The sequence below is a fragment of the Dioscorea cayenensis genome, chromosome 6 (genome assembly GCF_009730915.1).
Source record: "Dioscorea cayenensis subsp. rotundata cultivar TDr96_F1 chromosome 6, TDr96_F1_v2_PseudoChromosome.rev07_lg8_w22 25.fasta, whole genome shotgun sequence".
Classification (NCBI taxonomy): Eukaryota; Viridiplantae; Streptophyta; class Magnoliopsida; order Dioscoreales; family Dioscoreaceae; genus Dioscorea; species Dioscorea cayenensis.
In genome coordinates this window covers 585,692-645,959 of record NC_052476.1, presented here as the reverse complement: position 1 = coordinate 645,959, position 60,268 = coordinate 585,692, and the positions used below count along the sequence as shown (strand labels likewise).

Sequence of the window (60,268 nt, the reverse complement as noted above, 5' to 3'; positions counted from 1 at the left end):
AATTTTATATCATTAAAAATTTAATTATAATTTTTGAGGAAAAAATAGTTAATTTAAATAATATAGATACATATATCAAAATAATTAAAAAAATACACAAACAAATTAAAATACATCAAAATAAAAATATGGACAACTTAAAAGACATGATGTATGAGAACCGGGTGTAGAAGAGCTATTATGTGCCTCTGCAGATGAGACTTGAATTTAAGTATTTTAACTCATAAAATGATAAAATATATTATGGATTTCTATAAGAGAAACAATAATTTTTTTATTTTTAAAATTACAGTTCTTTAAGTAATTATAACTTGTGCATTTTTGTATTTTTTTTTTCATGGACATCTGAAACTGAAATTTATCACAGTAACTCGAATTTCAAATTAGTCAAATCCCCAATTGGAAGATGTTTCCCTTGAATCACTCACACAAGAAATATAAGATCAATGGGTGTAGATTTTCACATCCGGACTTCCAAAGCTTGGCCTGAGAAGTCATAAGAAAATTTTATATAAAATAGTTTCATTTGAGGACTTTAACTGAAAAAGGAGGAATAGGATAGATCTCAACCACACATATGCCTCAAGATCAAACACAACAAGCAGCCTTCTCATACCTACTCCAGTGACCTTGGGACTTGGGAGGTTTCAGCAAAGATCTTAGTTTTAGTGGTTAATGAACATGGCTTCTGTTTCAGCTAAGAAAGCTTCAGAGATTGTGGCACTTTTGGATCTGAAACCCCACCCTGAAGGGGGTTTCTACTCTGAAACCTTCAGGGATTTCTCCATCAATCTCTCCCAATCTCAACTTCCACCTCAATGTAAGCATTCCCCCACAAACTATCTGTGGTTTTTTTTTTTCTGATAATTTTGACTCTTACTATTTTTTTCTTTTGTGAAAATCATATGCCTGATTTGAGTAGCATGTTCAATAGTTAATTGTTTGCAAAACTTCTGTCTTGTTAATGGAGTTGTGATGTGTATGTAGAGTATGAACTGTTATTGGTATTTTTGGTTTAAATTTAAGATTTTGTATTGTGAAAATATTACAGGTGACTAAAACTATGTTTTTGAGAATTTTTATGTATGAAATTAGGTGTATGGTCTGATATGGGATGATAGTTTTAGTTATGTTTATTGAATCAAACTGTCATCTACTGCTTAAATGTATTATGTATTAGGACTCATTTTTTGTCTGATATCTTGGTATCTAAGATATCCATGTTCAGTGGTTAATGGTTTACATAACCTCTGCCTTGTAAATGGATTTTGATTTCTTTTGTAGAAGCATTTTGATGTTAATGCAGTTGTGATGAAGATCTAAAGCATGAAATTGTTCTCACACTCTTTGGTTAAAATTTAAGATTATTTAATGTGAGAAGGTGGCCAATGATCAAAACTAAGTTCCTGAAGATCTTTGAGTGGAACATAGAAAACCTTTTCCAGTATGAAATCTGTTGGTTTTGCTTATGTGTATTGAAGGGGACAAAAGGACTTGTGGAAAGAGTTTGGAAATCTATTGCTTGAATAGATTTATTCGTATTGATTGTTAAATGTATTAGGACTCACTGTTTATCTGTTATCTTTGAACCTTATTCCGGCCATGTGTCGTGTCCCGGGTATCCATTTTTCATTGTAAGAGGTACTGTCTGAAATATGAGGTTATCCTTATTCTACTGAAAGGAAAAAATGGAGCATAATTGATTTTGGAGAGTATAATCAATGCATTGAATTGGAAATGTAACAACTTGAAGGACCAAAAATGGAAATTTGTACTTTTAGTTATCATCTCTTGTAATGAATCTCTTGCTCTGACTACTTGTTTGAGCACATTTACTTGACTTTTATAGTAAGCATTAATGAACAAACATTATGTCCTTTTCCTCTGTTCTGTTCCATTCTTTGTCTATCCATACAACTTCATTCATGAATCTAATTGAGACTACAAACAAGTTAAAGCATAATTATTGGTTCACTTGCCTCAATAGCATGACAATTGTGAATTCTTAAGTTTTTTTGAACTTCTTCGATGTCATTGATTTTAAAGATTTTCTTCATGTTCAATCTATACGGAAAAAAAAAAAAAATTGCAGATGCAACAGAGTGCTTTTTCCCATTAAGTCGGACCTTTTTAAGTACAAATTGATCTTTTAATGAAGACCAGGTGTTATATCATACTTTTACAAAGGAAGAATTATCGCTTCTAATTACTTTCTTCACAGATAAAGTCGACCGTCCTATCAGTACGGCAATATACTTCTTGCTTCCATCCGGGAGTGTCTCACACCTTCATCGTATCCCTTGCGCTGAAGTTTGGCACTTCTATGCCGGAGAGCCGCTCACAGTCAGTAAAACTTTATTTGAATGCCCTAAACCGCTATTTTAACTTGGCATAGCCTTTGGCTCACATGAATCTCAAATAGGTGTTTGAGTTACACGATGATGGGAAGATCGAGCTGACAGTCTTGGGGCCAGACCTTGATGCTGGCCAACGTCCTCAGTATACCGTGCCGCCAAATGTTTGGTTTGGATCATTCCCGACATTAGATGTAATATCCTTTTCAACCGACGGCAGTGTGCTCGTGAAATCACCGAGTAGGGATCCCTGAGTTGCATTATTCTCTGGTAGGCTGCACTTGCGCCCCGGCCTTCCAGTTTGAGGATTTCGACCCTGGCCAAGGCCGGAGAGCTGAATGCTATTGCTCCTGCTGCTGAGCCTTTTCTAAAATATCTCACCCTTTCAGATTGAGCCCTGTTGTACTTTCTCATATCACAAGAGAACTTTCTTATTATCACTTTGGATTGAAGTAATATTTGATAAACTGAGGGTATTTGCTTTATGCTACTGAATTCCTACTACGGTGAATAAATTAACAGTTGTGCTTTGGTTCACAGATCTAACACTGTGTTCTTGAATATGGAAAATGATGGTAAACTTAGAATTAAACACTCAGATATTACAAATCAAACATATTAATTGTTTTTCGCTAATCAAAGTACAAACAAAATCAACTAACCAAACTTCGTCATCATGTTAACTTTAAACCAAAGACATTATTTCGATCCAATTCAACCTTAAAAAACTTAAGCTAAGAGATAAGACCAAAATTCTATATTTAAATCCATAAGTACCAACTCATAGAAAAAATGTCAAAAAAAAAAACACATGCACATCATGGAACATAGACATTTTTCATCGGTACAAGGTTCAAATGAGGTTCATCTCAGTATGTAGTGAGAAAAGAATAAATAAAGATACAAACACTAATGCATGCTTGAAAAACTTAAGTATTACAAAGATGAGCTACCATAAAAGGGCTTGTATGAACTGATCTTCATAGTAGTGTAGTAAAATATTGATGGAGCAAGCATGTCATGCATGACTATGATTATTACTCCCTCTTATCTTCTTCAATATCTCCGTTATGGGGATCAGAAGAATTCAAGCTTGATGTTCTTTCAGTGTCCAATTTCTGGATGTCATTTGAGGGAATTGGCCCTGGTTTTATCAAAGAAAGAGAACTCTCTCGGTCGAAGTCTTCGTTTGCATCACCAGAGTAAGCATACCTGATGGCAAAGAAAACAAAAGATTAATTCAAGGCATGCATCCCTCTACACTATCTTTACTAGAAAATTTTAAGATTAATTTCTCTTTAATTGATTTTCAGTATGGAGTTCACAAGGAAAGGAGAACACTTCATGTTGAAGATGATTTTTGAAATAAAAGTTTGTGCCTGAGATATGTTGGAAATATTTTGAAATGTAAAACTGCAAAGAAAAAGCTATCAACATGTTTTTGCACTGAAATTGATTCCCAGAAACGGAAAAGGTCATAATTGGAGCATGCTTCATGGTTTTTGGAGTATAATGGTGCATAGTTCAAGGATACAGCTAAATATATAAGAGAATTGTGATTTTACTCTGGCAAAGCAAATTTGTGGGTGGTTTTCCAAAGAACAAACACAGCCTTATAAGATTGCTAGATAAAGATAAGAGATAAGATTTGACTTCCACATAACAATTGCAACAAAAATTTGTTATCATTCTCATTTCTGCTACTCTCCAAAGTAAATCCATTTGTTTAACAAAGATTTGAGTTCCAGAATATATCTCTGTAGTTTCTCTTGCTATCTTTTCTCGAGTTGGAAAATCTTACACAAGATTATCTAAATCTAAAGACGCAAAATGGCCATATGACAGTTTATATGATGAAGAAATGGCACTTCAGAACAGTTTAAGCAAAAATTTTCACAAATAGTAACCTGGTGACATGAATGACATGTTGTTTGTAAAAACAAGGAAACAAATGTTAGCAATACACAAAATAGGCTTGTTCCACAATAATCAAATCACATTTTTAGCACAACAACATAACAAATAGTAGCATCACCATTACAAAGATGTCAAATTTTGTATCTTAATTGTGTGCATAAAACAAGGAACTGTTAAAGTAATTTGATAGAAAATTCATTTGAAAAATAAAAATCAAAAATCAAAAATCAAAATCAAAATCAAAACAAGTCATAAGAGAAAATAATAAACATGTGCAATGTAGGGGACTCACCTCATTGAGTTTTGGGAAGGTGCCCAAAGTGCACAAATAACACACAGAAGAGAGAAGGAGAGGACATGCCAGAAGGCAGGAATGATCCAGGCACTTTGCCATCGCCCATTATATACATCTGTTGATTTGAAATATAGCTGTACAAAGACAATAACAAGGTTCTTTACCACCAGCAGAACACACCACAAAATTATGAAAAGTCTTAATAGTAAGACTAGCATTAACAATTTTAATATGTGATCAAGCACCAGATTGATCTCCTCCCAAGCATAAGAAATGGTGAAGTTCCTAACATTAAAATGCACAAGCAATGGAAGTTGTGTTACCTCATAGCAGATCCAACCGACGGATACAAGGACAGCAACAGCCAATGCATTTGTGAACTTCCTGTATATGTCTAACTTGACCATCAATCTTCTAGACTGTCCAAAGCAAAAGACGGCATAAGCATAGCATAATCGGTACAACAGAAGCCGCAAAAAAAGGAAGTGCAGTAGGGATGTGTAAAACCCCAAATATCAATGCAAATTCAGCAAAAATGCATACCTGAAGCTTGTCCAATGTTTTGGCGAGGGACCTAAAAATCCAAAGAATGAAGAATGCATCCAATAGAGCCACAGGAAGAACCAAGAATAGCCTTGCTTTTCCAGAAAGATCGCTTACCGCACCTACATTCTCTACCAATTCAAGAACCTCAGAAGCTAAGAAAAAGGTTGTTCCAAGCATCATCACCTTCGAGGTAAGACCACCAAGAGTGGGTCTCACAACTCCAAATCCCATTGAAACAACAAGGATAAGCACACGGGCAATTGTCCGTTTAATAGCACCAAATGTCACGGCCCAAAATGTTATCCCCCTTGGACGGATACCAGTTTCATTGAATTCTGCATATTCAAAGTACCACAATGCCATTTCAAACATGCCCAATGCAATGACAAGTGTTACGCAATTCTGCAGTGGCATGACTTCCCTCCAAAACCTTGCATACTGAGAAAACCAAAAGAGCCCAAGCACCACAAAGGCAAGAGACATGAACCCAAAGAAATTCATGAGAGGAGCCATCCTTCCAGGTAGGTAACCAGTGGGGTTCTTCCATATAGTCTTCCCATCTATAACCAGCCCATCAAGGGAAGGATCACAATGAATAAAGTACAAATTATACATTCCAGTTCTTGTGATGTGAATAGTTTCTGGTGCTAATGTTGCAACTAGAGCTCTTCCTTCAAATGAAGCGGTGAAGACTTGTGGCCAATTAGGGTTCCGGGTGGACGCACGATAAATGATTGTGCCCTCAATGCAAACACCCAATTTTGCTAGATCTGGTGTGCAGCAAACAGCCTTCTGACCTCCGTAAGCTGAGCCTCCAATTGTATCACGATCTTCTACCTCAAAAACTATGGCCTGAACTATCACCTTGTCACTGTCTTTCTTCAAGGAAGCCTCTTCCTCTGGCCTTGTAAATATAATCTTCTCAAATCTGTTTGTGAAAAATAACCCAAAAAACAACAATAACATAGAAAGGAAGAGTGGAGAACTGTATGCAGAAAGTACCAAATGCTTCACATTGTGTACAAAATCAAAATATCCATGAACTTCCTCTTTCTATGCCAAAATTTCAACTTACAACTTGATCCCTATATATTCATATCTTGCAACAAATATATCTACAGCATAGCCATTGCCATAAATTGAGACATATAGAGTTTAACTAGAGCTGCTAAAGGTTGCCAAAATCTGATCTTTACCCTACTCCAACTGTTCCTAGTTACTAGTTTGTCTTGTTTAAATATTTCGTCAGCTTCAATTCAAGCATACCAATAACTACAACAATCTCAGTCTCCAAGGCATCAGTCTACAGCTCAATTGGCATCAAAACGCTTCCTTTATTCCTAATTTCCATTCAGCTCACATTGTAGTACTATAAATAATCACTAAATCGCATTAAGATGACTATACTAATATAAAACAACAATTTTTAACGCAGATCCAGATAATGCCAATGATATCAAATTCAACAAAAACCCCAAATTCTCACAATCCCAAGCCCCAGAAAAGAAAAATAAAAAGAAAAAAGCTACAAATCCAAGCATAACCAGCAAAACAACACAGATCTGAAAGAGAACAGAGAAAACTAATGACAAACGGATTACCGAATGGATGAATCCCCGTTGTCCGGTAGCGTAGAATTAGTGCTGGGAACCGAAGCGTAAAGACCCTCACTACCACCATGAAGCACGAAAGCATTTCCCTTCGCCGCGAACTTCTCCCCGGTGTAGTCATGAACAGAGGCATCAGCAGCAAAGAAGAGGAGAAGGACGAGCAGAATCACAACCCAAGCTGGGCTACTGGATCGGTAGTGCCACGCCATTGGAGATCTCAGCAGAGCTCTCTGGAGAAGAGAGAGCGACAGAGTAGAAAGCTGGATCTGAGTCACTGTTGCTTATGACTGCGCGGTGGCGACTTGGGAAGGAGTTTTGCTTTTGGCAAAGATTTTACTAATTGCCCCTTCAAAAACTCAAAATTATTTATACACAATTTCAAACTTATCAAAATACTTTTTACTTTTAAAAAAAAAAAATTTTTGGGTACATCAATATGATGCATATGCTAACATGCTGCTCTCTTGGTTTTCTTTAGCCTCCCTCAATTTCCTTAGTGCCAGAGTCTCCACTCATTCTGGTGATCAAGATTCAGATGTAGCACAGGAGTAGTCCCTACACTGTCCTGACCGGACGATGATCAGGATCCGAGTGTTTTTTTCGACTTTTCCTATCTTTTGATCTTTTCCTCGCTTTTTTGCATTATGTTAGTCTTAGTTTTTGTTCCTCACCACTTAGTTTTGTTCTTCACCTATGGTGAGATTACTGTTCTACTGTATCCTTTGCTATTTCAATAAAGATGTGGTTTATCCACATTTTTTTTAAAAAAAAATAAATAAATATGATGCATATCCATTTTAAATTTTTTTTAGTGAATTGGACTTGATAACTAAAAATATATTTCACATCCTCATCTATATTATTATATACCCACAAACTAAAAAAAAATTATTTAGGATAAATCTCAAGACTCAACAATCAAATAAAATCTCAACTTTTCTAAGCTTTTATAATTTATACCACACGCAGTTGACTTGGACTTATGCACCAGTTGACTTGGACTAATGCACCGGTTGAGTATCTCATCTCAGGCAATCGTTTAAGTCTATCCTTGTACAGTTGTATTTTTAATATCTCAAGTTTTATAATGTACTTTTTTCAAAGAAATAAACTAGTAGTTTAATCATTTATATAGACGTATATATATATAGTATACCAACCTTAAGAGTAAAAATGATTAACCATTAGACAAAATCTGTGATTTCACAGCAAAAAAGGTATTTTATATAATTTTTATGGTGGTATGCATATCATACACATTTAACCAAATAGCCAAAAATTATAAGTTTCCCAAAATAATGGAATTCAGGAATCATCTTTCATGCATGAAAACCAGCTACTTGCAGTTGCCTTCTTTAGCCCAGAGATATCCAATCTTTGCCTCAATATATCCTTCTCTTCCCACATTCTCTTCTCTGCATACAAATTTGATAACAAAACATATGGTCCATCTTTCTCTGGTTCTAACTTCATAACTTCTTTTGCTGATTTTTCACCAAGTTCTTTCTCCCCATGCATTCCACAAGCACCAAGAAGTGCTTCCCATGCCAATGAATCAGATTCAATCCCATGCTCCTTAATGAACTTTTCCGCCTCTTTGAATTCTCCAGCACGACCAAACATATCGATAATGCAAGCATAATGCTCTCTGTTTCGGGTTATAGCAGTAATCATCGGTCATTGAACGGAAAATATCTAGTCCTTCTTGTATTAAACCCCCATGACTACATGCAGATAGAACAGCAAGAAATGTGACATTATCCGGCTTGAATCCTTTGCATTCCATTGCTCGAAAAATCTCAATTGCTTCCAAACCTTTACCATGCTGACCAAACCCAAGTATCATCACTGTCCATGATACCGTATCGATGATTTTCATCGTCTCAAATGCCAATTTAGCATCTTCCATACAACCACACTTGAAGTACATATCAATGAGTGCATTTCCAACCACGGTATCGGATTGATATACCGATTTAATGATTCTAGCATGAGCTTGTCTACCCTGCTCCAATCTTGCAACAATGCTGTATGCAGGGAGTACACTTGCAAAGCAAAACTCATTCTCAATGACACCTGCACTCAACATCATTTTGTAGTATCTAATGGCTTCTTGTGCCAATGAATCTTGAGCCAGCCCCGAAATAATTGCGGTCCATGAGACAATGTTCGGCGATGGAATTCGTCGAAAAACTTGAACGGCGGAATCCATTTTACCGTCACATCTTGAATACATTGTCACAAGTGAATTCCCAAATGGTGTTTCTGAATCCAATCCAAGTTTCAAACCAATGCAATGTAGCTGAATGCCGAGTCTTAAGTCTTGAAGCTCAGAACAAGATTTGAGAACACTTGTCAAGCTGAAGCTATCCAAGCTCTCACTACAACGTCTCGCGTGGGAGAAGACATCCACTGCGCGGCGTTTGTTGTTGCTCCGTGCGCACGCATCGATCATAACATTCCAAGAGACCAAATCCAGTTCAGCAATGTCCTGGAATGCACGGAAAGCTTCATCCAGACCTCGGTATCTCTCGTATCCATTCACCAAAGCGCTTCCGACGAAGCCATTGGAGCTAAAGACCCAAGTGAATGGCGTGAGCGTGGAGTTGTTCGATGAAATGCGGGCACTTGACATGACTGGAAGCGCCGAGCAGCGCTGAGATTGTGATGTGGTCGGGATGCACATTCTCGGCTCGCATTCGGGAATACAGATCGACGGAGATGAGCGTGGCACGGCGCGCGCGGACGGAGGCGGTGATCATGGTGTTGAATGAGACTATGTCTCGTTGAGGCATTTTGTCGAACAGTTTGTAGGCGAGATGGAAATGGCCACAAACACTGTAGAGCTTGAGGAGTTTGTTCGAGATTGAAAAGGAATGGTGGAGTTGGAGGGCTTGTGCGTGCACGGCCGCGCCGGCGCGGAGATCGCACGCGTCGGCGCACGCATCGAGCGCGCAGGACAAGTGGTACGTGTGAAACGAAGCAGAGCTTAGAGCGTGAGAACGAGCGCACACGAGCCTTGTTAGCCATGGATTGCTTCGCATGTTCTAGTAAGCAGTAACTATAACTCTCACCGTTATATATATATCTATATACCGTTTGATCAACATCCAACGGTGATAAACAAATCTTAATAAACAGTAATATTCCTACTTACATAAATGGTTTAAACTATATTTATAATTAATAATTAACTAATAAATATCATTTAAATAAAAAATTATTTTTTTAAGTAAAAATATGTATAATAATAATTTTCCAATGAAGGTCATAAAATAAAGTAGTAGTTTTGGAGTTTTTTAATGCATTTTTGACTGGACATACTAGATTGACAAACAATACAAGAAATTGTTGAAAAATATAAAGTTGGAAAAAAAGAGTATTCAAATTATATAAAACAACAAGGTATTTTCTTATGTTGAAAAATATATATATATAGTGTAAAAAACTGATTTAATTATGTTTATTGTTGAAAAATAATCAAATCCTTATCGGTATAACAACTCTGCGAAGTATAAATTCTAGAAGATTACATTTATAAATATATATATATAAGTAAAATACTCTAGTCTTTCATACATCCGTCTCACTGGGAACATTCCATAATTTGAATGGATTGATTGACCAATAGGCATGAATTCAAGAAAGCCAGTTCATACGAGCCCATCATCGCCACCTTATCTCATCACATAATATTTTATTTTTTTATGGATAAAAAACCATAATTTATTATATAAAAAAAAGGAAAACGACAAAGAAAAACAACATCTTAGCTCAGCTAATATGATGGATGGATGGCAGGATGGGGGGCCTCACTATGAAATGAAAGGCTTCTATTATGAGATTCTCTCATTATTTTCACCTTTCATATCATTGTTGATAATTATACAACATGCAAGGGTTCCTCTGCAAAAGCGCTTGTCAATTTTTCCAAAAAGTCCACTCAAAATTCAAAATTACAACCCTCAAGTGATGGGCCCACAACCAAGACCACCGCTCCATTTGTTCACGGCCCAGGAATTCCACAAGCCCGCCAGATCACCAATCCAAGCGAGATCAGCAATCTCAAAGCACACGTGGCGTCCGGCCATCACCTATCATGCGCAGCTCACGTGCTGCCGGAATATTCTCTCAAGTCAAAGTCAAACCTCTCGCTTCAATAGCAATGTAAAAGCCCAACCTCTACCACCCTTCGCACACCGAGCCCAAGAACAACGACGCATGAATTACCTGAACTACCCTTGTTATGCCACGTGTCAAACGGATTTAATGCTAGTGGTACGGTGATTCGTCTACGGAGGGGTGGGTAATGTGGTAATTTCGCAGGGAGAGAGATGAAGACAAAAGCCATGGCGCTGTTTTCTCGCGACCAAAAAGCCTTCAAATAATTCTAAGCCGGAAAACTAGCCTTCAAATCTCACCACCCGATCTCCTCGAGTTCCATGGCCTCGTCCGGCTCCTCCGAGGCCGCGATGCCGTCTCCGGCGATGGCGATCGCCGACGTTGAGGCTGCTGAGCAGCTCATCCATCGATGGGACCCGGTGGCTTCCCCTTCCCACGATCGTATGCTCTTTGATGGCTCTGATCGCGCCGATGCCGAGCTTTACCTCCGCGCTATTGACCATCTCCGGCAATCCCTTGGACCTTCCTCACCTGCTCCGGCGTCTCCCTCTCGATCCCCGTCGAATACTATTCAGATCGCCATGGCTAGACTCGAGGATGAGTTCCGCAACCTTCTCTTGTCCCGCTCCGCGGAACCTGACCTTGAATCGCTTGATCTCGGCTCGCTCTCCATCTCCTCCCTCTCGTCCGATCATGATCATGATCACGATCATGACCGGAATCTCTCCGATGCGGAGGATGACCCTGGTGGTGGATCGACCAGGGTCGCGTCCCGATCGGCGAGCAGCATCCGTGAGATCGATCTGGTGCCTCCGGACGCGGTGCAGGACCTGCGGAGCATCGCGGAGCGGATGGTGGCGGCGGGGTACGCGAGGGAGTGCGCACAAGCTTACAGTAGCGCGCGCAAGTCCGCGGTTGATACCGGGCTGCGGCATCTCGGTGTGGAGAGGCTCAGCATCGGTGACGTCCAGCGGCTCGAGTGGGAGGCCCTGGAGGCTAAGATCCGCCGATGGATCCGCGCAGCCCGCGCCTGCGTTCGCGTCCTTTTCGCCAGCGAGCGCCGGCTCTGCGACCAAGTTTTTGGTACTCCCTCCTCCGCTGATGCGCCATTCGCCGAGACCGTCAAGGGGGCCGCCATCCAGCTTCTGTCTTTCCCAGAGGCCATCAGCATCGGCCGGAGGTCCCCGGAGAAGCTATTCAAAATCCTCGACCTCCACGACGCTCTGTCCGACCTCCTTCCCGACATCGCTGCCATCTTCCGGTCAGGCCCGGCCGAGTCAATCCACACGCAGGCGGCGGAAATCCTTGCCCGGCTCGCCGAGGCCGCAAGGGGCACCCTTTCCGAGTTCGAGAATGCCGTGCTTCGTGAAGCCTCGAGGATCCCTGTCCCCGGAGGTACACTCCATCCCCTAACTCGCTATGTGATGAATTACATCAGTCTCATCTCCGATTATCAGCCAACCCTGAATGAACTCATTGTCACCACTCCCTCGGCGAGGTTCTCTGGGGAAGAGACCACAGATCATCCAGAAATCAACTTCCCAGACCTTGATAATCGAACTCCTTTAGCCTCCCACTTGGTCTGGATCATTGTTGTTTTGCAACACAATCTGGAAAACAAGGCTAGCCTATACAAAGATGCTGCTTTGTCACACCTTTTCCTGATGAACAACTTGCATTACATTGTCAACAAAGTCAAGGATTCGCCTGAGCTCAGAGGAATGATTGGAGATGAGTACTTGAGGAGGCTTACTGGGAAATACCGACAATTGGCCACCAGTTATCAAAGGACTGCTTGGGTGAAAATCTTGCATTGCTTGCGAGATGAGGGAATTCATGTTAGTGGGAGTTTTTCCTCAGGGGTTTCAAAGTCCACTCTGAGGGAAAGGTTTAAGGCCTTCAATGCAGCATTTGATGAGGCTTATCGCACTCAAGCTGCATGGTTTGTGCCAGACCCTCAGCTCAGGGAGGAACTAAGGATCTCGATATCAGAGAGGTTATTGCCTGCTTACAGGGCATTTCTTGGCCGATTTCGACATCATATAGAAAGTGGTCGTCATCCTGAGGTGTATATTAAGTATTCTGTTGAGGATCTTGAGATGGCATTGATGGACTTCTTCGAAGGTTGTCCACCTTCTGTCCATGGCAGGAAGAGATCCCACTGATGGTATTGGCTTGTTATGTTGTTGACTGATCTTTGTGGTAGTGGATATTCTTTGTATTCTTGGAGGGTATTATTCTGGCTGCCGGATCTAACAACAAGGGAGTGAATCCTAAGCTGCATTGTTAGCTGATGAAGGTTGTGATGATCCGAAAACAATTTTTTGTGTTGGATAGAGAATTGCTTGTGATCTGTTGAGCTGCTGTATCCAATGATGTGTTGACTGAGTAATTTCCCTCTATAAGCAAATTATTTTGATTTGTTAAATGATCTAGTCCTTTTTTTGTTTAGCATGTTCATATGGTGCTCTTTCATGTCATAATCTCTATTGGCATTCATTAGTTCTAGCATTTTCGAACTAATGTATGGAGTCTTGTATCATGATTATGTTTAATTAATGAGTAGCAGAAAGTCTTTGCTATTTCCGTGTTGCCTCTAGAATGTGTTATTATTAGCACAATGAACTTGGTATGAACTCTGAACTGACTTTTATAGATGAACATGGCTCATTTATGGCAGAGGTCATCTAACTATTCTTCTAATCCCTTTCTTATCTGCTTTCTGCTTGCTATCAAATCACTTCAATTGATTTAAATGTGAGTTGCATTCTTAATTTTATGAAGCTTGACATACTACTGGTTGGACATTTAGTTACTTCATTTAGTACTTTGTATACCTACTTGTTTGAATCCTAATACGGATCATTTGTTATTTGGTGTAGATGCATTACCATGATTTGAATTTATACAACATTGTGAAATCATTAATGCAACTTCTACCATAATCATGTCCTAGTTATCGGTTGCTATATGTGTTGCTGTGTGCACTAAAGCATTTAGGTACAAGAGGACAAGGACTGTGTTACTGAGGTACAGCTACCATTTTTCAGGGAAACTATATGTGAATTCAATTTTCAAGCATCTTCTTAATAGCTGAACTTTTACTTCTAGCTATATGTATCCAATTGCATCTGCTGGCATCTACTTGGAAATCTATGGTATTGTCTCATTATCATAAATTTAGTTGGAAAGATATTATGATTTGCTTGTCAGCTAGCTTGAAGATTCAACTGCTCATACAAGAAACAGTGATGCAATCATCCTCTTCCTCCTCAAGGGCAGTAAATCCATAAAGGTAACCATTTTCTGTATAAGTTATTGACTTTTAGCAATCTGCTTACCTTTACTGCCTTCTACTGATGCTTGAATTTCTTATCATTTACATGAATAATGAGAGAACTTGTATTTTATTTGACAACTCATATGGTACTCATATTTATGTTTCAAACAGTTCTTTGGTTATGTTCATTCAAAAGACTATTATGACCTGACTTTTGAAATTACATCACATAGTGAGAATAGTGATTTATGGATTTGTTTGAACCTCCCAGTTTCAGTGCCACTGAAAAATCTTGCATTTCATCATCTTTGAATGCACATTTTATTTTGTTTAGAAATCAATTGATACTTGTAGAAGTCTTGCTTCTTGTTTCAAGAAAAATGTCAGTTTCATAATTTCATTTCAGCATGATTTAAATAAAAAATCATTGGGGCTGAATTTTATTTTTGTATATCACTATCTTGTGGGTGTGTCCTTGGAAAGGACAGCATATGTAATCAGTGTACTGAAAAAATGCATGGCTTCTTTTAAAGTCTCTCTCTCTCTCTCTCTCTCTGTCATCATGACAACGAAAAAGTGATAATCCCAATGTTTGACAGCAAATAATTCAATTTATTTAATTATACTTCAAACTTGTTATCCATATTATAATAATGCAAACTATTATTATATGCAAAGTTTGCAAATTGCAACATTATTTGTTTCTTTTTTAGAAAGTGAAAACATTTGTGATGTCTAAGGTGTGTCATTTGCCATGCCATTTCAATTTGATATTTATATTTATTATTATTATGTGCGGTGTTTGTCAATCTTTCCCATTCATTCTGAGGTTCATTGAATGTATATATCGTCACTGATTATGTCATTGCTTGCCAAATCATCATCAAACTAAAATGAAATCCCATGAAAAATAAGACTAAGAAAATTCTTCCTGCGTGCCGTATTATCCAAAATATTAACAGCATGTTTCTGTTTTGGATTGATGGTCTTGCAGATAACGCGAAGGAGAGGTTCTTGAATACCATGGGTGTCGTCAAGAGAAGCTTGTAGTTCCTGGAGCCGAGGATCCTGACAGGTGGGGTGGTCCCTGCTGCCGAGGAGGCACCTGAGAGTAGCATGGGGATAGCTGTTTTTCCTTTGAGGGAGTTTGTGAGGATGTCCTCTTATCCTCAGTTGGTTTGTTTCTGTGTTTGTTTGGATTTGGTGGTCTGTTTTGTGCATCTTGTATCACTTTTTGTGGTATGAGTGTTTTGTTGGGCCTGTATCTTTACAGTGCCAGCCATTTAATTTTGGCGTTTGAATTGAAACTGAGTTTATTTCATCATAATTATCATTTGTTGGAATTTAATTAATCATTGTCTGTCATGTTTCGTTTTTTTTATTATTTAAAATTTAAGCACTTTTTAAATAAATAATTTAAATTAGAGTTAAGTAAGGCTGCATTGCAAAAATTCCCGGGAAAATTGATATTTGTGAGGGGAAAAATAAAATAAAATAATGGATAAAATGTTTTTGATTATATATTTATATGTTATTTATTGTTTTTTCCTCTTTTTGTGATGCAATGATAATTAGAAAATTTTTTATTTTTATTTTTTAATAATAAATAAACCAGGTTATCAAGGGAACAAAACACTTGCTTCCCCTCGCCCATCTCTATGGGGGTGTTTGGATTGACTTTTTTAAAGCCCAAAAATGCTTTTTAACAAATTAAGTATTTCTGGATTCAAAAAAAGTTGTTTATATTGAGCTTTCAGTGAAAGTCGTAAAAAAGTTGAAAACATTTTTCAAAAACCGGTCATGACCCGGCTTTTTGAAAAACAGCTTTTTAACTTTATTTTTACACTCGCTTCTACAAGAAGCTAATCCAAACATAAAAGGCAAAAAATGCTAAACTTACTCTGGAGAATGACTTTTTTCCGGAATCACTTCTACTAAACTAAAAAAAACACTTTTTTTTATATGATAATCCAAACAAGCCCTATCTCTTTCTCCGCCTCCGTCCGTGGTCAAGCTCTTCCCTCTCGATCCCTCTCCTCCGATCGGTTGGCTTCCATTGATTCAATTCGATCTGAAATCCTTCTCCAATTGCATCTCATCAATCACTGATGCGAACTGTTAGAAGGTTAGAGACAAGCATCCGAAGTGGAAGACAGCTGGCCAGGGTTTTGGTCTTCTTTATCTACAGTTGGTCAATTCTCTTGATATATATATATATATATCAATGTTTGTACCCTATGTGGAAACTATGCTATGACTAAGTGAGAAGTTCAGTAACCATATTGATATCCTTCTCCAAATTTTCCTTGTCTTCTTCTTTCCTTTTCAGGGGACCAGCTAGGGTTACAGCAATCGGCAGAACGCTTCCATCAATTGGTATCAGAGAAGGTTGAGGGGTTTCACCATGGCAGGGATAGAGACAAGATCTCAGGAATGGCGCAAGGAGATAACAACAATGGTGATTGAGTCGGAATGACGTCAAGAGGCGAAGCTACAGGAGATGGTGGCCGAATTGAGGGCGCTTATCGTGGGAGTGGCTCAGCCACGGGGAGAAGTGGGAGGGTCCGTAGATCGAAGGAACGAAGAGGGCATTAACAGTGAAGAAAGAGGGGAGAACTCTGGGGGTGTCGCGAATCCTTGGGGTGCATCGACGAAGCTAGATTTTCCTAGATTCCAGGGAGAATGTCTAGAGGGATGGCTGCTAAGGGCCGAGTACTTCTTCGAGGTAGGCGGAATCAGTGTTGAAAATCGGATCAAGGTTGCGGCTTTGCACTTGGAGGGAAGAGCCATTCTATGGCACCAGGGATATGTTAAGGCAAAGGGCTCAGAAGCTTACTTGAACTGGGAAAAGTATGCGAAGGCGTTGACGGCAAGGTTCGGAGCCCGTGCATATGATGATCCTTTGGCGGAATTGAGAAACTTGAAGCAAGAGAGATCCTTGCAAGAGTACCATGATGCATTTGACGAATTATACCCCAAAGCAGGTATTTCTGAAACTCAAGCTCTTAGTCTTTTTCTATCAGGACTACAGAATGAGATTCAGATGCCTATTCAGATGTTGAGGCCAAGTACATAGGCAGAAGCTTATTCCCTAGCTCGAATGCAAGAAATAACTGTTGCAGCTATCCAGAACAGACCATGGCCGATGTCTAAATCTATGTCTAGTCCTCCCAGGGGACCTTACAGCAAGCCTCTCACAGTCACCACTTCTCTGGGCAACCAAAGAGGGGGCACATACCAAAAACCGAATTGGAATGCAGCTAAACCCGATCAAGGGTCCAAAAGACCTATGGGGTATATTTCAAGCAAGGAAATGGATGATAAAAGAGCAAGAAACCTATGCTACTGGTGTGATGAAAGGTACGCTCCCGGTCATAGATGTAAGAGGAAGCAGATATATGTAATGCAAATCAGGGAGGTGTTGGATGATCAAGAGGAAGAAGAGGTAGTTGAAGCAGAGGCTGTTGAAGATGAAGAAGTTGATAAAATTCCTGTGGGTCAGATATCTGCAAATGCTCTATGGGGTACGGGAGACAACAAGACTATGATGATCAGAGGAAAATATGGAAGGAAGGGACTGTGTATCCTAGTTGACACCGGAAGCACCCATAACTTTATTAGTGAATGGTTGGCCAGGCACCTAGGTTGTAAAATTGTGGATGTACCGGGCATTTGGGTGGAGGTAGCCAATGGTCAAGAGATGAGATGTTCTGCAATGTGCCCAGATTTTAAATGGACTATGAATCAACAGGAGTTTCAATATGAGGTATTTTTGTTGCCAATGGAGAGTTATGACATCATATTGGGCATTCAATGGCTTAAGACATTAGGTACCATAAGTTGGAACTTCACACACTTAACTATGCAGTTTCTGTTGAATGGGAAGCCATATTTATTGGTGGGGAGTCATTTTAACCAGAAGCATAATGTTAATGTTATTAGTGTGAAGGATGTGAAAAGGTTCCAGAGAACCAGTAACTCTACATGGCAGGAAGTAATGTGTGAATATCAATGGCCAGAAATGATCAGATTGTTGCAGCAGTATGAAGATATCTTCCAGGAGCCCCAAGGACTTCCTCCTCATAGGGAGTTTGACCATAAAATCATTTTGAAACCAGATGCTCAACCTATTAATTGCAGACCTTATAGATATGCATCAATTTAGAAAAATGCTATTTAAACAATGATTGCAGACATGTTGAAGGCAGGAGTGATTAGAACAAGCTCAAGTCCTTTTGCTAGCCCTGTAGTACTTGTCAAGAAAAAGGATAATTACTGGAGGTTATGCATAGATTACAGAGGCTTGAATAAAATGACTGTTAAGGACAAGTTCCCAATTCCCTTGATAGAAGAATTGCTAGAGGAGTTGGGGGGTGCTGCAGTTTTTTCTAAAATTGACTTGAGGTCTGGATATTTGCAAATAAGGATGAGGGAGGAAGACATTGCAAAAACAGCCTTCAAGACACACTCGGGCCACTATGAATTTATTGTTATGCCTTTCGGCCTAACAAATGCCCCCTCCACTTTCTAATCTCTAATGAATACTATTTTCAGGCCACTTTTGAGGAAATCAGTATTGGTTTTCTTTGATGACATATTGGTATACAGCAAAACCAGAGAGGAGCACCTTCATCACTTGCAAGAGGTATTGAATTTAATGAAACAACATCAGTTGTTTGCAAAGGCCAGTAAATGCCAGGTTGGTATGAATAACATTGAGTATTTGGGTCACATAATTTCTGCAAAGGGAGTACGGACAGATCCAAGGAAAATTATTACAGTGAAACAGTGGCCGACACCAATCAATGTAAAGCAGTTGAAGGGATTCCTAGGCCTGACGGGATACTTCAGAAGGTTTGTACAAGATTACAGTAAGATTGCAAAACCTCTTAATAGCCTGCTAAAAAAAAAACTTCAATTGGACTCAAGATGCACAAGATTCATTTGATAAGCTCAAGCAGAAAATGATCACTGCACCCGTGCTCAAGCTACTGGATTTTTCCAAGACCTTTATTGTAGAAACTGATGCCTCAGGTGGGGGAATAGGGGCAGTCCTAATGCAAGAAGGGCACCCTATAGCTTTTATTAGCAAGGCTTTATCAAGTAGCAAGCAGTTATTGTCAACCTATGAAAAGGAACTGTTAGCAATTCTTTTTGCCGTGAAACAGTGGGAACACTACTTGTTAAATGATTTCTTCATCATCAAGACTGATCATATGAGCTTAAAATATTTGATTGAACAAAGACTGACCACCCCTACTCAACAGGTATGGTTAATCAAAATGCAACATTTCAATTTTGAGATTCAATACAAAAGGGGAGCTGAAAATCTGGTGGCAGATGCTCTCTCTAGGTCCGATGGCATGACTGTTGTTGCAATTCTCGGGTACATAATTCCTGATCAACTATTGGCAGCCATTAAATCATCTTGGGAAGAAGATTCAACCTTGAGAAAAATCATTGCAGAGATGATCAAAGACCCTTCTTCACATCCGAATTACAGTTGGGAAAAGGGGGAGTTGAGGAGAAAAGGAAAACTAGTGGTAGGCAATTCTGATGCTCTTAAGAATAAGGTCCTGGAACTGTATCATGATTCCGCAATGGGTGGGCATTCGGGAGTAGCCGTTACTGGGAAGAGAATTGCAGGAATCTTATATTGGAAGGGTATTTGGAGCTCAGTAAGAGACTATATAAGGAAGTGCTTGAACTGCCAACAGAATAAGTATGAGAATGTGGCTTCACCTGGTACCCTACAGCCATTGCCCCCACCCACAGGAATTTTCACTGATTTAACCATGGATTTCGTAGAAGGACTGCCTAAGTCCGAGGGAAAAATAGTTGTGATGGTGGTTGTTGATAGACTCACCAAGTTCGCACATTTTGTTGGATTAGCTCACCCCTACACAGCTAAAGAAGTTGCAGAAGCTTTCCTAAAAAATGTATACAAGTTGCATGGTCTCCCACAAACCATAGTTTCTGACAGGGATCCGGTATTCACAAGCAACTTTTGTCAGGAATTCTTTAAACTCCAAGGGGTATCACTCCACTTATCCACAGCATATCACCCCCAAACAGATGGGCAAAGTGAAGTTGTGAATAGGTCCCTAGAGACTTATTTGAGGTGCACGACATGTGACCTTCCAAAAGAATGGATGAAATGGTTGAGCCTTGCAGAATATTGGTACAATACTTCACACCATTCTACAATAAAAATGACTCCTTATCAACCAGAGGGGCTCCTTTGAAATTCGAAACCATCTCAGTGTTTTCTTGAATTTGAATGATGAGATAGATGGAATTTTACGGCGTGGTTATATTGGAGGCTGCCAAGTCCATACACAACCAGAGGGGCTCATTTGAAATTCGAAACCATCTCAGTGTTTTCTTGAATTTGAATGATGAGATCCTTGAAGAATTTGGACGCTCGGACATGTTCAATAGCATATTGCATACCTTCATTTAAAGCAGCATATTCTCTATCAGTCTCCATGTTTAACAATAACATTGGCTGCTGAAGCATACTAAGCAAACACAGAGTGTAACTCAGATCTCTGTCAAAGAGTAGAACAAGGAGGGGTAAATTGGATTCAGATTCTAAGTCCGGGCAAGGGTAGGATTTATGCATTCATGCTACTATGAACTATCATCGTAATATAAAGTATCCATCTTATTAACTTACAAGTGTAATACCAAGAAAAGAAAATACTAGTAGTCATAAAAAAAAAAGAATAGGTTTGTTGGAATTATCAGATAAGATCATGCAAAAGCACATAATTAGATACGTTTACCCAAATTAGGATACAAACATTGGCTACTTCCACTCCCACAGCAAATCATCAATAACAATCACAGAAAGCTCCAGGAAGGGATAATTACTCTCCTCCTTTCGCCTGCATGCAGCCCAACTCCTCGCACAAAACCGCGCTACAATATATTGGACAATTTACATAAAATCCCAAAGAGAAAACAAAGGGCACCAAAATCCGATATTGACAATCAAAAAGGCAGCAAATCCTACCATAAATCGCAACGCGTGATCCAAAATTCCGATCTTGACAACCAAAAAGGCAGCAAATCCTACCATAAATCGCAACCTATGCTTCAAAATCTGATATTGACAACCAAAAAGGCAGCAAATCCTACCATAAATAGCAACTTGTGCTCAGAAATCCGATATTGACAACCAAAAGGCAGCAAATCCTACCATAAATCGCAACCTGTGCTCCAAAATCCGATATTGACAACCAAAAAGGGAGCAAATCCTACCATAAATCGCAACATGTGCTCCAAAATCTGATATTGACAACCAAAAAGGCCGCAAATCCTACCATAAATAGCAACCTGTGCTCCAAAATCCGATATTGACAACTAAAAAGGCAACAAATCCTACCATAAATAGCAACTTGTGCTCCAAAATCCGATATTGACAACCAAAAAGTTAGCAAATCCTACCATAAATCGCAACCTGTGCTTCAAAATCCGATATTGACAACCAAAAAAGCAGCAAATCCTACCATAAATCGCAACCTGTGCTCCAAAATCCGATCTTGACAACCAAATCTCGTTCACAACAGCAGAAATGGCCGAAAAAACACCAACTTTCGTGGCCAAATCCACAAGAAATCCAAAGATTCAACTCCAGTGAACGGCTCCCGAACGCAGGGATAAAAATCCATCCAATTTTCCATTATATCGATTTTTTATTAAATAAATACCAAAACTATTATAAACTGATGTTAATCCATGATTTCAGGATTGTGATATTTTCCCCATCTCAGGTCCACTCTCCCAGAATGATCCCCTTTAAGAAATTTTTAGGGGTGGCTTATACTACTGTAGCCTTGGCACCCATCTTGTGTAACATTAATATCATTTATCATTTCTATAAAATAATAATAATAATAATAATAATAATAATAAGTCAACATGAACGTGGGAAGGAACATATCATTCGAACTAATAAAAAACATACCTAGGCAAAACCCCTAAAGGCTCATTTGGAGTCATTTTTGTTTTTTGTTTTTGTTTTTGTTTTATTGTCAATTTAAAAAAACCATGTTTGATTAGTAAAAAATTATTATAACATTTTATTTTATTTTCCAAATTCATATTTTTATGTTTTTATAAAAATTTATTTTTCGTATTAGTTTACTTGATTGTATTATTAAATAAAATTAATAATATAAACTAGTATTGTACGAGTAAAAATTATCTTATAAAAATTACACTATTTGAAACTAACAAATTTATACATGTTAATAATCTTCCAATGACTTGTTACAATTCATTTTTAACACAAACCATTTGTTGTAGCTTATCTGGTGGCGAAACAAGAAAGAAGATGTAAAGTTTGCTAGAAGAATTAAAATCAAAATTTTTGAGGTTTACCTTAAAAAAATTTAATATATATATATATATATATATATATATATATATATATATATATATATATATTCATATTTGGTTCATCCGATTTTTTAAAAAATAAAAGGGGAGAGGGCAATATAGAGGCGTAGTCATAATTTTTTTTTTTTAGAGATAGGATGATTGTGATTTAAGTTATTATGTTGAAATTGATTGAACAATTCATATTAAAATATTATACATCATCCATTTCACTGTGGGCATGTTATAAGTATAGTAATTACTATTCATTCATATCTCAAATCTGTTGGACTGAAATCCAACTGTCCACAAGAACATCAGCCCCCCTATATATATATATATATATACAAGTATTAGTTATTTTGCACATCCTAAATGAAAAGATAAATAAAGGTATAATTATCTAAACAATCTTACTTCTTAATTTTTCTTTATGTTTAGTCAAGTCTACTAATACAATTATTGATTTGGTTGATGGAGCACAACATACATTTTGCTTAAAGATGTCAACAGGGTGAGGATTTACCGAGGGATACATTTTTCAACCTCGAAATTATACTCCCATCTCCGAACCAGGTCTCGAATCCAAATACGGGGAATTTTTTTTCCTATCCCCGTTCCCTCGGGGGTTTTTCGGGTTCTGGGATTCCCGGCCTGGATTAATAAATTAAAATATTATTATTAAAATAAATTTTATAAAATATTTGTTAAAAATACCATAAAAATTTTAAATATTTGAGAAACTCATTTACAAATACGACTTAACATAAAATAACAACAAATACAATCACCAATAAATTATATATATAATTTTAAAAAATTTAAAAAATGCAATATAATTAATATAAATATAGAATTTTATTAAATTTTTATACAAATGTTTATTTAATTATTAATAAAATTGCTAAATAAATAAATAAATATATGGGTTTTTTTTAATTTTTATTTAGATATTTATAAAATATATATAATATTTAAATTAAATATTTAATATTTCGGGCCAGGGCGGGGTGGGAAAAATATTTTCCAGACCTTGCTGAAATAAAAAATAAAATTTTGAAATGGTAATACTATTTATTCCAAAATAGTATTCCAAATACTTTTCAAGTCCACCTCCGAAGTTGCATTAGGGAGTCGGGACACTATTTCATGATTCTTTTTGAAATATGGAATGCATTCACGGACTCAAATTGAATCTAATGTTTTACATATATACAGAAAGATTCAAAGACAAATCACTTATGGAACAAAATAAATACATCATGAATTAACCTGAAAAAAAAAGGCAAAAAGTAAAATTAACAGCAATTTTAGAAAAAAAAAAATCAGCAACATAACAAGCAAATGGGAAGCAACAGCAGCAGTATCAGTATATCAATATCTCATGTTTCCAAGTAGGAATTTGAATTCAGGGGTGATGAATTCTTCTAGTCTGGAGTCTGGCCTGGGGGTTTTCCTCTATAAGGCTTCAGGATCTGGAAAGAACAAAGCAAGCTTGCGTCGACGCTCATTAGTGCACCGGCATTGTTGAACTCACCACAGTAATTAGGAGCCGAAAATATGGTCACGAGCTGCCGATCAGCAAAGAATTCATATCCATCTTCTACTACCTGATCCAATAAAATAAAAAGGCACAATTTCACACTTTCTCATCAATCTATTTGTTCATCTTAAGCAACATTAGTTATAGACTTAATGGTGTGTTTCAACATGAATGCTACTTCTACAACGCAGACTCTCTAATTGTGCTGTCATTCATGTGATTACTTTGAGATTTGATGTTTTATACCTCCATAAAAACACATTAATTATCCTTCACTTGGGAATCTGAACAAAAACAATAGAACTCATGGTGATTGAATCAATTATTGGAGGATATTTCCACAATCATTATTTCAGGCAAACAATAGCAAGTACATAATAAGAATGGAAAGCAATAAATTTCACTGAAATCTACATTACTATATAGTCACAAACACTCTAGAGTTGCTTTTACTCAACTGGGCATATAACACTCATTTATATGCAACTGTATAAAGATTAGCAAATCTTGTTTTTTCACACATACAACCCTGTTTTTATCATGTCCATTGATACTGTCTGAGTAGATGAATGGAAAGATAGGAAATGACTGAAATGAGTTTTAAAAATGGCTTCTTTTAATCCCCGTTTTGTTAAATCCTCTACCTCAATAACTATACATTATATAGAGGTTAGAAGGGAGGATTTCTTGCCTATGTAGATACACACAACTATATAAATTATATCAATTTATAAAAGAGGATGCCTCCCTATATGTTAAGACATATCAAGATTAACCTATTATGATATTGACATATAAGGTAACATACTAACATACCTGACACTCATGAATGCATTTTGCAATTTTTCATCAAAAATAAATAAATTGAATAAAAACATGCATTGATAGTACCTGATGAGCACGGCAAATGAGATCAAGGTCATGCTTGTTCAAGAACTCAGTGACCATATCAGCTCCAAAAGTGTAGGACACGCCACGGTCATTCTCACCCCACCCTCTAATCTCCCTGTCTGGATCAGACCACAGGAGATCACAAAGCAATCCCTGGTCCGGCACGTCAACTGGCCTCTCTATCACCCTTATCCTATCCAAATTATCCAAGTCCGGCGACAACCCTCCATGCATGCAGAGTATCTTATCATCTATCACTGCTGCCACAGGCAAGCAATTAAAACAATCAGTAAAAAGCTTCCACAGACGCACACTGAACCGGCGCTTGCACTCGTCATAAAACCCGTAAATTCGATTGATGGAGGCACATTCATGGTTGCCTCGGAGAAGGAAGAAGTTATCCGGGAACTTGATTTTGTAAGCCAAGAGCAAGCAGATTGTCTCAATGCTTTGCTTGCCACGATCGACATAGTCCCCGAGGAACAAATAGTTTGATGCCGGAGGGAACCCACCGTACTCAAACAGCCGCAGAAGGTCTGAGTACTGTCCATGGATGTCACCTGTTCCAAGTCCATCATAACATCATCAACATTATCTTAAACATTTGCAGCATTTATATAAAGCAAGAACAATGCTTTTCCATTGTGGCATTTAAACAAGCATTATGTGGGCATTCCACCACCACTCTACCACCACCTTTATCGTCATCATCATCACAATAAAACAACTCAAGTAATATTACATTGCGGTATTTATACAAACACGAGCATTACTTTTCATTGTGGCATTTAAACAAACACTTCACGGGCATTCTACATTGTGTATGATCATAAATGAAAAAAATTAGCTTTTTGATCAAATCAGATAAGATTTAAATGAAAAAATAGGAAAGGGAAAAAAAAGGAGGAAAATTTGTGGGGAAAAAAAAGTACCGCAAACGTTGATGGGAGCTTCCAACTCAAGGAGATTAGGTTGGCTGAGAAAAATCTCCTTGGAGACAACACAGAGGTGGCGAATCTCAGCCTCGCTGAGCTGAACTCGTTTGCCGCTGCCCTTGTTCTTCTTCCCTTCCAACAGCCTATCTATCAATTCATCTAATGCACTTCCATCCATTCTTCGCCTACCTCTTCTTCTTCTCAAACAACAAGAACAACAAGAACAAGAACAATAGAAAAAGAAAAACAAGAAAAAAAGCTAGAAAGAAGCGTGATTTTAGAGAAGAAATGGTCTAAAAGAAAAAGGAGAGATAGAAAGAGAGAGATGGGCCCACATGATTCGTTTTGAGCCACGTCAGCAAGCTATGGTATGGAATGGCGTTAACGTAACGAGTGGATGCTTTTCCGTAATACGTGGGCCCCATTTTAGTGAACATAACATAAAAGTAGGGCAAATCCCGTACTGTGCTAATTATTTAATATATATTTATATTTTATTTTTTTTCATTGAACAATTAAAAAGGTAAAATTAAAATTCATAAAATACAGAAAATCTCTCTTAATTTTAATAAAATTGTTCTTTCTTTCTTTTTTTTTCTTTCATGTTTTTTTTTGGGTTCAATGGTACGGAACATGTCATGCTTTCAAACTACAACTTGAATTGTTGAGTAAACAGACTGAATTATTTTAAAATAAATATTAAATTTAATTGTTGTTTTGTAAACAAGAACTTTACAATTTTTGAGTTAACGAACAAAAAAAAACAACAATTAAATTTTATTTTGCTTATGTTGTTAAATATAAGGCCTATAAGCACATCAAGTGTTTTAGTGTTTTAATGATTAAAAAAAACAACAACAACAACAAATCAACGACTTGGTTTCTATCATAAATTTTTTTAACAAAAAAATCTTCAAGAATACCCAAATCATACACCCTGTCTTTAGATTTTGACACCTTAAACATTTATCCTTTTGTTAATATATATATATATATATATATATAATTCAAATTTTCAGCATTCCCGTGAAGTGATCTTGAAGATCTGTATTTATATTAAACCGAAACCGATTTAATTTGGCTAAAATCATGAATAGATCATCATACAATGACCAAGCCAAGCATGCCTAATTTAGATGAGACTTTCTCTAAGTATAGTCATCAAATACTAGGCTTTGAATTATATTAAAAATCAATACAAATTATCTACAATGAATTTTAACATTACATTGCATAAGAGGATATCACCCAAATCATTCTAAAGCCACTCCCATAATTAATTTTGAGCCATAAGTTTAACATGAGTTTTTCTCCCTTGTTACCTGTAGTTCTAAAAATCAACAAAAGACACCATATATATATATATATATATATATATATATATATATATACTGAAATTGCTTCTCCAGGATTGATTGAACATTGCACAAACTGAAGTGAATCAACCAACATGAATGCAATGAACAATACCAAAGTTTTGAAATTATTATGATAAAAATGTACACTTTTGACACACCCACACATACTAAGCAAAATCAAACATGCATCTGGACAACTAAAAAAGAGGAAGGATAAAAAAGGATTGCAACTTGAACTAGATCAGAATGGCTTTATACCTGACCTTGTACTCATTGTAGCCTTTTTCCAGCCCATCCAGAATGGCGAGGAGGAGGCAGACAACATGCGATGATTCAAGCTTAACTTATCAATCTCAACCAATAGATAGAAAACTGGGAAAGACTATCAGTATCAATCAATAGGAAAATCGGCGGAAAACATCATATTTACTTAAAGAAAAGTTGAAAGAATGTCGGTAGGCAGGAATGGTTACATTGGAACTGATATCCAAGCTACCAAAGAGCCCTGGATGCTCCCATCCAAACCTACAACAAGCACAGATAAAATGGTATCAAAAGACAACAGGCACACACATATGGTGGGTTGAAGAAAAAAATCTAGGTCCCACCGTCTGTCTTGCCAGTCAGCTTGCCACCATGTTGGTCAGTGCGGTTGCAGAACCAAGCAGAAGTATAGACCATTTCCCTCGCGTAAAAGGATGAAAAGGAAAAAAATCAAACCGGGAGAAGACATCCAAAATTCAAGAAGACAATCAAAATGTCTTTGCCAATCACAGCAACTCAACAAAATAAGTTAGTGACCAATGTGCATGATAATGAAACAAAGGTTGAGTTTTACAGGAATCCCTTAACAAGCCAGTTCAGTTTGTGAAGGCCAAAAAATAAAAGATCTACATGATTCGGATTTGACAAATGGTTGGAGGCATGCTTAAGAAGTACATATACCAAGACAATACACATCTAATCTAGGTTCTCTCCGAGACTGCAGATTTAGGAATACCAACAGAAAGTAGTTCACACAGAGGTCATCAAAATTCAAACTAAGCCAGGAAAAGCAAAAAGGAGTTCGGCAGAGGAAAGATCAATACACAACAACAGCTTACAGCAAAGCGTACAACTCTAGATAGTTTAACAAGTGATCCATGGGGGCAATCAGATGGAAACTTCACTAGCACTGAATTTTGGATTGTCACATTTCTATAATCAGTTAAAAATTCAATGAAGTTCACTAAGACTCTGCCTAATTATACAAGGGGCTTACCATAAAGATGAAGAAACATTGGCTAGCAAAAGGATAAATCAGTTTCTCCTTTGAAGATGCAGAGAAGGTTGAAAAAGAACTAATAAGTACTTATGATTAATAAACAAGAAGGCAGCTTAATCTCATGGCCAAAACAGGTAGACTAACTCCTCAGCCACACTGAGATAATAAATTATTATGAAGGATTCATATCACTGACAAGCAACGCACGAGATAATTTTATCCAATCTCTGATTTTAATAATACAACCATAGCATGCCAACTCAAACACGTGGAACAGATTAAAATATAATATTGCATCCCCTAAATCCTGAGAACAGATAGGACAGTGCAATCAAATGATAGAATTCTTCTAAGGGATCCCCAAAGGTAGAAACAAGAGCAATATGCAAAGGACCAAGAACAAATGAAAATAAAAATCATATTGTAAGACATGTGTAAACAATAAGGATCCATATTGAGGTTTCATTTTGTGTCCAGATAAGAAACTAACATAACTAATTAACAGATGCCAAAAAAATACACCTTTGCACATGAAAAATGTCAGTAACAACAGACTGAAACTATATCTGTCACAATTAAAAATAAAGTCATATGAAGCATCTCATTCTCATAGACTAATACCAATAGGAGCATGCCTTAAATGACAGAATACTTGCCTGGTTGGGCGGCACCAGGGAGAGATAATGCTTGAGCTGTGTAATCCTCTAGCACTCGTTTTACTTCAGCTTTAGCTTTCTTCACAGAAGACTCGGTCGGGCCTTCAATGAATAGGTAAAGCTTGCGTTCTCCTGGACCAGGAATTTTACCAGGAGGAAAAAACTGCCCCCGCGTGGTGATTGCAGCTCCCGTCCAATCTGAAATTGGACCCAAGGTCTCTTTGTGGGTAATTTTCCAACGAGCATTCTGGGGGAAATCATTAATCTCCAGTTCGGCTTCATAATGCTCTGGCATGGCATCAGCATGGATCCTTGCCAAATTGTGTTGTAGATTAATGGCAGCAGCTAATGCAGTGGCCCGAGCAGCAGCTTCATTAGGCACACCCACAACAGGGAGAGACGGAGCCACAGATTGGCCTGGTACAACCGGGATTGGCACAGCAGGCAAATTCCCAGTAGGCATCAACACAGATGTAGTGGCAGGAGCTGTCAAAGCAGCAGCTTTAGCAGCTGCTAACGCAGCAACTTGAGCAATAGAAGTAGCCTGTGAAAGATCTCCTCCAGCTTTCCGGATCCCTTCATCTTCAGAGTCTGAATCTGATTTATCCTCCTCGAATCCAAATTCTCTAGCTTGAGCTTTCTTCGCAGCCTTCCTTGCCTCATCCTCCTCTTCATTGAACTTGAAACCACTTCCTCCATAGCCAGTTCCATGAGCATGCTCCATACCCTGATTCACCTTTGCCATAAACCCATCAGCAAGCGCCTTAAGATCTTCAGGAACAGCTTGTTCTGAAAGTTCCAAAGCTTTCACAAGATCAGGAGCATATCTCGCATCTTCCTCTGAAATAAATGTGATAGCACAACCCTTCTTTCCAGCTCTCCCTGTTCGGCCAACCCGATGAACATAGTCCTCATAATGGTTTGGGACATCAAAATTAACCACCAGCTCAAGTTCCTTAACATCAAGACCTCTAGCAGCAATGCTTGTGGCAATCAACAAGTTGCAGACGTTGCTCTTAAAATCAGATATGGTACTCTCCCGATCTGTCTGGTCCTTCGCCCCATGAAGTGATAGACAAGGATAGCCATGTCTGATTAGTTCCTTGAACAAGGAATCACATTTGTCTTGTGAATGGACAAAGACAAGGATTTTCCCCTTCTCGTACCATTCTCCCAAAAGTTCCAAGAGTCTTAAAAACCTTTCATTTTCTGGTCTGACTTCAACCAACTGGGTTATATCTTTGTTAACAACACTCCTTCCTCCAACCTGAACTTCAGCAGGTTTGTTCAACACCTTGCGCGCCAAGATCTCAACTTGCCGAGGAAAAGTCGCCGAAAAGAGCACAGTCTGCCGGTCCGGTCGGGTATTCTGGACTATCCTTGTAATTTGAGGCTCAAAACCCATATCAAACATTCGATCAGCTTCATCCATAACCAAGTAGGTCACTCTGCGAAGGTTTGTTATTTTTCCACCACTGGTACAAAGGATATCAATCATTCTTCCAGGAGTGCAGACAACAATTTCAGTACCTCGCTTCAGTTCACTTATCTGTTGTGCAACACCAGAGCCTCCATACACAGGCACACACCCTATATTCAAAACCTTTGCAAATTTCTTGATATCACTGTGAATTTGTTGCACAAGCTCCCTGGTTGGAGCCATTATAAGCGCAATTGGCCCATCTCCAGAATTCAGAGGTGGCTGGTCTTTGATATGCCTCAACATTGGCAGCACAAAAGCTAGCGTTTTACCAGAACCAGTCTTCGCAATTCCAATGCAGTCTCGGCCACTCATAATTATAGGAAACGCCTGAGCTTGAATAGGCATAGGCTTCTCAAAATTAAGTTTCTTAATTGTATCCAAAATCTTGCTTGTCAATCCAGTTTGGTTCCATGTTTTAATAGGCTTTGGCACGTCTTTCCCATGAACCTTCAACTCAAGTTGTTTTCTATAGGCTGCAACCTCCTCAGAAGTCATCTTGGATATCTCCTTGACTTCAATGTAGAAATTTTTCCTGAACTCTGGGTACTTTATCTTCGAGTGGTCCACAATAGACAACTTCTCAACCTTCGTTTTCTTCACTCGTTTCATGAAATCATCATCATCTTCATCTTCAAGATTTACTTCATCATTCTCAAGATCGCCATAATCAGAGTCAGAATCATCACTGGGAAGTATCCTGCCAACAGAACTCTTGGCCGCCTTCCTTGCTTGATTTCCATTACTAAGACCATCCTTTGAAGCCTTCTTCTCAGTCTCGGTTATCTTCTCCTCAGGTTTCACAGCATTCTCAGAACTGTTGTTCAGCTTCTCAACTTCGGGCAACACCATCGAATTCATAAATGCATCCAATGGGTCAATTTCCTCCTCTTCATTAGCACCATCAGTTGTTCCATCAGGCACAACATTCCCATCTCCTGAATCAACATTCATCGCATCAGCATCCTCGACACTGGGTTTCACAGAATCTTCACCTGCTGCTGTATCTTTCTCATCCACCTTAATAGGTGCAGACTCATCATCATCAGACTCACCCTCCAAGGTCCAGTTCTTCCCAGACTTGGGTTCCTCATCTGCATTACCCTCACCCATCTTCTCTCTCTCCTGTTCCTCTTTCTTCCTCTTTAACTCTTGCCATTCCTGAACTCTCCGCCGCCTCTTATCCATCTCCTCATCCAGCTTGCGCTGCTCCTCCTCCATATCCTCCTCACGGGTCTTCTTTTTCTTCTCCTCGTGATCCTCTGCCTCCTCTTTGTGCCTCTCTGACCGACTACTCCGTTCACGATCTCGCTCCCTGGAGTCTTCCCTCCTCCGCCTCTTCCTCTCATGGTCCCTTCCATCCTCCTCTCTATCCTCATCCCGTTCCCTTTCTCGACGCTTCTCCCTGGTCCTCTCCCGCTCCCTCTCCTCCCTTTCCTCCCTCTTTCTAGCTCTCTCCTTCTCCCTCTCTCTCTCTTCCCTCTCTCTGGCCCTTTCCTTTTCCCTCTCTTCCCTTTCTCTAGCTCTTTCCTCCCTCTCCTTCTCCCTCTCTTCCCTTTCTCTAGCTCTTTCCTCCCTCTCCTTTCTCCCTCTCTCTCGTCCTCTCCTTTTCCTTCTCCTCCCTCTCTTTATCCTTCTCCTTCTCCTCCTTGCCCACATCCTTCTTGGCCTTGTCCCGCTCCTTCTCTTTGTGCCGCGAATCTCTATCCCTGCCACGATCCCTATCCCTATCCTTTTCCTTCTCCGACCTGCGAGCATCCCGATCGACAAAATCACCATTCCTATCCCTTTCACGGTCCTTCCGATCTCTATGCTTCTCCCGGTGCTTATCATCAGAACTCCTCTCCCTCTCCGATCGCCTGCTCTCTGGCTCGACAGAATCCCTATCCCTATCCCTCCCCTTCTCCCTCTCCCGGTGCCTCTCCCTCTTTGACTCCTCCTTCCTCTCCCCATCCTCCCTCCTCGACCGATGCTTCACCTCCTCCATCCTCCCCTCTCCCAGACAACTCGATTCAAATCAATCCAACAAAACCCTAGAAATCCAATTCCATCCCCATTAAAACCAAAAAAAAATTTAAAAAAAAATTTAAAAAAATTACCACAATAATCCAGCACCAACACGAGAAGAAATGGGAACAATCGAAACCCTAGAGGACAAAGAGAATGATAAACCATGGAAGCAAAGCACAAACCTTGAAGCGGCTTCCCTCTCGAAGGAAACCACGGCAGTGACCAGCTCGCGAAACCAAAAAGGCCTTCCTTTTATATATATATATATATATATATATATATATATATAAGGGCCCCTCAAGTAATAGTGGGAATGAGCTGAAAATTTTATTTCCTTTATAAATTTTTATTTTGAAATAATCCACTTTTTAGTTAATTTACTAATTTTGATTCCATTAATCATACCATATATATATACACACACACGGTTTAGTTGTTATATAGATGTTTACTTTTTATTTTTTTTTAGTTTTTACAATATTTTTATGTACAATTAATTTCTCAGAAGTTGAGTCATTCTAGTCTGCGATGTAGATGAGCAAATGTAAATTACAAATATTTAATTGAACCTAAAAATATTGCCGTGGATTAGAACAATTCAACTCGACCAAATACGAATACTTAATTGTATCTAAAAATATTACCGTGGACTAGAACGACCCAACTCGACCAAATATGAAAACTTAATTGTACCTAAAAATATTTAGAATGACTAAAAACACAGAAAAATACACAATTAAACACGAATCTTTACATGTATGTATATATAGTTTATTACTATTGAAGCAATACATAATAATTTTGTTTTTCCTTTGAGAAGCAACACATCATCGGTTTTTCATTTGCATATATAACAGATCAAACACATTACTCCTCCATCTAATCATAACATACACATACACATACACATGATACAATCACGATACAGGAAATAACTCATTGTCATCATCCTCATTATCATCAAACCTCCGTCGAGCCGATTGTGAAGTACTCCGTACATAATTCTCGTGCCGATTTCCGGCATAACCATCTATTGTTGTAGCAGCAATCTTTTCGATCCGATGAAGAGCCTCCACCATGTCCGGTCTCCTGTCCGGGTCCGGTTCAACAAAAGCCAAACAGACCCGAACCAATTGTTGCATAACCGTAATTGAAGCCGGAGCAATTACAATCTGAGGGTCCAATAAATCAGACTCATGACCTTCTGCAACAGCTGACCGAGCCCATTGCACCACATCAGTACCACCCTTTGGTGTTATTCAGATACTGAGAAGGAAATTTGCCTGTAATTAGCTCTAGGATTATGATCCCGAGGCAATACACGTCTGATTTGTTTGACACGTGGTGACCATTGAGAGCTTCAGGCGATTTGAAAGCCAACATGGTCAGCGAAGCTTGAGGAGGGTTGACCAAAGAGATGAAGCCATAGTCAACGATCACAGGTTCAAAGTCATTGTTAAGTAGCACGTTGCCAGACTTCAGATTGCCATGGGGTACGTCCATGAAGGGTGCAAGCTCTGCATGGATATATGCAACTCCACGTGTGATTCCTAATATGATCTTCATACGTGTTTGCCAGTCTAATGCTGCATGGTCTACCCCTTGATTTCCTTCAAAACAACATATATATACTAATTAATTAATTACACGTAGATATATATATATATATATATACATGTTATGTTATGATAATTAAGTACCATGAAGTACGTAGAGCAAGCTTCCTTTAGGCATGTACTCAGAGACAAGAAGCTTCTCTTCTTTCCTATAATGGTAAGCCAAAGGTGGCAAAACATTGGGATGATTCATCCGGCCCGAGACGCCGCATCTCTGTCTCAAAGCCCTGACGTGATGCCCTGTTCATATCTTTCATCCTCTTCACGGCCACCGGCAACCCCGTCGGCAACACCGCCTTGTAAGCAGACCCCAACCCTCCACTCCCCAACACCTCCGCCGCAGCCTTCATCAAATCAGACAATGTTATTGGTCCTTTCTCTTCATTCACCATCACTAGCTCCACTGTATTTCCATCCACCTCTTTAGCTCCTCCTCCTCCTCCTCCTCCTCCTCCTATGTCAATGCTCCGATGTATAGAGCTGTGAGCTTGGGAGGAATCTCCGGCGAGTGATTCCGAAGGGTTTAGCTTGTGATTCAGCGTGCTGTAATCATCCCCTTCATCACCTTGATGAGCGAATGCTAGACCCCATATGATAACTCCGAAAAGAAAGAACAAATATTATACCTATATATTGAAAACATTAAAACCATAACATATTAATAAAAATAAACAAAAAACATAAATAAAAACTCAAGAACATTTGAAATCTCATGATACCAAGCATGATTAACCCAATGGTATCAGTCACAGTATCCGTCGCGCCTTGTTCTTTAGAGACAGCGGCGGCGGCAGCGAGGATGGTTTGCATGGTGAGAGATTGGGCGTCGGGTGACGGTGCCGGTGCCGGTGCTAGCGCTGGTGGTGAGTTACACGGTTTATTCACCAAAGGTTCTCCACACAAACCAGGGATTACCAGCAAATGCACTAGCATCAAACTTAGCAGCGCTGGCCGGAATCCTTCCTTCCAATGCATTATGAGAAACATTGAATGATTTCAATGCTTTGAGAGATGCAATATCAGGGATGGAACCTGAGAACTGGTTTCCTTCAAGATAGACAATGATGAGACTTTTAGCTTGGGATATTGAGATTGGGATTGCGCCGGAGAAGTGGTTTCCGGCGAGGTAGAGTTTTCTCAGGCGAGTCATTTTGGAGAAGAAGTTTGGAGGAATGATGCCGGAGAAATTGTTAGCTTGGAGGTAAAGAGCACGGAGAGTGGTGAGGCTGGAGAGGGAGTCAGGGAGAGGACCGGAGAGGGAGTTTCCGGCAAGGGAAATGGCTCGGAGACCCGGGAGTTGTTTGAGAGAAATGAGATTGAGCTTGCCGGAAAGGCCGAGACGTTCAAGACGAAGGCCGGCGACGAAGCCGTTCTGGCATAGGACGCCGGTCCATGTAGCATTGGGATTGCAAGGAGACGTGTTTGGGAGCCATGAAGAGAGGCCTGGGGCATTGCTTAGAGATTGCTTGAATTGGATAAGAGCTGCTCCTTCTCCGGCGCCGTCGATGGCCGTGGAAAACGGTGAGAGATCGAGGAGAACGATGATGATGATGATGATGATGGTTGCTATGAATCTCACGGCCATGGCCATGGCCATTGACTGGCCGGAGAAGAATGATGCCCGGCCTTTGATTTTCTCCTTTTTTTTTCTTTTTATATTTTTTTCTTTTTTTATTTTTTTAGAAATTCTTTTTTACTTACATACCCTTTTGCCTTAATTGTTTTTTTATTATTATTTGATAATAAATAGAAAAATTTTATGTGTTTTTATCTAAATATTTAACATGTCATACATATAGTTATAACCATCATTTAAGTAAATAGTGAAAAGTGTAGTGATTTTTATTGAGTTATTAAATAATTAAATATAATAAGGGTATATGTGTAAAAATACACGTAAAAATTTCAGTGGTTGATACGTGATTGGACGTTGCTGTTCTTGACCGGGTCAAATAAAATAGGAAATGAGTTTTGACGAATTTACGAGCCTTTTTTTTTTACTGTTTTATTTTGTTTATATGTGCTTTAACTCAGCTTTAACTACGGAATTCAATGGCTCTGTGGTCCTGTGTATCCTGTTTATGTGTCGGTTGCTTTAAAAAAAATTATTTTAAAAAATCATATATTGTTCTGAAATTCATAAATTAAATTAAATTTGTATAGTTTATTTACACTTTTTTAATATATATTTTCTTAGTACTCAAGATTATATTAATAGAGAACGATCATTTATGCACCGGTCTAGATTTTAAATCTTAATAAGTTTGTTTTTCAACTGTTGAAATGTTAAATCGTTCCATTTAATGGTCTTTATCAAGTTTTGAATTTTAGATAAACAATAATATAATAAAAAAATAAAAATAAAAATATACAGTATTTTAATAAAAAACAAATCATTTACACACCATCATAAATTTTAAATCTAAATAAGTTTATTTTCAACCATTTAATGGTCTTCATCAAGTTTTGAATTTTGATAAATAATAGTGTAATAAAAATAAATAAATAAAATGTACCGTATTTTAATATAAATCATCAAATACTAAATCTACAATTAAACTAAAATGAACCAAAAACAAAGCAATTTTTTTGGTATTGTTGATTGAGTTACTACAGTAAAAATCTGTCTGTCTCTCATCTTTTTTTTATTAAACTATGGTTACGTTAGTCCGTGAGGATGTTTTCTCATATTTTAATATATATATATATATATTTTTTGAGAATTTAAAACCAGAAGAAAACAAGCAATCATGTGCATGAATTCCCTGGAAAATCTGTCATCCATGTGCTAATTAATACACACTCAAACTCCGCCAAATGATTTAATTAAACCAATATACTTCATAACAACCTCTCCATCACCCTATTAATAATATTACTTAATTATTCTTAATTAATCAACTAATCTCATCTCATCTCAACCGTAAGATCAGAGATGAACGGTCATTATAAATTAATCAAAGTTAAAGGGTATTTATGCAAAAAGTTCTCATCTTCTTCAGTACTCACACTCTTTGTGTGGTATCTTGATCTCGCGTCATTCACGCCCGCCCTTTTGAGGATCAAAAGAGAAACCCTCGAGATTTTTGAAATTCGAGATTTTTCAGCGCGAATGCTGCGATTCAATCCCTATTTTCGACTATTTTAGTGGATTTCCTGGTTTCAATCGAAGAGAGCCACCGATCGGTACTAATTTCATCTGTTGCCTTGCAGAGAATCCCTAGATTCATCTCCTGCTCTGATTTTTTCTTTGAAATTTTTTTTTTTTGCAGTTTTGTAGGTATCGATGGTGGAAATCTTCTCTTCGAGTGGGAGATTTCACATCCATGGTCACCGGCGGTGGCTGACTGGGAGGATCCCGGCCCACCGGGCGTTTCTTATCGTGCTCTGGATCGTGGGATTCTTTTTGGTGTTTATATGGCAGCGGAGCTCGGTGAGCGACAGCGGAGCACGGATGAAATTTCTGGCTTCGTGCACCACTGTATCCGGTGCCAAAGCTCCGGCCGACAGCGTTCAATTTAACGGATTTCGGGGGAGTTGGAGATGGAGTTACCCTTAATACTGAGGCCTTTGTGAGGGCGGTGGCGCAAATAGCGACTCTTGGGAGTCAGGGCGGCGGGCAGCTGAACGTGCAGCCTGGGTTTTGGCTCACGGCCCCTTTCAATCTCACCAGCCATATGACCTTGTTCTTGGCCGAAGGGGCTGTTATTCTTGGAATTCAGGTAAAAAAAAAAAAATTATTTAATGGCATTCTTTGAATTTTGGAAATTTTGGATGAAGAGGAAGATTGTTGTTTTGAATTTATCTTTGTTTGGAATCATACACAGAAGAAGGGAATCAATGATAGTTTGCGTCCAAATAGAATTACAGGAAAATAAAAGAGACTTGAACAAAATTGGTTTTTTCTCTTAAAACATTATTTCTTTTGGGTGTGTGTTTGTTTGGTGGATTTCGTAATTTGAATACTGTATTTATTAGGGATTTTGATATTCATCTTCCAGCTAGCATGTTGAATATAAAATGAGATAATTTCCTTTATGATTCACTGGTCAATGATAGTATGGTCTCACCTTTTGAGGCACAGTTCCTCTTGTTGAAGTATGCTTAAAATTAAGAGGCCTACACAGTTATGATAGATGCACAGTTGAATCTCTCTTGGTCTTTATAGTTCTAGGTTCTAAAGTTTCCTAGCTTCTTTAATGCAGCAATACCTACAATGAGACATGATACATGTCATAGCGTGTATAGAGAGTTTTTTTTATCTGTGAATGGAATATTGTGTGAACACCTTTAATTGGTCTAAACGCTTACCTGAAACTGACCATTTCTATCATGATTCTAGTTGTTTGTTATCCAATCTTGCCTTTTAGTTTACTGAATATTACTTAATGCTGAAAGCACCTCACCGTCGTTTCTAGAAGTGAGACGCATTTTGACAAAATTTATTGTTCTCGAATCATTGATTTAACCTGCATGTAGGAGTATAGGAGAGGGATTCGATCATTTGTTTGTCTTATACTGTAGTACTAAACAGTAAATTTCTCATTCTCATTGATTAACATTACCAGTCAACAAAGTTGAGTTGCCTTGTGACCTGTTGCCAGGATTTTTTTTGGATAAACGAGGAGTAAATTGTGCAGCATCTGTTTTTTCCGCTTTTATTAAAGCATGGTCATGGAAAAGAATGCTATAATTTTTGCTCAGAAGTTTGGTGGACTGTAACAGGACGAGAATTACTGGCCATTGATGCCTGCACTGCCATCTTATGGATCTGGAAGGGAACAAGGGGGACCTTGTTATGCTAGTCTGATTCATGGTCAAAACCTCAAGGATGTGGTAATAACAGGTTTGTTTATGTACCAAGAACCTTTCCTATTTATGTTTTTTCCATCATCCAGCATGCGTTTCCTTTTAATATTGACCAGCCAATGCATTGGAGACAAACAAGACAATATAGAAATCTTTAAGCACTGAAGTCCAGAAACTATATTGGGGCTCCACATTGATTATGGTTGCCTTATAGTAATTAACCTTTAGAAATTAAGTGTTATAAAGTGATTAATACCATTACTAAGACAATGTGTTATCCTGATTTTACAATTGCTAAACCTTACTATATGAATGGCATAATACTATGATGGATTTTTGTAGGGACTTAACATTTTTCTTTTTTTAATTCCTCATATCAAGTGATGAATTTCTTCTTTAATGTGTTTGATTAATAATAGAAGTGGTCTGGGTCTGGTGAAACAACAAATATGTTGAAGTTGGTTTAGTTTGATGTGATTATATGTCAATAACAAACCATGTGATGGTTCTTTAATGATATTACAAAGCAAATTTTGAATATCTTCTGAAGACTAAACATGTCATAAAAGCTCTTATTAAAACTTAAGGGTTCTGCTTCTGCACGCTTTCTTGCTATTTTTATAGCATATACAATAAGTGTAGAGCAATACAAGTAAATGGGCAAGCAACTTCCCTTGCCTATCATCCGGCCCTCTATTTTGTTTATTCTAGTTTCAAGGTAAAATAACTCCCGTTGATTTTGTATGGAACTTGATATGCATTATGATAAATGAAGCGCATTTTCATTACGATTTGATCTTTCTATTCATTCACTTCTGTTGAATAGTTGACATCTGTCTTGCCATTGAACCAGCTGATGGCTGAAACAGATTTGCTTCCTTGATTAAGTTGTCCTTCCCTAATGCTGTAGGACACAATGGTACAATACATGGGCAAGGCCAATCATGGTGGACAAAGTTTAAACAAAAGCTTCTCAGGCATACAAGAGGCCCCCTTGTACAGCTCATGTGGTCCAGAGACATTGTTATTTCCAATATAACACTACGTGATTCTCCTTTCTGGACCCTTCATCCCTATGATTGCAAGAATGTAACTATTTCAGATGTCACCATCTTGGCCCCTGTCTCTGGGGCTCCCAACACAGATGGAATAGATCCAGGTAAATTTGTTTTTGTTTTTCTTTTGGTTATTAATATGTTTAAGCCAGTTCCTGTTTCACCACTCTGTTATTCTGCTTGGGTGTAGTTCTGGACTTGGTCTAATCAGTGAAATCTGAACAATATGGTGGCACAAATGCACGTTTGTACACTGACAGCCTATTCATAACTTTTGGATTTTGATTTCTGTTTGTTGATGGTTCAGATTCTTGTGAGGATGTGGTGATTGAGAATTGTTACATATGCGTGGGAGATGATGGAATAGCAATAAAGAGTGGCTGGGATCAATATGGAATTAAATATGCGAAGCCATCTGCCAACATTTTAATTCGCAATGTCATAGTTCGTTCTGTGGTCAGGTGTGTTTCTGAGCATGATCTACATTATGTGCTTACTAGTTACCATGTCAAATGAGCCGCTTTTATTGCCACTAATTTTTTCATGACCTTCGCGTTGGACTTGCAGACCTGCAATTGCAATACATTTACTTACACAAAAAACCAAGCACGTAAAAAGCCAACATGAGCTACTATTACCATGTTCTTTCTAAGAAATTGGTTAAGATTGCATTATAAATTCCCATTTTTTAATCTATTAGAACTGGCTAAATTTTTTTATTAAGCAAACAATTTTGTCCAATAAGAGTGTCCTCCATTGTATGCTATGTGGCTGGAAAGCTGACTTTCAGTTAAATGTTGCATGACCTGATCCAGTGGATAAGACATGAAGAGTTGGTTCAGCACTAGAAGTGTCTTATTTATGGCAAAGTCTTATGCTGTACAATGTTTTAGCACTGTATCATATTTTTAGTAGCTTCTCATGCATTCACCATGTTAGTTCATACAAGGTGAATTTCCTTCATGGAAACAGGCCTTCTGGCTTGTTGGTTGGGTCATTGCAAGTTTTCCCAATAAGTTTAGAGAGTGGAAATCAGGTAAACACGTAGTATTTGATAAATTCTTCTGTGATTGTATCGGAACGTATAATATAGATTATAGTCATCTTTTGTTTTTTTTTCCTATATTCTGTTAAAGCTTAACATATGAATGATGATGACTCATTTGTCACTTGCAGTGCTGGAGTCTCAATAGGCAGCGAGATGTCTGGAGGAGTTTCAAATGTCACAATCGAGAACCTTCATGTCTGGGAATCTAGACGTGGGGTGAGGATTAAAACTGCACCAGGGAGAGGCGGCTACGTGCGAGACATCTCATACAACAACCTCACATTTGACAATGTACGTGTCGGAATTGTCATCAAGACTGACTACAACGAACATCCAGATGAAGGCTTTGATCCCAAAGCTCTACCTACAATTGAGAGGATTAACTTTAAAGGCATCCACGGCCAGGGGGTTCGCGTCCCAGTCAGGATCCATGGCAGTGAAGAAATCCCAGTGAAGAACATCAGCTTCAAGGACATGTCAGTAGGCATAACATACAAAAAGAAGCATATATTCCAATGCTCCTTTGTCCAAGGCCGCACAATTGGTTCTATTTTCCCTTCACCATGTGAAAACCTGGACAGATACGATGAACAAGGGAACCTGGTGAAGCACTCTGTCTCGCAGAACAATACTGACGTTGACTATGATTTCTGAGAGAAATTCTTTTGTTCTTTATTACAAGAAGTCCGGGACACAGAGCAATACTATCAATATATATTTTCTTCTGTTGTAGTTGTTGTAGGAATTGCTGTTGTTGTTGTTCATTCACTTGAGATATGTACATATAGCAAGACATTTTCTCAGTTATATTGTAACAAAAAAAATTGTTTGGCAAAACCTTTTCTTAATGATAATGGCAGGTTTTAGTTTTAAAGCAAATGTCGAATTGTTGGGACTAACGGATTGTTGTTGTCGTCTTTCATGATGTTTGGATCAGTATTTATTGGGCATGTTGAACACATCTTCATGTTTTGGTATCATTCCTACATGATAATTGTGGGAATCTACTTCTCCATTGTATGAATAATATTTTATGAGGAACCAATTGAAACTGCACCATTTAAATGAGAAATAATTAATACACATGCTTAAATAATTTGAAGAATAACTAATTTTAAATTTGAAATTCCATCTAATCTTTATTGCATCTTAAACACTGGGAGATGATCTCACGAAATTGATTCCAGTGATAATTACTATAAAACCGAGATGACTCGACCTCATCCGTTAAATTGCTTTGATTTAATAAATTTTAAAGTAAAATACATGAATTTTTTAAAGTAATTATCAACTAATCCTATATTATATAATAAAAAAATAATAAAATCTATAAACCCATCACTAAGAATGGTTATGTGGTAGTTACCAAGGAGCGAGTCAGAATTCCTTAATTGATAATAAACATTAACTAGTTTTATAACAAAAAAAAAATTGTTTTTATCTCAATACAAAAAAACTAGATAAACAGTAAGACTATGTTTTTCCTCTCTTGGTATCTATTTTTTATTTTAATCAATTCATGATTTATTTATTTCAAGAAAAAAAAAATCAAAGCAATACTTATTGACTTGATTATATATTTATAACAACAATTGAATTGAATTTAAAAACAACAACATTAATTGATTTCAAAATTCACAAACCTCATACTAATTGATGTCAATTTCTTAATTCTTAAATAAAGAGAGCACATGGCAAGAAGACCATGACCAATAAAAAGATCATTATAATAAAAATATGAAAGTCCAAACTCCACGCTAAACAAATTTAGTCCTAAGATTCCTAACTTAGCATTCTTGGTCACAATTTGGCCAAGTCTTCATGTATTAGTCTAAGACACGTGTCACTCTAAGATAGCCATTGCACTCGGTCTCACGTTGGCTGAGTCTCCGTGTATTGGTGTTAGACACGTGTCTTTATTCAACAACCATTGCACGAAATGCGGCACAATGAGTGGCTTAGAGGGCTATGAGTTGGCTTGCCGCCTACCGACACGACCTACGATGTCACACATTTATCACGTGATTTTTTTTTTTTAAAAAAAAATCCAACGGAAACGGCGGAAACAGCGTGGAAGCCGCTAAAAAGACCTTTGAGCGGGCCCCACTATTTTTATATTATTTAAAAACTTTTTAATTTTTTTAAAAAAAGATCCTTTTGTTTATTGATTTATTTGTTTATTTATTCTTAAATTTGTCTTTTAGGCGGAACTAGAGCTCATATTTATATTGATAATAATAATTAATTAATAATGATTAAAAATAAATAATTTTTTAATCATGATTTATAGAAACAACGGGCTCTTTCAAGCACACAGACTCAATAATTCTAAATTATATGTATTCTTTTGCATTCACATCCCTACAAAATCTCAAAATTATAATAATTTAATTACATTTTTTAAGGTTTTTTTTAATTAGTTATAAAAATGATAATTATATAAAAAATAAATAACACATATTTCACATGTTAAACTAGAAACCTTATAAACATAGCAAGGGCAATTTGAAGATTTGAAAGGGATGTATACGAAAAATGTTTTTTTAATTAATTAATTAATTAATTAATTAATATTGTGTCCAAGTTGAAGGATTCAATTGGACTTTGTCTCCTATTGTTACAACTAATTAAAAGCACGTGTTTCATTCCTCCAAATAATTTTCAAAGCATGCTCTTCTTATCTTTCCCACAACCTCACAAAAATAAGAATCACGTTACCCATAACTTTCTCTCCTTTTTTTTAAAAAAAAATTAAATAATAAAAAAATAATTATTAAATATATCTCATTATTTATTTATTTATTTATTTATTATTAGACTATAAAACAAACACAACTCCATTGCCAAAGTTATTCCAAGCAAAGAAGAAGAAGAAGAAGAAGAAGAAGAAGAAAGAAAGAAAGAAAGAAGAACCATTTCTCTCAATCTAGAGCTCAAAGTGAAGAGAAGAAGATAAAGAAGGAGATGGGCAAGCAGGACAAGAGTAGCTTCTCTGCAACTTGTAATCTTTTGAGCCAATATCTAAAGCAAAATGGGAGTTTTGCTGATTTGATGACTAAAGGTATGCTTCTTCTTTCTTTTCATTCTTTCTTAATGGAAATATTTTGATGTTTGTTGTTTCAATTGATTCAATTAGAATAGAGTGATGAAAGGAGAAAGTTGAAAGCTTTTGTTCTTGTTCTTCATCTTATTTTTTGGTTTGGCTTTTGATTCTGTGTATATAGATCAAACAATTTGAAAAACATGGTCTTTGATTTAATCTTAGAATGAATAAAAAAAAAAACATTAACTTTTGATTGTATGTAGATCAAACAAGGCTAAAAACATTAACTTTGATGTATTCTTAGTATGAAAGAGAGGAAAGTTGAGACCTTTGTTCTTCTTATTCTTCTTGGATTTGAGAGCCTTTACCAAAACTATCTGATCTAATTGGTTCAATTTTTTTTATGGATTTTTTTTTTCTAATATAATTCTTTATTTAATTTGTTCAGGATCATCACATAAACCACCAACTCCAATGAAATTATTCCCTGGTGCTGTTGTTCCAGATGAACAAATCAAAGAAACTCAAATTTCTGAACAAAAAGCCCCCAAATCAATGGACTTGTTTCCCTCAACACTCTGGATTTGGCCTCTCACACTCTGCCAATCAAAGGTATAATTTCTAATTCACCAACCATTGAAATCATTTCCATTTCTGCAAATCATAAAGCAAAGCACTAACTATAATTCTTGTCATTGTTGTTGATATTTAGTCATTTGGAGAATGCACCATTGACAATATTCTACGGTGGAAAAGTACTAGTTTTCGATAATTTTCCGGCTGAAAAAGCAAAAGATCTCATGCAAATGGCAAGAACTCAAACTGCAACTTCTCCAATTCCTGCATTAAACCCACAACCAAATTCTTCAGGTCAGATACAACTCCCATTAATTCATCATATTTTTTTCTGATGAAAATTTCAGTTATTAACAACATAAGCTCTGTTATTTAATTGTTTGCAGAAATGCCTATTGCAAGAAGAGCCTCACTGCATAGATTCTTGGAAAAGAGAAAAGAAAGGTGAGATTTCAGTGTTCCATTGATTCTTTATCAATGAATGATGAAAATGAATTCATAATTTGAATCAATTTATTGACTGTATGTTTTCCAAATATTTAAGGATTATTGCCAAGGCACCATATCAAGTGAACGGATCTCCGGCCTCGATGATCAAACCTGAAGACAAGAAATCATGGCTTGGCTTGGCTCCTCAACTCGCTGAAGATGACCGGAAATTCGAGTACCGAAGATAGAACAATAAACCAAGAATGTTAATTGTTGTTGATAAAGCTTAAAAAAAAAAACTCTTGTAGAAATGTTTGATTTGTAGTTCTTGTTCTAACTTTAATCTGCAGAAAGTTTCCGTTCTAATGGAATTCTTGTTTCTGTACTAAGGTCTCTATTTTTATTTATTTATTTATTTATTTTAGGGTGTATTTTTTGTATGATTTTGAAATCAAACGATTTGCTTTTATTGTCACGCGTTTTGTTGACTTTATTGCAATAATCTTTGTCATTGTTCTTTTGGAATATAAGAAATGGAAGTCTTGTGAATTATTGGTTGGGTCTAAGAAACTTATGAATGTAAGCAACAATTTGGCCGCCCACTTGAAAATGCGGTGACCATTTTGTGCACATGTTATAAATAACATATGAAAATAAATGACAATTAAATTAATATAGAAAAATATTGATTGTAACATGATCAACATAAATATATGTTTTTTATTAGTTATGAAAATATTATGAAACAACCATTTGTTAGCCTTAGTGGGGTATTATTAAGTGGTGCATGTGCAAATTGCATGGTTAAATCCCTATAATGAAGTACTGTTTTTATATTATTTCAAACCCAAATACTACTTTTTGTGTTCGGATGGATTTTTTATGGGCGATAATATATCCCTCTTTTTTAAAAGTTGTGTGTCCAGAAGTTTTAAGTCACTTATAATGCATTGTAGAAGATCTTAAAGTCATTGTAATTAGTGCATTTTTTTATTTGTCTGTCTCTGGACAATGTTATATATCATTTTTCGTCAATGTATATATATAATGAAGCTAATGAATATTGGTATTAGGTCTGGGTTCAAATCTTAACATGTGTGATAAGATATTAACTCCACCGTCTGCTCATTAATATATATATATATATATACATACATCATGAAAATATATATCAAATTTTAAAACCAAATGCTATTGCATGCATAGATAAATTATTTAATCAAGTTGTTGTCTTGACCTACTTGATTGAATAAAACGTGCTTTGATATTTCCAAAGATGTATGCATTAAAAAAATTGAATATAAATTACTAATTAAACAAATCATCATGCCAACCCACTAACCATGTGAAATATTAAACATTAAACCAGAGCTTAATAAACCAAACAAGAGAACAATATTCATATATAATGGAAACGTGCTTTTGAGTTTTATTAAAAGTTGTAAAATATTCATATTTATTTATTTTCTAAATATTCACGCCCTCATTTAGTCTATATGCGATGTATTTTATACTTTCAAAGAGCATGAGTATTTTTTTAATATAAATTATTATTATTTTTAATTCAAATTAACTGAACTTGATCAAGTCAAAGAAAACTCTTTAAGTCAAAATAATAATATAAAAGAAAAGATTAAAATAAAGTTATAAAAACTGATTAATTTGAAGGCATGCATGCCAATAAATTCAAAAAACCGTGTTCCACTCTTTTCAAAATAGGATCATTACATAAATATAGTCAATTTGAAATAAAAACAATACCTAATTTGATTTTTTTAACAAATACACCATGTAATCTAAAAAAAAATGTATATATATATATAAATTTGAACAATTAAATTATTAATTAAAAAAAAAAGATTTTTTAAAGCCCAGCTCAAAGCCCAAAGAGCTAACAAAATAGTGGGCCGATTGGTCTTTTTTCCTTTTGTCACGCGAGTTACACGTGATCTTTTGTCACGTGAGTTGCACGTGATACCGGCACTTAAATGTCTTTGGTTCCCTCCAATTTCGTTCGTTTGAAAAGAGCATTTGAATTTCGCTGAGAATTGCCCCCAAAAATTTGTTCTTTCAATCCAGTGAAACTGAAACCCTAGAAATGTCAGACAGCGACGATGGCGATTTCCAGATTCCCTTTCGAGTGATCTCCAAATCCCAGCCTCTGAAGCAATCCAATGGAGCTCCGGTGCGGAAGCGATTGAAGTTGCCGTGTCGGATTGGGAAGGAGAATCGAGGAGGAGCTTCGCAATGTCCTGGCTGGGAGGATGAAAGAGGGAGAACTCAAAGACCAAAGCTTTTGGCTCCGAGAGCATCGAAACTGGGAGAAGGGTCAGGGATTGGTGGCGCAGTATCCTCAAAAAGCGATTTTGATCGGAAGAATGATACGGAAGAGGAAAGGTTTGATATTTCGAGCTCAAATGAATTGAAAGTAGTTGAGAGTTTGGAATCAAATGTATCTGATTTTGTGCGAGATGGGCAGGCTCATGGTGATGATTTGAAGGTTCATGAATTTGAGGGTTGCGGTGAAAAGGATGGGTTGGAAATCGGGAAGAGTAGTTACTACTCAACATCAGTGGAGGCCAGGCTTTTGGGTTTGATATCAAAGCCTGCATCCATGAAATATAAGGATGGTTGCTTGGAAGAGGATGGCTTTGAGGATTTTGAGCTTGGTTCTCAGCTAAATGAGCTAATGAACCTGTGCTGTGAGACTAGCGGAATTCATGATTCTAATAATTTAGAGGTTGGGGCATATGAATCCCGAGGAAGTGGCCTTCGAGTGGATTGTCCCTTGTGTGGTTTTGATATTTCAGATTTGAGTGAGGAGCTTCGACATGCTCACACAAATGATTGTTTGGATGGAAGGCATAAGGATTCTAGTCCAAATGAAGTGCGTTTGGATGAATGTAGAGTCAGTTCTGATTGTAGAGCTCATGATGAGTTTTTAGAAGAGGAGGACTGGAGGAATGCAACACTAGAAAAGTATATACTCTCATACTCCAAGATGAGTGATGAAGGTAGCTCTGGGTTAGGGACAAATGATAACGATATCAAACTCGACATATCTGGTAAACAAGTTAATATTCTGGTTGAGTGTCCCATGTGCGGAACTGATATTTCAAAGCTCAGTGAAGAGCTTCGGCATATTCACACAAATGGTTGTCTTGAGGAAAGAGAAATTTGTAGAACAAGTCCAGTTAAATCTCAGGGGGATGCTTTTGGAGAGCTGGAGTCTGACAATGCTAGAGATTTGTCAATCAGTGAATTTTCAGTGGTAGAAGAAGAGAATGCTTTATCTAGAATTGACATCTCAAAAGGGAGTGGTGGGATTGTTGATACATCAGTAATACAAAGGGGTTGCTTGGTTGAATGCCCATTATGTGGAACTGATATTACAGGATTGGGTGAAGAACTCCGACTGGCGCACACCAATGCTTGTCTGGACAAAGGTGATAATACGCAGGTTATCTTTCTATCTTTTTTTTTCTTACTAATCTAAAAACTACATGCTAAGAGTAAAATCTATTATGATGTTATGGTCATTGCTTCTTGAAAATGCTTTCTAACTTTCTTTGATAATAGTTGATAAATCATTTTCATTCATAAAAAAGATAGTATTTGTATATGGAGTGCAGAAAAAGGCAGGAAAATGCTTTTTTTGATGCTTTGCTTTTACACCTTGGAACAGAAGCTTTTGACCTGGAAGTTGTTTGTCCCATCTCAATATCACTATTAATCAGTTGTTCCACATTGCAAGTGACTACTTCTGTTTAGAAATCCGTGGATCACTTTCTTCACATTGCAGGTGACAAATTCTAATGGTCAAGTAAAATCTAATTCACTTGGGCAAGTAGTGGATGCCAACCCTGTGCTTGAATGGCTGCGATCATTAGGCTTATCAAAGTATGAAGAAGCATTCAGTAGGGAAGAAATTGATTGGGATACATTGCAGTGGCTAACAGAAGAGGTTTGCTATGTGTGACACCCTGAACTATGCTAATCTTCTTGCTTCTTTTATTCCATCCGTATTTTACTTTCTTATTTGGAACTTAGGTTTTTATGTTTGGATTGTATCATGTACTTCAGTTTGAACTAATTGTATTTTCATAATGTGATTTTGCAGGATCTACTTAGTATTGGCATCAGTGCCCTTGGACCTAGAAAGAAGATTGTCCATGCACTCAAGGAGCTCAGAAACAGAAACAATCATACTGAAGAGAAAGAAAGTGAAGCTTCTCATTCTTCTTCTTGCAATGCTAACATGAAATTATCCTCAACAGATAATAAACTGATCACAGAATACTTCCAAGGTCCAAAGGTGGACAGGAAGACTGTTTGCAGCCATAACAAACAACTTACTGTGACGGAAAAAGGTAGCAATGATTCAGCTCGCAAGAAGGTTGGTGTTAGGAAAAGTTCCAGTATTTCGAAAAGTCAAAGATACACCAGCTTGGTGTTGCATACCAGGAACTCCATTTCGAGTGGTATGGTGCATTGTACAGTTTAAGTGAAATTGCTACTTTGACATAAGTTTTCACCTAGTATAATGGGTGTTCTGTTGTTAATATGGTCGGGATTTCTTGCAACAAACTCTGCTCCTCCCTGAGTTTATCATTCTTCTATATGCGCAGGATGCCTTTCGTTATTTAAGAGGTGATTGCAGTCATTGGTTTCTTACACACTTTCACATAGACCGTAAGTCCATTCAGATCCTCTGAAGATATGCTTCTGGTTATGTGAACGAATTTGATTAAATAATTTGTTCTTCTTGTTAGTGTAACTGATAGCCTTACAAAGGTAAATTTGATAAATATGAATTTGTGAAAATATGGGCTTCCTATCCTATCAGTTTAAACTTTTTTATTAAATTGGACTGAAATAATATGTTTGATTTGTATCTAGCAGTACTAACATTAATTTTACTATTATACCTATTGCTCGTATAAGCTTTGTAATACAGCATTTGTTGTTCGCATCAACGTTTAGGGCTAAATGCTACTTTTCTGAATTGCATTATTTGTTCCAAGAGCTTGACAGTTTCTAAAATGTGCATGATTTTTCTTTCTCATTCCTCAATTTGAATATTATTTGTTTTAGCCCCATAGTAGTCAATTTTGTTCAATATAGCCCCACTGTCTAACGTCTGTTTTGTGACTGATGCTGGCTTGTCTGGTGCTGTGTGTGTCTGACATGTTCTAATTTAGCAGCTTCTTTCAGCCAGTGCCAGTCCATGCCGGTCCATATGGTAGGCAGATGAACAGAAGGATTAAATTGGACAAAGCTATCACTTTAATGGTTAAAATGCACAAATTTTGACTTGAGGGTTGAAAACCAATATTTTCAGCATAAATATATAGCAGATATCTTATTTGGATGGAATAATTGTTGTCCTGCTTTTCTACCATTGTGCAAATTGCTAAATTAGGTGTTTAAACATGTTTAAAAAATTAGAAATACTGGTTCATACTTCTCACGGCCTCATTGGTGGTATTTTTTTTTTCTGGTATATTCCTAAATTAATTGGTCCACGCACTATCCACACTTTTGAATTCTTGATTTCTCACAATGAACCAAAACTCATAAGACATATCTATTTGTGTTACTGGTTCTATTGAGACTCAAAAGGCATTTCTTTTGACAGATTATCAGGGTCTTACAAGGAGTTTCTGCCATGGGAAAATCTATTGCTCCTCTATTACAGCACATCTTGTAAACTCTAAACTTGGTGTACCATGGGATAAACTTCAAGTCTTACCCATCAACCAAAAATTTACTGTTTCCGGTGTCACTTTGACATGCTTTGACGCAAACCATTGCCCTGGGTCTATAATCATACTGTTTGAGCCATCCAATGGTAAGGTACAGTATTATTTACAGTACTATATCTTCTGCAAGGACATTTGCTATTGGATTGTGGCATAATTGGCAAGGATATTATTGAGACTCATCTCATCTGAATAAATCATGCCTTGTATTTGATAGGCAGTACTGCATACTGGTGATTTCCGTTTTTCTGAGGAAATGGCTAGCAATTCCATTTTACAGTCATGTCACATCAACACTCTCATCCTTGACACTACTTACTGCAATCCTCAAGTAAGTCATTTATGAGAACTTGCATTCTGTGTATAACTCTACCTATAACTTGTTTCAAGTCTATACAAAATTTTATCTGCAGTATGATTTTCCAAAACAAGAGGCAGTAATACAATTTGTTATTGAGGCTATTCAAGCAGAGACTTTCAACCCAAAGACTCTTTTCCTTATTGGCACTTACACAATTGGTATTCATCATCTGGACATGTTTCTCTTCTCTGTTGTTTTTTCCCTCCAAAAATTGTTGATTAGTATATAATATGTATGACAGGAAAAGAAAAACTGTTTATAGAAGTTGCTCGATTGCTGAGAAAGAAAATATATGTTGGTGCCTCCAAATTGCGCTTACTGAAATGCTTGCAACTACCTGCTGAGGATATGCAATGGTTTACTGTAAATGAGATGGAAAGCCACATTCACGTTGTTCCTATGTGGACAATAGCAAGCTTTAAACGGCTAAAGCATTTATCCAACCAATACCATGTAAGGCATTTTATTTAGCTCAAACTGCCACTATGAATTGCTATTTTCCATTTGAAACAGATAGTCTAGTTAAATACAGTCCAAGATCAATCACTGAATGATTTCGATTTATTCATAGTCGTTACCGGTATGAAATTAAATTACTTGTGACAGGGCCGATTTAATCTTATTGTTGCATTTTCCCCTACTGGTTGGACATTTGGAAAAGGAAAGAAGAAGACTCCTGGAAGAAGATGGCAACAGGGAACTATAATCAGGTAGTGCAAAATGCTCATAATCAACTTCATTTATCAATGAAATCCATCATTATTCTGTTATTATATATTTGATGGTGTTCTCATGGTTAAGTGTTTTTGTGTCATTTTGCAGATATGAAGTTCCTTACAGTGAGCACTGCAGTTTTTCAGAGTTGAGAGAATTTGTGAGGTTTATATCTCCTGATCATATCATCCCCAGTGTAAACAATGATAGCCCAGAAACAGCAAATGCCATGATTTCTCATCTCATCTCTGATCCATGAGGCCTTCAGAATATATATATATATATATATATATATATATATATATATATTCTTTTTTGGTTCTAAGGTTGTCATTGTACTTGTTCTATGGTATCAATACTCATTGAAACCAAAATAAGTATGAGTGAACTGGAACAAAAAAAAAAATGAAACTAAAACACTTAATTGACTCATTTGAATCTTTGATTTGCCTGTAAAAGTTTGTGATTTTTTTTAGTTGTGATTAATATTTTTGGGATTCTTTAATGATGATGTGAAAAATTGCAGATGTGTTTAAAGCCAAATATACAATATGTGTCATAGATACAAAATAAAAAATAAATATATTGACTTTTACAACAAAGATGATAAGTAAATACTAAATAGTACATCCACATAAGGATATAATCTGGATTCTTAATACATTTAAGGCCTGGGGCAGAATTTGAAAGAAATTGAGAAAAAGAACACTGCCAATCAAATAAGAAATCTCAGTGATACATTGAAGGCCTGGGGAAGTGTTTGATAGAAAGAATGAAAATATGATTGTATTAATACATGTACATGTAAGTCTCTGTCCAGCAACAACCAAAAATCGTCTTCTGAAACTTGAATAATTAGATCAACAACAGAGACCTTTCAAGAACTAAAGAACACATTCAACAAAGTCGGCCATCTCCATCTCCGGGTAATTTTCTTAAGTTACATATACAGTCACTACATTTGTCACCGATGTTGAAAGGACGCAGCTGAATCGTCGTAGTGACCCCTCCACACATTCCCGTTATCAGAACCACTGCAGGCTTGGTTCTGTACTGGCGGCACGCTAGCCAGGTCGCCGTCCAAGCTCATCTGCTGAACTTCCACCGGTGATAGTATCTTGATGCTCTGAACACAGCTCACAAACTCCCTGCAGTTATGGAAGCAAGAACAATACATCGGAATGGGGAAAGTTAAGTTTTTAACTTAATAGTAGGTATATATGGTGAAGAACTCACTCCCAAGGGTCATCTCCGACAAGCAATATGTCATTTTCATGATCAACATAGACCAGCTTCCACTCAGTCCGGTGCGGGTCTTCTAACTGCCCTTCAATGCCAAACATGCGTGCAAGATCACGCCTGAGATCATCGTATCCAATGTACCGTGTTACATCAATAGACCTTCCCACCGATCCTCGCTTTTGTACCTACACATTTCCATAAAGTAAACGTTATATAGTTGAATTCAAGCAACCACCCTCACAAACGGCTTTCGTGTTTGTCAATTCATCTAATGCATACAGAGAACACATGAATGGATTAGAAAAGAGTGCCGGAAAATTTAAGCAAACCTTGGTGTATGTCCGCATTCGCTGCGGTTGGTTAGCCCACATTCCTCTGTTGTACATTCTGCTTTCATTGGCAGCAGGATCACTAGAACAACCAGGCCTAAAGGACATGTCTGGTATACCGAATGATTGAGAACTGATAGCTGCAGTAGACACTTCAGCATCCATGTCTTTCTGATTACCATAACCTGATAGCAAGTTCTCGATATCCTTTCCCGAGCTTAAGCCCCTTGTAGGCATAGTGTTCATCACCAACCCATCATTTGTAGCACCAATGAGAAAATTGTTCCGATTATCTTCAGGTACATCACTATCCATGCAAAGAGGGTGAAGTGAAAAACCTTCCTGCACAGCAGCAGCATCCATACAAAATGAACTCGCTGAAGATGCATCCAGTTGATCTGAAACAGCATGTTGATGTGGCAGCTGATCGGTCTCTTTAATGCAGTGTAACTCATGCTTCATTTGACCATCTGACCTGCTTTGAATTTCTTGAAGTTGATTGTCAAGATGACGAACGCCCATGCTTTCATTAAAGATGCTTGGTCCTTGCCGGTGTCTTTTGAGTAAGCTTGATGGAGTAGCATGGAAGTTGGTGGAAGGAGATGTTGAACATGATGGTCCTTCATTCTCACTTAACGTAGAATTAGCTCGAACAAGTGGCTCTGGTTTGACATGATCGGTCGTATGACTAATGGGTATCTGTTGCTTCTGTTGCAAAAATTGAGTGTTCAGCAACTGTGGTTGCAAATTTTGCTGTTGTTGAGACTGTTGACTTAATTGTGTTAACAACTGAGATTGTAATTGTGGATTAAGTTGAGAGAGCACTTGCTGTTGCTGCAGTTTCTGCAGTAACTGCAGTTGTAGCTGAGATTGGCATTGTTGTTGTTGTTGTTGTTGCTGTTGGGATTGTTGGAACTGCTGCTGCTGCTGCTGCTGCTGCTTCAGGAGAAAAAGTTGGTCTTCAACAGGTGGTTGAACCTGTGAAATTCCAGATAATGATGATGGTTGAAACGAACTGATATTGGATAAACAATTTCCCGGTTTTGGTATCCCTTGCTGTTGAACTTGAAATGAAGGTGGTGGCAAAACTTGGTTCAGTATCTGATTCTGTGGTAAGAATTGGCTGCTAAAAGACTGATGTTGTTTCTGAGCTGGCTCGATGTTTTGCTGAGATACGGCAGGTCTTAAGTGTTGTTCCTGCAGTTGATTTTGTGGCAGTTGTCCATGAAGTTTCTGATGCTGCTGTGGTTGTCGTGACTGATTCTCTAGAACAATGGAATTATGTTGTTGCTGATGATGCTGCTCTTGTGTATGATTAGGATTTCTTTGCTGTTGTAGAAACTGTTGTTTCTGTGACTGCTCTGGCAGTGTAACAGTAGAAAACTGTTGCTGTTGCTGTGGTTGCTGCTGCTGCTGCTGCTGCTGATGCTGTTGGGGCCATGGGAGGGCCAGCTGTTGTTCCATTTGTTGCAGTTGGTGTGTAGCTTTAGAAGTGAATTGTAGATTTTGTGGAGGCAAGGCATTTGTTTGGAAATTCAGTAATCGGGATGGGTCATCAGTGCTCGTATTCTGTACAGCAGAAGCGGCAAGAGATGGAAAGTGTACTGACTGAGCCGCAGAGGCCATTAGCTGTGAATTCTGCTGCATGGCCATCCACTGGACAAGGCTAAAACCAGTAAAAAATGGATTAGGAGCCTCCTTGCCGAAGTCATCACCAAGCCATGGCATTGTCTTTCTAAATCCATTCTCAACATCAGAGTCATCTGCCAATCAATTTTGTGAAAACTTGGTCAGTCGTATTACATTGAAGCAGAAGTCAATACATATTTCTCTATGACACAGCAACAATGTTCACATGCTGCAGGATAAAAGACAACAAACCAAGTTTGTTCAAACTTTGAAAATCATCTTGAAACACAAAACATTAGAGCTGGACAACCATTTCTACCACTTTGTGAACATCAATGAAAAACATGCTTCAATTCACATTTTAGTGCTTCGCATGAATGACTTCCCATAAAAAAGCCATGCCATACAGATATAATAATCAAAAGATCAAGAAACTGTTCAAATGATGGCATTCATTGTCATCACAAATAAGGAAAGTGAGAAGAACATTTGAGTGCTAATGGATTACAGGCACTCTGCTTTAACTTCATGATTCATGGTAAGATATATTTGAAGAAAATTAAATGGCTGGCAAACCAAAATGCACTATAATACCTGGCATTCCCGGCGGTTTAAAAAATTTGGGTCTTAAAAATGGTGGAGGGCATATATAGAAAGGAGTTGCCACAGGTTCAATTTCCCATATTGATACCCGAGTCCGCCGCTCACCTGCTGTTGATTCATCCCACCCAACCTACAGTAGTAAAAACCGGTTTCATTATAATCACTTTGAAAGAAACATTGGTTAAAAACTCAAACAAGAAAAGTTCCATCACTTTTTCAAGAGTGTTGGATAATAACTACATGCCAAACAATTCTTAACCTGAAGATTGCGCCACTGTGAATTTTTCCATCTAACAGGATCCAAATCACTAATGCCAGTGACCGTGCCCATATATCTACGCACTCCGGACTCCTCAGTCTCAAACATCATCCTGAATCTCATGCCTAGAGAGATTTGGGTGTACATTGCCTTGAGGTATTTGGCCAAAGGAACAACAAACTCCGATGGGCTAGCTCTACATAAGGTTATATAAATAACCAAAACTTATGTTATTGCTTGTATATGCATGGCTATTTGTTAATCAATGAAGCAGTGTACCTTGGGTTGTAAAATATGGTGAATGGACTGTTACTTGCGGCAGCATGAGCAGCAGCAGCAAGGATCCCGATATGCATGCTATCACTAGGTAAAACCGAAGATGATAGAGCTGGTTGCTGTCTATTGGCACGTTTTACTCCCAGGAGGAGCTGTGACTTTTCATCTCTGCATCAGAACAAGATGATTTGTGTGCCACTCTGAATTGACAGACAACCAAAAGTAAAATTTATGCAGATAAATTCTAAATAAGCTTACCGAATGACAAGGACGGAATCGCCTGCAAAGAGTCTTTTCGAGCTAACAAACACACTCCAACCAGTAGTTAAGAGATGCCTTTTGGGCTGGCCTAAAAGTTTGAAGAGAATAATGTAAAGAATGTACAGGAAAAGAAAGAGAGAAATAAATGTAGAAGGATCACATACCACGATAGATATGCCGGAATGTCCATGTGACATCGTGCAAGTCCTTTGCGGCCAGTTCTTGTGCTGGTGGTTGCATTGAAAAATCCTGATGAAAATATATCCTGGTAAGGCAGCATGCAATGAATATATTTCATGATCTTTGAACTGCACAGCCAGATGACACATACTAGTGGCGGGAAAATCTTTTCAGCTGCGCGACGAGGAACTGAAAATCCACCATGAGTGCTCGTATCACTTGCTGTAAGTGTTTTGCAGAAGAATTCAGCCGGTTGCTTATTTTGTTTGAGGCCCAATTCAGATGCCAACAATGCCTCTTTGTCATACTACAAAAAGACAAAACGGAGTTATAGGTAACTGCCATGATTTTAATGAGCCAAAGAATGGGCAGACAGTAATAGTGATCTAAGTGTGATTGCTGACCTACATTATTAACAGGCTGAAGAGTCATCTGAGCGTAAACCTCATCGGTTTCAGGATCAGCCTAATTAAAAACACAAGTTCAGTACTCACTTCTGAAAATGATATTTAAACAATAACAAGTAAAAACTAGCATACATGTAGAGTGACATTATGAAGCACACAAACTATCTTCGAAGACAGTGATGGGTAGCTTGGAATGCTATCTGTATCCTTCTTCATTGAGGCTGCCACCTGGAATTATCATCAAACAAACCACTTTCAGGCTTTCAGCAAACATATTCAATAGATAAATTGTCCGAACCTCAGGAGACAGACATGCCTGTTCGCTGTGACCTTGCGGGAAATAGACCACAAGGCTGCCCACAGGCGGCAGCGACACCAGTGGTCCAGCACAAGCATGCCATAGCTCAGAATTGATAGTTTTTCTTTCTCCTGCTTAACTCAAATGGAACACATAATTAGTAACATTGAGTATAAGAAAACTCAAAATATAATAGATCTGAAACTTTGGCTTTAGTAGTTTGGGCATTGGTTGATATTCGTTAATTATGACAATACTGTAAAACAGAGGGGAAATTTATCTCAAAACAAGGATGGAGGTGTACAAGTTGTTTGTCCATGAATATATGTTGCAGATTAGCAATTTGACATCTAAAATTACAATGCAGTGTTTTTTTTTTCTTATCTATATTTCTAAAAGAGAAAACAAATTGAATTGAAAGAGCTAACGTTAGTAGCACCAAGAAAACCACACAAACTTGTGCAAATAATGAAGAACTGCAATCACTTTTCCCTTCACAAAAAATTAAAATAACACTAAATGACAAAAAAAAACATGATTATGGGATTATAACAAGTTCAAAGACCCAAAGAACAACATGTCATATTCCAAAAACCTCAGTTTCTTCAAAAAAGTAAAATAAAATAAACTGAATAAAGCTCAAATCTTCAAAACCGTATGAATATCTTTCCTTTTTCAGTGAAGCCACAGCTGAAAAACATCAAACAAAGATCACAAAGCTGCTTAGAATTAAAGAAAAACCACACACAACACACTGCTCCAAAGCAGCAGGAAAACACAATGAATCTCAGAAGAACTGTAAAAAAAAAAAAAATCCCAAATAAAAGGCAAAAAATCAACAAAAACTTCATAGAAAAACCTGACCTTCATTTGGATTTCCAGAGAAATCATTCAAAGTGGGAGCCTTCATTCTCTGAAGATCCAAGCACCCAATCCGTTCAAAAGGAAGCACCTTTCTGTCTCCCTCTCCTTCAATCTCTACCTCTCTTTACAAAAAGCAACAAACTTTAAACAAAACTCTTCATTTCACTCACGAATGCGCTCCACAAAGCATTCCCAACAAAATAAAAATAAAAAAAAATAAAAATAAAAAAGTGATCTTTTTCTCCCCCTCTATTCTCAGAAGCTTCACCTTCAATCCTCTCCCCGCCCCCACTCAAACAAACGCCCTCACTCCCACCTTCTTATTACCATGACACCACTAATGAGCTCTGCGGGCAGGGGAGGCGCCGGAATATGCCCGGAGTCCCGCCGGAAAACAGGGAGAAGTTGAAGAAGACGACGAGAATGGGATTTGATTTGAAGGCATGCCTGAAAACAGTCACGAAAATGACGGGTAGATATGTTGGAAACTTGGAACAAATTAATAATTAAAAAATTAAAAAAAAAATTAGGAAGCATCTCCAAACCTTCTTCTCTCTCTCTCTCTCTCTCTCTCTGTTAAAAAAAAATACTACAATATAATAATATATATATATATAGAAAATAAATAAAAAAATAAATAAAAAAATTTGGAGTTTGTTTTACATTAGTACCCCCTGGCAATTCTGATAATACAGATATATCCACCTAAGACTTTTCTAGTTTTCTTTTTCTTTTTCAATAGTTAATAGTTATGTGTTAAAAAGAATTTATTATAAAGATAAATAGTTAAACATTAAAATATAAAAATAACACACAAACAATGTAAATAAATAATAGAATATAATTAACTCCAAACAAATCATTTTATTTGTTTATTTATTTAATATTACAAACCTCCTATTTGGAGAGCAAGTTATTTATCAAAACACTTATTATAGTGAAAGAACAGTGATAAACAGAAAATATACCTTAAAGTTTATAAATATAAAAATTTCAAATAAAATTAAAAAAAATTAATAAAAATACATATGTAATTGTAAAATACTAAAATATGAATTTTTTTTGTTGTAAAATATAAACAAGTTATATATCAGAGACATACATAAATCTTCATCCTATGTAAAATTAGATTATAAACATTTCATATAGAAAACTTTATTGAATATATTAAAAGGTGGTTTGCATTATTATAAATATGTTTGTCAAAGTTCCATTACTTTATTATGTGAGTGAGATAGAGATGGAGAGTTTGTTATATTATTTGAAATATTTTTTATTTTTTAATTTTAATGTAATTAAAAGAAGAATAAATAAATAAAAATAAATAGAAAAAAAGAAAAAAATGTAGGTCCCACAGAGCCGACAATGACAGTGATGGGTGATGGAAAGGGTGAAAATGGTGTTCGATGGATGGAACCATTGTCTCACGGAAGTTGGTCAATGAAAGGTTGGTTGACAACCCACTACTCAATGCTCTCTCTACATTGCAACTTGCACCAACTTATGTGGTTCTTCTTTACAATTTAAAATTACTAATATACCCTTATAAAATAAATGTTTGAATGTGTGTATAAATAAATAAATACCTTCAATCATAAATATTGTATAATCATTATGTGTATTATATCCACATAAATGTCTTTTTCTATTTTTATTTTGTTGGATGTGTGGTAACTAAATCACAATTGAAATGGACAAATAATACTCTCTTTATTATATATTAATTGTCTCATTTGAAATTTTTTAAATTATTTATCACCTTTTTAAATTTTATAAGTATTATTTTTAAAAAATTTTCTGCTCTTTTGCTCATTTAAAAAGATGTAAGTATTAATGAAAAATAAATAACTTTAACAAAAAC

General features: G+C 37.2%; 10 protein-coding genes and 1 pseudogene across 12 annotated transcripts; 5 read left to right on the top strand and 6 right to left on the bottom strand.

Moving 5' to 3' along the window:
- The first annotated feature begins 585 nt into the window (after window positions 1–585).
- On the top strand, window positions 586–2,893 carry LOC120262950. The gene is given in 5 exon segments (XM_039270869.1): window positions 586–820; window positions 2,222–2,343; window positions 2,423–2,602; window positions 2,604–2,669; window positions 2,671–2,893. Coding segments are annotated over 5 exon segments (591 nt in total). The 5' UTR covers window positions 586–675; the 3' UTR covers window positions 2,749–2,893.
- Window positions 2,894–3,172: 279 nt separating this feature from the next.
- LOC120263715 (transmembrane protein 87A-like) lies at window positions 3,173–7,034 on the bottom strand. Its single transcript, XM_039271685.1, has 5 exons — window positions 6,714–7,034; window positions 5,110–6,040; window positions 4,890–4,985; window positions 4,564–4,700; window positions 3,173–3,566 (listed from the first exon to the last, which is right to left on the bottom strand). Exons 1-5 carry the CDS (start codon window positions 6,929–6,931, stop codon window positions 3,392–3,394), a joined length of 1,557 nt encoding a protein of 518 aa, XP_039127619.1. The 5' UTR covers window positions 6,932–7,034; the 3' UTR covers window positions 3,173–3,391.
- A 938-nt stretch (window positions 7,035–7,972) lies between these two features.
- On the bottom strand, window positions 7,973–9,745 carry LOC120263340 (pentatricopeptide repeat-containing protein At1g50270-like). Its single transcript, XM_039271200.1, has one exon. The coding sequence runs from the start codon at window positions 9,406–9,408 to the stop codon at window positions 8,299–8,301; it is 1,110 nt and encodes a 369-aa protein (XP_039127134.1). The 5' UTR covers window positions 9,409–9,745; the 3' UTR covers window positions 7,973–8,298.
- Window positions 9,746–11,099: 1,354 nt separating this feature from the next.
- LOC120263450 (exocyst complex component EXO70A1-like) lies at window positions 11,100–13,426 on the top strand. The gene has a single exon (XM_039271353.1). The coding sequence runs from the start codon at window positions 11,165–11,167 to the stop codon at window positions 13,007–13,009; it is 1,845 nt and encodes a 614-aa protein (XP_039127287.1). The 5' UTR covers window positions 11,100–11,164; the 3' UTR covers window positions 13,010–13,426.
- A 10,260-nt stretch (window positions 13,427–23,686) lies between these two features.
- LOC120262930 (serine/threonine-protein phosphatase PP1-like) lies at window positions 23,687–26,127 on the bottom strand. The gene is made up of 3 exons (XM_039270843.1): window positions 25,876–26,127; window positions 24,944–25,503; window positions 23,687–24,119 (listed from the first exon to the last, which is right to left on the bottom strand). The coding sequence occupies exons 1-3, from the start codon at window positions 26,054–26,056 to the stop codon at window positions 23,937–23,939; spliced, it is 924 nt and encodes a 307-aa protein (XP_039126777.1). The 5' UTR covers window positions 26,057–26,127; the 3' UTR covers window positions 23,687–23,936.
- Window positions 26,128–27,333: 1,206 nt separating this feature from the next.
- Window positions 27,334–32,889, bottom strand: LOC120263956 (DEAD-box ATP-dependent RNA helicase 42-like). Its single transcript, XM_039271936.1, is given in 3 exon segments — window positions 27,334–32,217; window positions 32,219–32,669; window positions 32,829–32,889. Coding segments are annotated over 2 exon segments (3,486 nt in total). The 5' UTR covers window positions 32,624–32,669; window positions 32,829–32,889; the 3' UTR covers window positions 27,334–29,136.
- A 674-nt stretch (window positions 32,890–33,563) lies between these two features.
- LOC120263615 lies at window positions 33,564–35,859 on the bottom strand (annotated as a pseudogene).
- Window positions 35,860–37,280: 1,421 nt separating this feature from the next.
- On the top strand, window positions 37,281–42,053 carry LOC120263709 (probable polygalacturonase). The gene is given in 7 exon segments (XM_039271678.1): window positions 37,281–37,448; window positions 37,535–37,719; window positions 37,721–37,984; window positions 38,988–39,108; window positions 39,982–40,230; window positions 40,434–40,587; window positions 41,303–42,053. Coding segments are annotated over 6 exon segments (1,485 nt in total). The 5' UTR covers window positions 37,281–37,448; window positions 37,535–37,548; the 3' UTR covers window positions 41,829–42,053.
- A 1,967-nt stretch (window positions 42,054–44,020) lies between these two features.
- On the top strand, window positions 44,021–45,607 carry LOC120263047 (protein TIFY 10a-like). Its single transcript, XM_039270968.1, has 5 exons — window positions 44,021–44,235; window positions 44,666–44,829; window positions 44,930–45,087; window positions 45,180–45,237; window positions 45,338–45,607. The coding sequence occupies exons 2-5, from the start codon at window positions 44,723–44,725 to the stop codon at window positions 45,468–45,470; spliced, it is 456 nt and encodes a 151-aa protein (XP_039126902.1). The 5' UTR covers window positions 44,021–44,235; window positions 44,666–44,722; the 3' UTR covers window positions 45,471–45,607.
- A 1,657-nt stretch (window positions 45,608–47,264) lies between these two features.
- On the top strand, window positions 47,265–52,318 carry LOC120263030. The gene is given in 11 exon segments (XM_039270957.1): window positions 47,265–48,682; window positions 49,025–49,186; window positions 49,343–49,654; window positions 49,656–49,703; window positions 49,851–49,914; window positions 50,861–51,078; window positions 51,202–51,315; window positions 51,398–51,503; window positions 51,587–51,798; window positions 51,952–52,055; window positions 52,168–52,318. Coding segments are annotated over 11 exon segments (2,853 nt in total). The 5' UTR covers window positions 47,265–47,320.
- A 459-nt stretch (window positions 52,319–52,777) lies between these two features.
- LOC120263360 (auxin response factor 16) lies at window positions 52,778–58,854 on the bottom strand. 3 transcript variants are annotated; one of them, XM_039271223.1, is made up of 13 exons: window positions 58,408–58,854; window positions 57,562–57,674; window positions 57,378–57,473; window positions 57,247–57,303; window positions 56,990–57,145; window positions 56,823–56,907; window positions 56,656–56,746; window positions 56,401–56,565; window positions 56,122–56,317; window positions 55,854–55,992; window positions 53,631–55,393; window positions 53,296–53,486; window positions 52,778–53,207 (listed from the first exon to the last, which is right to left on the bottom strand). In XM_039271223.1, the coding sequence occupies exons 1-13, from the start codon at window positions 58,451–58,453 to the stop codon at window positions 53,024–53,026; spliced, it is 3,282 nt and encodes a 1,093-aa protein (XP_039127157.1). In that variant the 5' UTR covers window positions 58,454–58,854; the 3' UTR covers window positions 52,778–53,023. The 3 variants fall into 3 exon arrangements, with proteins under 3 accessions (XP_039127157.1, XP_039127158.1, XP_039127159.1); XM_039271224.1 differs by lacking the exon at window positions 58,408–58,854 and having other exon boundaries at window positions 57,558–58,368; XM_039271225.1 differs by lacking the exons at window positions 57,562–57,674; window positions 58,408–58,854 and having other exon boundaries at window positions 57,243–57,303; window positions 57,378–57,417.
- Between the last annotated feature and the right edge of the window lie 1,414 nt (window positions 58,855–60,268).

Coding starts and splice junctions, on each gene's coding strand:
- LOC120263715 (XM_039271685.1), bottom strand. CDS start 6,931: ATGGCGTGGCACTACCGATCCAGTAGCCCAGCTTGGGTTGTGATTCTG. Junction 4,701..4,889: donor TCGGTTGGATCTGCTATGAG/GTAACACAACTT, acceptor GTCTTTGTACAG/CTATATTTCAAATCAACAGA. Junction 3,567..4,563: donor CCTTCCCAAAACTCAATGAG/GTGAGTCCCCTA, acceptor CTTTGCCATCAG/GTATGCTTACTCTGGTGATG.
- LOC120263340 (XM_039271200.1), bottom strand. CDS start 9,408: ATGTGCATCCCGACCACATCACAATCTCAGCGCTGCTCGGCGCTTCCA.
- LOC120263450 (XM_039271353.1), top strand. CDS start 11,165: ATGGCCTCGTCCGGCTCCTCCGAGGCCGCGATGCCGTCTCCGGCGATG.
- LOC120262930 (XM_039270843.1), bottom strand. CDS start 26,056: ATGGATGGAAGTGCATTAGATGAATTGATAGATAGGCTGTTGGAAGGG. Junction 25,504..25,875: donor AGCTCCCATCAACGTTTGCG/GTACTTTTTTTT, acceptor GACTTGGAACAG/GTGACATCCATGGACAGTAC. Junction 24,120..24,943: donor TCATTTGCCGTGCTCATCAG/GTACTATCAATG, acceptor TTATTGGATCAG/GTAGTAGAAGATGGATATGA.
- LOC120263047 (XM_039270968.1), top strand. CDS start 44,723: ATGAACAAATCAAAGAAACTCAAATTTCTGAACAAAAAGCCCCCAAAT. Junction 44,830..44,929: donor TCACACTCTGCCAATCAAAG/GTATAATTTCTA, acceptor GTTGATATTTAG/TCATTTGGAGAATGCACCAT. Junction 45,238..45,337: donor TTGGAAAAGAGAAAAGAAAG/GTGAGATTTCAG, acceptor CAAATATTTAAG/GATTATTGCCAAGGCACCAT.
- LOC120263360 (XM_039271223.1), bottom strand. CDS start 58,453: ATGAAGGCTCCCACTTTGAATGATTTCTCTGGAAATCCAAATGAAG. Junction 57,146..57,246: donor CTCTTCAGCCTGTTAATAAT/GTAGGTCAGCAA, acceptor GTCTTTTTGTAG/TATGACAAAGAGGCATTGTT. Junction 56,566..56,655: donor GATTCCGTCCTTGTCATTCG/GTAAGCTTATTT, acceptor GTTCTGATGCAG/AGATGAAAAGTCACAGCTCC.